Source organism: Podarcis erhardii (assembly GCF_964252035.2).
Source record: "Podarcis erhardii genome assembly, chromosome: 15".
NCBI classification, from domain to species: domain Eukaryota; kingdom Metazoa; phylum Chordata; class Lepidosauria; order Squamata; family Lacertidae; genus Podarcis; species Podarcis erhardii.
Window position 1 is genome coordinate 8,616,922 of NC_138505.1, and position 65,360 is coordinate 8,682,281.

At 48.0% G+C, this 65,360-nt stretch overlaps 2 protein-coding genes across 2 annotated transcripts; one reads left to right on the plus strand and one right to left on the minus strand.

The window, feature by feature from the left end:
- Positions 1-2,998: 2,998 nt before the first annotated feature.
- RPS27 (ribosomal protein S27) lies at positions 2,999-6,962 on the plus strand. Its single transcript, XM_081841508.1, has 4 exons — positions 2,999-3,151; positions 4,693-4,801; positions 5,947-6,057; positions 6,688-6,962. Exons 1-4 carry the CDS (start codon positions 3,146-3,148, stop codon positions 6,714-6,716), a joined length of 255 nt encoding a protein of 84 aa, XP_081697634.1. The 5' UTR covers positions 2,999-3,145; the 3' UTR covers positions 6,717-6,962.
- Positions 6,963-7,290: 328 nt separating this feature from the next.
- On the minus strand, positions 7,291-60,335 carry NUP210L (nucleoporin 210 like). Its single transcript, XM_081840811.1, has 40 exons — positions 60,098-60,335; positions 58,405-58,541; positions 57,994-58,125; positions 57,043-57,136; positions 56,443-56,593; positions 54,949-55,081; positions 53,517-53,672; positions 51,559-51,627; positions 49,875-49,981; positions 48,572-48,712; positions 48,209-48,346; positions 46,372-46,527; positions 45,129-45,327; positions 44,125-44,270; positions 42,541-42,762; positions 41,238-41,411; positions 40,151-40,343; positions 37,832-37,920; positions 35,482-35,586; positions 35,166-35,267; positions 33,775-33,903; positions 31,888-32,015; positions 30,668-30,800; positions 30,220-30,282; positions 27,736-27,915; positions 26,336-26,416; positions 24,870-25,001; positions 24,336-24,494; positions 24,094-24,185; positions 22,590-22,764; positions 21,592-21,767; positions 19,175-19,395; positions 13,353-13,489; positions 12,904-13,030; positions 11,944-12,093; positions 10,217-10,467; positions 8,827-9,031; positions 8,608-8,712; positions 7,842-7,916; positions 7,291-7,441 (listed from the first exon to the last, which is right to left on the minus strand). The coding sequence occupies exons 1-40, from the start codon at positions 60,268-60,270 to the stop codon at positions 7,353-7,355; spliced, it is 5,625 nt and encodes a 1,874-aa protein (XP_081696937.1). The 5' UTR covers positions 60,271-60,335; the 3' UTR covers positions 7,291-7,352.
- Positions 60,336-65,360: the final 5,025 nt, after the last annotated feature.

Consider the following 65,360-nt stretch of genomic DNA (forward strand, 5'->3'; position numbering starts at 1 on the left):
AACGAGTTAAGTACTTAACCCGAGGTACCACTGTACTCACTTCTGGAGCAAATCCAGTTGTGCTCACGGGATTTAATTTTGAGTAAGTATCTATGGGATTGCTTGATCCATCATTCCTCATTCTCATCTTGGATAATGAGCCACGGCAGAAATATAGCCAATGAATAAAACGGAAATAAAAAAGTAAATCTTGCACCCAAAAACCACTTGGCAGCAGGCGAAGGCCACAGCTTTCACTGGTGGTTCCAAGGCTTGCAATTTGCGGTGGGACACAGATTTAAGGCAGGAGCCCATTTTGTAATGGGCTATGTAACATCAGAGAGAGTTATGGTGCTGGCATCATCATCATCACCCTTGCCATGACATCATCTGCCTCCATAGCCCAGAGTGCCTATGGAAGAGCTGGTTCACACCAGGATGATGTCATACCAGGATGATGTCACTCCATTCCCCACGTGGGGTTTTTCATTCATTCATTCATTTATCAAGTTATTTTGATCCCTGCCTTTTAGGGATCACAAGGCAGTTTACAAAACAGGAACCAGGCTTAAAACATGACAATATATTTTTTATTTTTTTTAAAAAAAACCCTAATGGAGTCCTATCAAAATTAGACAAGTTGACAATAAGTTCAATGAAATGCTTGGTGGTGGTGGTTTGAAAACCACAAGAAACAGGAGGGCAGTTCCAGAGAGGATGGGCCATCACTAAAAAAAATATTCTGTCCCTGGTACTCACCAGCTTTTGAGGTGGATATGGGAACCCAGGCATGTTCCTAGATGTGCAAGTGGTCCTTCAAATAGCTGGGACCCAAACCATTTTGGTTTGACTTGTGAATACCCACATTTGAATGGGAGCCCAGAAATCAGGAGATAACTTGAGTCAGTGAAGCAAGAGGCGAAATATGTAGGTCGGGTTTTGGCAGCAGTCTCCAAGGGGAGCCCCCTGTAGAAAGCATTACAGTAGTGCAACCCAGACATGACCAACATGTGTGCAATTTGAGGAGAGGCCTCTTTTTTCTAGACAAGGCTGGAGCTGGTGAAGCAGCCTAAGGTGACTGATGCCCTTTGTGGCCACCTCAACATCTCCATGTATAGAGGTGGGTTCAGGAAAACCAACAGCGATGTCTGAATGCTTCATCGGAGTGAAACTTCAGCCCAAAGCAGCATAATTTACTGTTTTATTACAAATACTACAGCTGCTACTGCTGCTACTACTAGTCAAATCTTACTTCAAGGAACTCAGAGCAGTCTCTGTGGCTCTCTTCCCATTTTATACTTCTAACAACCCTGTAAGGTAGATCAGGCTGACAAGGGCCTAATAGTAATATTTTTATTATTTATACCCAGCCCATCTGGCTACTTTGGGCAGCTCCCAACAGAGGACTAAAAACAGAATAAAGCTTCAAACATTAAAAACTTCCCTAAACGGGGCTGCCTTCAGATGTCTTCTAAACGTCAGATAGTTGTTTATCTCCTTGACATCTGATGTGAGGGTGTTCCACAGGGCGGGCGCCACCACCAAGAAGGCCCTCTGCTTGGTTCCCTGTAACTTCACTTCTCGCAGGGAGGGAACTGCCAAAAGGCCCTCGGAGCTGGATCTCAGTGTCAAGGCAGAATGATGGGGGTGGAGACGCTCCTTCAGGTATCCTGGGGACTTGAACCCTGGGTTCCCTTGTCCTAGTCCAAGAGCCAGTGGTGGGGCTGCCATGTCAGACTAGGATCTGGGAGACCCGGGTTCAAATGCTGACTCAGCTGCGTGACCTTGGGCCAGTCACTGCCCCTTAGCCAAACCGACCTCACAGAGTTGTTGTGGGGAGGAGATGAGGAGAGAACCATGCATGTCACCTTGAGCTCCTTAAAGAAAAACAAATAACAAATAAACTCCTTAACCACCCCACAGATGGGGCTGGCAGGATGCGATGTCTAATGTGGAGAGCCACTCTGGTGTATTTGAAGGTGCGGGGTGAGTTTAGACCTGGGTTCAAATCCCCACCCAGCCATGAAGCTCACTGGGTGAATTTGAGCCAGCCTAGTTTACCTCATAGGGACGCGGGTGGCGCTTTGGGTTAAACCACAGAGCCTAGGACTTGCCGATCAGAAGGTTGGCGGTTCGAATCCCCGTGACGGGGTGAGCTCCTGTTGCTTGGTCCCTGCTCCTGCCAACCTAGCAGTTTGAAAGCACGTCCAAGTGCAAGTAGATAAATAGGTACCACTCCGGCGGGAAGGAAAACGGCGTTTCCGTGCGCTGCTCTGGTTCGCCAGAAGCGGCTTAGTCATGCTGGCCACATGACCCGGAAGCTGTACGCTGGCTCCCTCGGCCAATAAAGCGAGATGAGCGCCGCAACCCCAGAGTCGGCCACGACTGGACCTAATGGTCAGGGGTCCCTTTACCTTTTTTAGCTTACCTCACAGGGTTGTTGTGAAGCTAAAACGAGGCATGTCTACACTACCCTGTGCAACTTGGGAGGAAAAGCGAGGCATGATTAAATGCAATTGTGAATGGTTTTAAGCTGTAAATTGTAAGTTGCTTAAAACTGATTCAAAGTTGTTTTTCAAATATTTTCAATGTGTGTTTTTGATGGGAGAAGGAAGGGTTAACTAGAATATTATATTATATTTTCATGTTGTGACCTGCTCTGAGGCCTGAAGGTGAACGGCAGGTCCTTATTATTATTATTAATAATAATAATACTAATAATATGCCGGGAATAGAGAAAAATACCTTTATATCCCTCTATTACTTGGCTCATTTATCTTGTTTTCATGAAACCCTCTCAAAATGGCAGCCTGGCAACACGGCTGCCCTTCTCAAGAAGGCCGCCTCGCCAGTCCCTCTCTTCGTCTCACTCCGACCTTCCCATCATGGCGGCCCTCCCTCCCGCAATCCGCTTCCAACCAGGGCCACTTCCGTTCCCGCCCCATCCCCATCCCCTTTCCAAAATGGCGGCTGAGAGGAGCACCCCCGCCCCTCCTCCAGAGCGTGGCGTCGTCGAAGGAAGAGAGCGCAGGCTGGGTGGAAGGTCGAGGTGGCCACGCCCCCTTTTTGGCTCGGCTTCCGCCCGTGCGAGGAAACCCCGGAGCGGATATAGCGCCCTCTCTTTCCGGTCTGGCTCCTTTTCGGCCGTAGCTGCCTCCACGCGAACATGCCTGTGAGTCCTTTGCTGGGTCTGGGCGCCTGCGGAGCGGCGAGGCCTTGGTGCCCCGTCCCTCCCCGGCTCGGCCTCCTCGGCTGGGGAAAGGGGGTCGCTCGTGGTCGTCGCCTTGGGCTTTTATCCCTCTCCAGGCGCCCCATCGCCCTCCCTTCCCTTCCCTCACACCTCCCTGGTCCGGGATGGGAGGCTCAAAATGGCGGCCTGGGGAGGGAGGGGAGATATTTACTTCTCTGACTCCTCCCCTCCCTCCGCTTTTTAAAAATGTTCTCCGTTAATAAGAGATTTAGATGAATAGTAACTTGATTTTGAAGGGAAAGGAGGAGCAGAGCAGCCTGGGAGGCGGGTGCCAGCGAAACCACTTTCCCCAGCTGAGGGTCATCTGGTCTCGCTGCGTTATTTTGTTTAAAAGTGAGCCTATTTTAGTCGGTATGTATGTGTGCGGGCGTGTATGTATATATGTATATGTATTTACGTATGTAGCATTTGTATCCTGCCTTATTCTCCAAGGAGCTCAAGGTGGCGTACATGATTCCCCCCCCCCCCATTTTTTTTTTTAATGCCCCACAACAACCCTACGAGGTAGGTTAGGCTGAGAGGCATTGTGTGAGCTTCACGATTCAGGGATTTGAACTCAGGTCTCTCCCAGGTCCTAGCCTGACACTGACCATACACCACAATAGCTCTCTACGTTGCAAAGTTAATCCATGTCTATTTAGATAACATATTTATGGCTTTGGAGATTTCAAAAACAAAGCAAGTTTGTGGACACTATACTTCCGTGAAATCTTGCAACAGTCCTGGTTGGTTAATAGGCAGGGGGCATTGTTGGCCCGTGCCCTCAGTTGCAGGGGTTCTTGGAGGCCACTTGATCATATTTGAACTGGGGGCTTGAGCAACAACAACTGCTAAACTAGCCGTCTAGAGGTGGTTGTCCTCCATGCCAGCAAAGCACTGCTCATGGTTTGGGGTTATGGGAGTTCCAACAGATGGAGGGTCACTGGTTCCTCACCCACATAATAAACATAGTTGTTGTTTGTATGCTATAAGCGTTCATGGCACTTGAAAACTACCAGAGGATCTTAAAATATAGTATTTGGGCCTTTGGAGTTCTTTCCTTTATTTGACTTATGAGTGCATCCTGAAAAGTTTTCTCTTTCAGCAGACCTTTTAAACGGCGATCTTCCCCAGTCTGCATCTGCGCTGGAATTGTTCTTAAAGATGTTTTTCTCACTTGTGTTCAGCCCTGAACTACTTTGGAAGGGTGGGGTATAAAATGAATAAATTAACCAACAATAAAAGACTGTGCTTCATGGAAAAGGGGGGTTTTGAGGAAGGGGGTTAAGGGATCAGTGTTACTTTTTTTTAAGATCTGGTAGGCATGGACCCCCCTCAACCAGGTTTTCCTAACCGAGTCACTAGCTACTTAACATGAATATGTACACGAGTACTTTGTTAGCGGTTTGGGAGTTAAACGTGTTGGGGGATTGAGAGGTTTGTTCTTCATTCTAAAGTCCTTGGTTTATGGGCATTCTCTGCAGCTCGCAAAGGATCTCTTGCATCCCTCCCCTGAGGAGGAGAAGAGGAAACATAAGAAGAAGCGCCTGGTCCAGAGTCCCAACTCTTACTTCATGGATGTGAAATGTCCAGGTAGGGAGGAGTAGTGTGTTAAAACGAGGCTGGTCGTGTTTTTTTGTCCTGCAACTCGTATATACAGTGGTACCTCTGTTTTCGAACGTAATCCATTCCGGAAGTCCGTTTGAGTTCCGAAGTGTTCGAAAACTCAAAACGGAAGCCTCAAAACTGAAGCTGTGTTTCCTATTTGACTTCCGAGATGCATTTCCAGGTTTTTGGCGTTTGACTTCTGAAACATTCAACTAGGGAGGCGTTCGAAAACCGAGATACCACTGTACTTGTTTTGGGCAAGGGGCTGGATCATGTATGCTGTCAGTCACATAGTTCTACATTTTTTCTCACTCCATTGTAGTTCGCTGCTTTGCATTGCTGGGAGCTCATATGGGGAGGGGGGAAACCTTCGCCATTTGCTCAGGCATGTGAACTGGCAGAAGGTGTCTGTGTAGGAAATGAGGCCTCTTGTCTTGGGGTTACAGAAGAAGAAATACCGTTACCTCGGAAATCGTTGCTCCTGTGGTAAAATACCTGGCCTTGGAAAGGCTATACCCACGTGTGTGATTTGACAGGCAAGTAAAGAAAGTCATGGCCTTTATGCTGGTGGCACTGAGGTTGGGCTGGGCTTCCCCCTTTCCCTCTTCAGGAACATCTGCCTTACATCGAGTCATATTATTGGTCCATCTAGCTTGGTGTTGTCAACACTGACTGGCAGCGGCTCTCCAAGGTTGCAGGCAGGGGACATTCCCAGCCTTTCCTGGAGATGCCAGGATTTGAACCTGGCACATGCTGCACATGAAGCAGATGTTCTGTCCACTGAACTATGGCCTTCCCAAATAGTTGGTAAAGACCTTACTTAAGCTAAGGTGTTTTGGTTATGTACAAATAGAAAAATTGGGATATGGAGCAAACAAATCACAGGTTTAACTGCATCTTGCAGTTTTAGCCCATATAAAGGATTTGAAGCAATACAGGTGATTAAAAGGAGATGGGGTGGTGTAGGTTTGTCTCCAAGGTTGAAACAGAATTCTAGCATTTATCCCATTTAGCACTTTTTTTTGGGTTACATTTCCCAATTTTCTAGGCATTATACATTTTAGAGAGGCTCCCTCTTCCATTTCTTTGAAGTGGATCCAAAGTGATGTTTTTTCTTTTCCCTCTCTCAGGTTGCTACAAAATCACCACTGTGTTCAGTCACGCTCAAACAGTGGTTCTGTGTGTCGGCTGTTCAACTGTGCTGTGCCAGCCCACTGGGGGAAAGGCAAGGTTGACAGAAGGTAAGCAGGGAGCTTAATTGGCTGTTTTTAAAGACCTGCTCTTAGAGCAAATCACTTCTGCCTTATCTCCTCTGTTCCTTTGCCATTTTCTATTGCGGCATTTAAGCAGTGTGTGTTTAATTGCACCCCTTCCCTGTTATTATGTAACCTTTCCCCCCTCTCTTCTGTAGAGATGGATGGTTAAAGCTGCTTAGAGCAGGTGGAATCTGGAAATGGGTGCCCTAAGGCACTATGCCGGTTTTCTTTTGCTTTTAAAATTCACAAGTTGGGTAAATATTATGTCAGGCTTTGTAACAAAACACACTGGGGTTCAGGTAACAAAAGGGAAGATCTGGAGCTATCACTTTCTGCAGCGACCACTTTGGGTGTGGGGACATGCTTCCAGTAATTAAGATTTTGGGTATTACGGATAGAATCTTAGGGGAGTGAAGGGTGGCTCTGTTTTTTGCTTTTAATCGTGTGACATAATTGGAGTAGCCTTCTTTAAGACTTTGTTTAAACGAGCCATGATGAATTTCAACTCTCCCGGATGCTGTGCTCAGGAGGTCGAGAAGTCACGTGTAATAAGAGCTGCTGTGTTTTCTTTTCTTTTTGTTCACTGTGTGGCCTTCCACGCTACCCTGTTTGCAGGATGCTCCTTCAGGCGAAAGCAGCACTAAATTAAGCAGATGTTTGTCCAGGATGGGTGGGGCTATGTGCACAGTCGTCGGCTCCGGTGCGGAGGATCTCAAGAGCATGGACGGTGGGAGTCCCGACACAAGTGAGATGTGAGCTGCAACTGTGTGGCTCTTGAGGATTTCAGCTGTTGCTGCTGCCTCTGGAATAAGGAGAGCAAAAGATGGCTTTCGCACTGTCCTTGTAGCCTCACCCATCTGACTCAATAAATTTTGGATATAAAGACAGAATCTTGTTTTCTGTAGTGTGTGCATGTGTTGGGGGCTGAGAGTTGGTTGCTGAGTCCAAATGAGCTGAGCCAGTGTGGCTGCCTGAGATTCTCTGGATCTAGCTACAGGGTTAAAATAGAACAGATTAATAGCTTTACCTTGTTGTAAAATGTGGAAATGGGCAGCACATAGCAGATATGCAACAAAGCAACTTCTGTGCATTCCACTGCCTGAAAGGGGCTTCTGTCCCAAGTGAAAAGGCCAAAGGGTCTTTAGAACAGATTGCCATGTTCTTTTCCAAGTTCTTCTAACCATGCCTGCCCTTCCTATTTAATGAAGACAGCTGCCACAAGTTTCCACCAGTTTACTTTTTAACACATGGCTTATAGGTGCCTCCGTGTCCAGCGATGGTCATCTTCGAACGCTCCAAAGCCAGGCCTGAGTCCTGTTCCTGACACTGGAATAGTGATTTTGCATGCTGGGTGGAGAGGAGAGGTACCCTGGAAATAAAATGGGTGGGAAGAGAAAGAGCTGTTTGAAGCTACCTATAGATAATGCTCAGAAATGGTTTGCCAGTTGGAAGACTATCCAGCTGCTGTGTGTGGCTGATTGAATACCATGTTGTGAAATGCCATGTTGATTGCTGCAAGAGAACCCTCTGGGTGGTTGCGCAGCAGGACCAAAAAACCCAAAGATGACAAATCAGAGGTCTGATAAGCCAGGCAATGCGAGGGCGGACTCTGGAAATGTTTTGTCCAGAGTCCACATTCTGGTGACCTAACCACCCAAAATAATTCCAAAGGTCGCCCCACCACACCCTAAACATACTTTCGAATAAACATCATTTGATAATGAATGCAGGAAGTATTGGGGGCATGCAACTCCTTCCTTTTAACTCACCTGTCTGTACCATGCCTGATGTGGGAACGTACACAACAGGGACTGCCTGTACTCTGCTCAGGAAGGCATTGTAGGCTGTGGGGGTCAAAGCATCACGTCAAGGTTAGTTCCACCCTTGCCCTTTTCTGAACCACTGGCAGCAACACCCTTCACATAATTTAGCTGACTCCGCTTATGGTTTGCGGGCTATTCCACTTGAAGCATGGGAGTTCAAGCGAATAAATGCATATAAAGATGGTCACTAGCACAGAGTCCTAGAATCAGTGTTGCAAGGCACTCCGAGGCTCGTCCAGTCCAATCCCCGGCCATGCAGGACACTTAACTAGAAGTTACAGATAGGTAGCCATGTTGGTCTGCCATAGTCAAAACAAAAAATTCCTTCCAGTAGCACCTTAAAGACCAACTAACTTAGATACTAATACCTAGAACTAACTTAGTTGGTCTTTAAGGTGCTACTGGAAGGAATTTTTTGTTTTAACTAGAAGTATTCATGACCGATGGCCATCCAGCCTCTGCTTAAAAACCTCCAAGGAAGAGAGCCCACAACCACCTTAGCATGTCTTTGCTTTCCCTTGTGTGTGTATCTCTGCAATCCTTCCCATCCAGCTTTGAGGCAGGCCAGTATTCCTGCAAGGGCAGGGGGCGGGGGAGAGAAGGGTTGGGGCTGAAGGGCACAGCATGTGGGCTTGCTGGTTCCCCACTTGCTCTTTCAGAAAGGCCTGGTTCCTCCGGGGTAGATTGTGCCTGCCTTTGCAAATCCACTTACTGAGAAAGATGACCATGGTGGATGCTAAAACAGCGAAGATGGTGAAGAGGAGGACCTGGTAGGAGCCCACAAGCTGCTTGACAAGGCCTGCTTCAGCACACTGATCTAGGAGGAGAGACAAGACCTGTCTGCTCTGGGCTGGTGCAGGATGTTATCCCCTGTGGCCGTCCAGATGAAGGCACAGGCCTCCGTTCTTGGCTTGACGGCTATGGTCCTTACCAAACAGGTGCCTGCCTGGCAGTGCCCGCATTAACACGGCAGCCCTCTGGCCTGTAAGAGTGCAGGAGAGGTTGACAAAGACGGGTGCTGCCATCTGCTGGAGGGATGTGAGGTTGACCACGCTGACTGGGAAGACGACAAGCCCGGGCATGTCCACCAGATGGAAGGGGCGTCCCACTTGGATCACCGGGGAGCTGGGCTGGGCCTTGGCAGGAAGGACGGAGGGAAAGTTGAGTCGTTAGGAAAATAACAGCTGCAATCCAAAGGGGTCTGCTGCTGTGTCACAGCAACAACAGTGGCTTGTGGCACCTTAAGAGACAGACCAGGATCTAGGCAGGATCAGCTTTTGTGGACTAGATCTGCCTTAAGCAGCCACAAGGACCTTTGTTCTCACTTGGCAAGCTGTCTCTGCATATCTTGCATTCTCCCTCAGTGGAGCAGGTTATTACAATACTGCTTGTCTACTGAAAAATCAAAGCTGGGATGGATCTGCTTGTCTCTAAGGTGCCCTGAGAAGTCTTTAATTGCAAGCTCTACACAATTGCCGCCACTGAGCAACAGGTTTGTTTCCTTAATAGTCCAGGAATGACCAGCCTCCTGTTGCTTCAAATAAGGTGTACATGCTCCCAAACCAATGGCTTGTATCCAGTGTCAGCCCTACTCAGAGTAGAGCCATAGAAACTGATCAGTGTGACTAACTTAAGCCCATTCAATTAAATAATGTTTGCTCCGGGTAGAACTTAGCTGGATACCAGCCCATATATCACTGCTACAGGTTGAATCCACCTTCCCAATTTCTATCCTGCCGCTTCCTCCCCAAGGAGCGCATGGCGGCAAACAGAATTAAATATAAAACACCCTTTAAACAGAATTAAGAACATCTAGAAATGTTTTGAAAGGGTCACATAAACTCCCAACTATTGATTTCAAGGTTGCCGGGAAAAGTGTATTTCAGCCACCAGATGCCTAGGTAAACAGGAGTGTTTTGAACGTTAAAAAGTGAGGTAGATTGACATGCCACACCAGGGAGGGCATTGTGTAAAGGGGGAGCCACCAGTAAGAAGGCCCTGTAATGGGTCAGGGTTAACTGGGCAATTTCCTGTTGGCTCGTAGGGCCTGAGATGATTGAAATGATGCATGCAACTCCTTGCTCTTCACAACGTCACACGTAGACCAGGCGTGGGGAACCTTATTATCCCGAAATGGACCCCGTATTCAAAGGCTGGTTGTAGCATGGACCAATGCTATAAGCATCCCTTATACACCCAGGAGATGGCTGCAGTCTATGGAAGAGCCTCTCCTGCACGTCTCAGAGATCTCAGAAGCCAATGCTGCAGTTATCTGGAGCAGGGCTTTTATGTGGCAGCCACATCCTGAGCCTTTGACTTGCCTCTGTTTCTTCAGTCACTCGCCTTGCCCCCAGCACCACGATTTCCCTGCTCAGCTCTGTGCTGCTGAAGACCACTTCGGACTGGTTCATGTAAAAGGCAGGCAGAAAGGGCACCGAGAGCCTCTGTGTCCCCTCTGGGCTCTGATCGCTGAGGAGGGAGGCCGTCACGTGCACCGAGCCCCCAGCAGTGCTCAGGGCCAGCAGGTCGGCTTCCGGCTGGTCTTTCACAGTGATGATGCAGGCGTAGAGACCTTGAGTTTGGGAAGAGGGAAACCAGATAGGGAGCTGCCCTGTACTGACTCAGGATGCTGGTCCACCTCGCTCAGCATTGTCTACACCAGGCATGGGGAACCTTGGTCTGAACTACGATTCCCATCAGCCCCTGCAAGATTGACTCAGTGGCCAGGGGTGATGGGAGTTGTAGTTCAGCAACATTTGGAACACTACAGGTCCCTCTCCCCCCACTAGTCTACACTGAATAGCCGCAGTTCTCCAGGTTTTCAGATGGGGAACACTCACAGCCCTTCTTGGAGAAGCTGGGGACTGAATTTGGGACTTTCTGCAAATGTTCTGGGCTGTGGCCCTTCTAAGGTTCCAGTCCTCAATGTTCTAAATACAGGGCTAATTTAAGTAGGAAATCAGTAAGCTGTCATACTGAGTCAGGCTACTTCAGACAGGGGTTCTTTCCCAGTCCTACCTAGAGGTGCCATTAAGGATTGAATCTATGACCTTCTACATGCCAAGCACATGCAGAGCACTAAGCTATAGTATGCCTGAGAATGTTTTTAACTTATGATAAATTCCTATGGGCAAAACAGAGTTAGAGGCGATGGTAGTGAGCTAGGATTGGGAAGTCCCTGGTGCAAATCTGGGGCATAAATTCTCACTACAGGGCCCTGGGCACGGTATCTTTCGCTCTATAAGACGCACCTGACCATAAGACGCACCTAGTTTTTAGAGGAGGAAAACAAGAAAAGCCAGCAAGAGCCGCAGACACGCTCGCTCGGCGCGGCTCTTTAAAGATAGAGCGGCTCTTGCTGGCTTTTCTGGGAGGTGGGAGAAGGGACTGACAGGCTGCCCTCCATGCCTTCTCCCACCTCCCTGAAAAGCCAGAGCAAGCTGCGCAGCCAGCAGAGCAAGAGCGATAGCTGCGTAGCAGCTCTTGCTCTGCTGGCTTCCCAGCGAAGCAGAATGAGGGACAGAAGGGGCTCCGTAAGGGCTCCCTTCCGTCCCTCATCCTGCTTCACTGGGAAGGCAGTGCAACAAGAGGCACTGCACAGCTCTCCCTCTTGCTGTGCTGGCCGCGCAGCCTGCATTCACTCCATAAGACGCACACACATTTCCCCTTACTTTTTAGGAGGAAAAAAGTGTGTCTTATGGAGCGAAAAATACGGTAAGTAACTCTCAGTCTCCCATGACATCTGAAATATGGGGGGGAGGGGAATAATACTGATTGACTTTACAGTGGGGTAGGGAATCTTTGCTCCACCAGATGCTGCAGGACTCCAGCTGCCATCATCATAACCCCTGATCACTGGCCACGCCTGCTGGGGATGATGGGAGCATCTCGAAGGCTGCAGCTTCCTCACCTCGCTGTTAGAGCTTATGGGACAGGGGTGGATGTGTGCAAGGTTGTTAAAGCTGAAAAGATTTTAAATGGCGAGATAAAAACACTGGCCGGGTTACTGCCAGAGGAGATGCCGTGCCTCTGACGCTTCCTCCGCTACCTTTATCAGTATAGAACGCAGCCTGGGCATGAAAGATCCTCTGCGCTGGGATGTCTGGGAAAATCATGCTGAACTCCACCTGACAGGTCAGGTGAGATTCTGGGGAAAGCAGGTCTGTGATGGCACGAAGCTGGATGGAACTGCAAGGACCTGAAGGGATAAAAGGAGACAAGGGTGTGATGATGGAATAAAGGGACATGATGCCCTGTGAACTGTCCTCAGGCTGGTGGTGGTCAGGAAATAGAAGCTGGAACCATGCACAATTTGGCATGAAACCAGACTTGATGAGGATGAGCCCAACTGAAGGAAGCAAAAACCTAAAAATTGGAAAGGGGAGATCTGCTCTTTCTTTTATTGCCTAAGCAGTACTGGAAATGGAGGACAAGCCATACCTTTGCTACGTTCTGAAGCGGGAGGGGGATCCCCAAGAGAGGAAGAGGCGTACAAAATTGTAATTAGCTAGAAAAGCTTTTCTCCCTCATCATACTAGAATTCGGGGGCCGTCCAATGAAGCTGAATGCTGGAAGATCAGGAAAGACAAAAGCAAGATCCTTTCCACACAGCGCGCAGTTAAGACTACGGGAGTTGCTTCCACAAGGAGAAACGGCTGGACAGCTTCAACACAGGATGAGACAACACCATGGGGGTTCATGGTACCAACCGCTGCTGGCCGCAATGGTTGTGTGTCCCCCTCTGCTGTTGGAGGAATTTGCTTATCCTGTAACAGGACATTCCTCTGGGCACCCAGCAAACCTCCCCTTAAAGAGGGAAGAAACCGGCACTTTCAAAAGCGAGAATGAGTGGTGGCTGAGGGGACACGCGGCTTCTCCTCGCAACGTCACCTCTAATCCAGCCAGGGTGGACAGATTCATTTTTCTACTTAGACTGGGCATTTGCCCTTCCCAGCGTGCGCCCCATTAACAGTGGGTGGGGGTGAAGCGGCTGCGCCTTCCGCCCTACCTCGGAGGGTTGTTTTAGTGCCGCTTGTGCTGACGAAAACCCGGAACTCGGAGGAGTTTGGAGTGTTGGTCAGGTACTGTTTGGGACCAAGGTGAAGGCTGAGTCTGGAGGAGCCCCCGATGACAACCTGGAAAGAGCAAAATGGTGACTGCAGGAGGGTTTCCGAAGCGGCTGTTTGCTAGCGGGACTTCACTGCCCAAGCAAGGTGGGGTGGCTTGGGCCTAACTCTGCCTAACTTTGATTTTTAAAAAGCAGCAGTTGGGCAGTGCATGTTGTCAAATCAGCTCGAGTGGCAAATCAATGGCTTCTCAGTTTTTAAGTCCATGCTCCGAAAAGGTCTTTTATTCCCTGAAATGACTCTGTTCCCTCTTCCCACGCTTACTCTCTTGGCTAGAAATAACTCCCATGATGCCTGTGTGATGGCGCTCCCTTGTTTTTCTGGTTCTTACCTCTCGGTAAGTTTTCACTATCCCTGGGATATCGTGGAAGATGGTGGCCTTCCCAGCGTGCTTTGCGAAGGCCGCTCCGCTCAGCGTGTCCATCTCAAGGAGGTCGCTTGGAGTGATTTGCCATGTCCCGGGTTCCCCTAAAGAAAGGAAAAAAAATGCTGTTGCATCTGCGTTCAAGGATTCTGTGAGAAGAATAAGGTATGTTGGCCCAGTTGGTCAGGGCTCCAAGCTAATGCTTTATTTTTATTTGTTAAAATAATTTTATATTAATTTTTGAACATATTAATTATCATAGATACCACAAAACTTATACAATCTATTATCATAGATACCACAAAACTTATACAATCCTTTTGGACTTCCATCAGCACCTCTGATGATCCACCATTTTTATCACTTCTTCTGCATTTAATAAATTCATATTGCCTTTAATTATCTTAACTAACAATCCTCCTCTTTATCCAATTTTGAAATAATTCAAATTATTCACCTCACAAAACTTCTTGCAAACCTACAAACCTGCTTTATTTTTTTATTCATCCATCCCAGAAAGAAATAAAAACACGAGGCAGAATATGAAGCAGCGAGCGGAGACAGTGGAAGATGGACACGAGATAGGTCAAATTAAATAACTTTTACTCTCTCAAGGAAAACACTTCTTTGTATGACTGGGGCATACAAACTAAAAGCCATGACACCAAAGGAAAAAAGAACTGGGAGGGAAGAGGAAAAGAAACTCGAACACTGTTTCTCAGGGAACAGTTCTGCGCTGAGCACTGTATTTAATTTACTCTGGGATGGTCGAGTCTTCATTTTGTTTCAAAAGCAAATGGTGTTAATGGCCCGGAGGAATTGTGGAGTTGGAAGGGGCCACAAGCGTCTAGTCTAAACCCTGCAATGCAGGGATCTTTCTCTCAGCGTGGGGCTTGAACCCGTGTCCCTGAGATTAAGAGTCTCATGCTCTACCGACTAAAATGCAAGTAAGCAGTCCTCTAATATTTTACACAGCGGATAAAAGCGAAGACAGCTGCCATCAAATGAGCTACAATCGCTTTAATTTCCCAATCCATGGGATGTAAAAAATGTGTTCTATTATAGGAAAGATGGATGAAACCACCATGCGTTAATTGATAGGGCAATGTTTCTCACCACCACCAAATACAGTGCTAAAAGGAAGATGCAAACTGACAAGTTACTCTGTGCCGGAAGCTAGGATCCCTGGATCACTTGCTACTGACAAGGAGCCCTGATAGACCAGTCCCGGGCATCACAATTATTCTCTTGGCTTCCTCATGTCGGATCCCGTCACACATGGCTTTCCATGGTTGAAGCCACCACTGGAAGGACTGTCTTGACACTGATACCTTGGGTTACAGACGCTTCAGGTTACAGGCTCCACTAATCTAGAAATAGTACCTCGGGTTAAGAACTTTGCTTCAGGATGAGAACAGAAATCGCATGGTGGTGGCGTGGCGGCAGCGGGAGGCCCCATTAGCTAAAGTGGTGTTTCAGGTTCCAAGAACAGTTTCAGGTTAAGAACGGACCTCCGGAACGGATTAATTTCTTAACCCGAGGTACCACTGTATCTCGATAAGTACTGGGTTGTCAGAGATGGGTTCAGGCAGATTTCTCCTTCTCCTTCAGATTGTGGACAAACTCACGGGACTGAAGGGTGCTTTATATTTAAGCCATTTTACGCATAACGTCGCAAAGAATGCAGCTTGTGTTTCTTCATTGAAAGCAGCCCCTTCCGAAGTTTGCATGGGGCCGTTTTGAGGGTCACCGAGGAGGGAGAGAGAGACAAGAGAGACAGAGAGAGAGTCCAGGGTGGGTGGGTGTTTTTATAGGAGGGGAGAAGGGATGCTTGGCATTCCAGCAGATGCTCTCTGGGTTACTCTTTTGTCCTGAAGACGTGACCGAGGCTTAATTTGCGGTGCTTTGCTGAAGGCACAGCGGCCATAAAACAGCAGCCGATGAACCAGAGGCTGCCTCCATTATGCATCAAGGCCTTTTAAGAGTAGCAGTGAGAAAAGGAACCCCCCCCCCAAGCCTGGCTGCCCTGGCCCCATTGCAAAGCATAGATGGGAAAGCAGTAAAGGACTGTGGTGGGAATCAGCAATGGGAGAGCAGGACTGGGGGTGATGAGATGAGGCTTCTTTTGAGACGCAGCCAAGGGGAGCCCTGCTCGGTTCCAGGCAGGGGTGGGCTAATCCATCCATTTCAGTTTCAGTCTTGAAGTTCAGTTCCCCACAATTGGGGGGGGGAAAGTCCTCATGCAAATCCACTATCATTTTAGTGCTACTTTCTCCTACTGATACACATTTTGTATGCAATTTTGCTTAAGGTACTCTTCTCTTTTGCAAAGCAACTTTCCCTGAAACAATACAATTTAATAATAATAATAATAATAATAATAATAATAATAATAATAATAATAATTTATTTATATCCCGCCCATCTTTATATTTGGGTGGCTTCCAACCAAATATTAAAAACAATACAGCATCAGACATTAAAAACTTCCCTAAACAGGGCCGCCTTCAGTTGTCTTTTAAAAGTAAAATAGTTGTTTTTCTCTTTGACATCTGGTGGGAGGGCGTTCCACAGGGCGGGCGCCACCACCAAAAAGGCCCTCTGCCTGGTTCCCTGCAACTTTGCTTCTCGCAGGGAGGGAACCGCCAGAAGGCCCTCGGTGCTAGACCTCAGTGTCCGGGCTGGATGATGGGGGTGGAGATGCTCCTTTTGTTATTTTCACTAATATGCACATGCTTCACGCTACTATTTCCATTTTTTGGACACCTCGCCACAATGCAAGGTTTGGAAAAGCCAGATCCTGAAGGTCGGCTTTCTTTTCAGATCCCTGCGTTGTTTCAGAACGGCTAGTGGACAAGCTGTGGTTTGTTAAGGCAGAGTTACAATCCCTGCACCCTGAAGAAAATACAGTGTCCCAGATTCTCCAGGACTGTTAAAGCGAGAGAAGAGTTCTGTGGGTGCAATTACAATGAAGGTCCATGCATGAAGATGGGGTCAGAAGCAGTTCCAGGTCAAAGGGCAGACCTTTCAGCTAAGCGGAGCTCTGGCAGTTGGGAGAAGGCTGGTCCATTTGACTGAGTTATTTCTAAGCCGCTTTTCATTCAGATGAATCGCAATGTGGCTTACAAACAATAAATAACAATAACCACATAACACCACAAAGACTGCATGAATCATGTAAAATAATTAACAAACCATCAATGAAACGATCTATAAAAACCTATGAACTAAACAGCAACTAAAAAATCGCCATTTCGGCAAAAGGCATATTATATGGTTAACAAATTAATCAAATTCCTGCTGAATTTCAGTTCCTTTTTCTTAAGAATGCAAGAAGAACCCTTCTGGATCAGGCCAGTGGCCCATCTAGTCTAAGGTTACCAGATTTTTTTTCAATGAATCCGGGGACACTTTCCAACTTCAATGGATTTTCTATGGGGACTGATGTGTAAATCCTGGGAAACGGGGACGTCTGGTAACCTTAATCTAGTCCAGCACCCGGCTCTCTCAGTGGCCAATCGGATGATCCAAAAGGAACCCCGCAAGCAGGACCTGAACACAAGAGTCACAATCCCTTCCTGGGGTTTCCAGTAACTGCTAGTTAAAAGCATTACTGACCGTTGAGGCAGAAGGTATCCTCATCCTCCCTACATCATCTTCTGAGGCCCTTCTTCGTGTGCCTCCTCCGCAAGAGGTCAGGCAGGTGGCAACACAAGAACAGGGCCTTCTCTGCAGTGGCTCCCCATCTGTGGAATGCTCTCCCCAGGGAAGTTCGCCCGGTGCCTTCATTATACACCTTTAGGCACCAGGCAAAAATGTTCCTTTTCAACCAGGTCTGACTTGATCTACATCCTATACCCTTTCTAAAAAATGCTGGCTGTTTGGGGGTTTTTTTTATTGGGTTGCTGGTTTTGTTTTGATTTTATGTATTTGATATTTTATGTGAACCGCCCTGAGACCTTCGGGTATAGGGCGGTATAGACATTAAATATAGTGGATGCTCAGGTTGAAAACGTGATCCATGTGGGAGGCACGTTCGCAATCCGCAGCGCTGCGTCTGTGAACGTGTGGGTTGCGATTCGGCGCTTCTGCGCATGAGCAAGGGCTGAAACCCAGAAGTAACCCCTTCTGGTACTTTCTGCTTCGGCGCGGTGCACAACCCGAAAATGCACAACATGAAGCGTCTGTAACCCGAGGTACGGCTGTAAATAATAATACAGTGGTACCTCGGGTTACATATGCTTCAGGTTACATACGCTTCAGGTTACACACTCCGCTAACTCAGAAATAGTGCCTCAGGTTAAGAACTTTGCTTCAGGATGAGAACAGAAATCGTGTTCCAGCGGCGCGGCGGCAGCAGGAGGCCCCATTAGCTAAAGTGGTGCTTCAGGTTAAGAACAGATTCAGGTTAAGAACGGACCTCCGGAACGAATTAAGTACATAACCCGAGGTACCACTGTAAATATATTTGTGTAATACTCTTTTGAAGCAACCCACGTTGGCGGCCATCGCTGCACCCTGCGGGGAGCACCTTCCCTTGTTCAGCTATGCGCTTGTGTGAAGAAGGGCTTTCTTTTCATCTGCCCTCAACTTCTGCTCTGATCAGACCTCCCCTGGAGTACTGTGTCCAGTTCTGGGCACCACAGTTCAAGGAGGACACTGACAAACTGGAACGTGTCCAGAGGAGGGCAACCAAAATGGTCAAAGGCCTGGAAACGATGCCTTATGAGAAACGGCTAAGGGAGCTGGGCATGTTTAGCCTGGAGAAGAGGAGGTTAAGGGGTGATATGATAGCCATGTTCAAATATATAAAAGGATGTCACATAGAGGAGGGAGAAAGGTTGTTTTCTGCTGCTCCAGAGAAGCGGACACGGAGCAATGGATCCAAACTACCACTGTAGGAGACAGGATACTGGGGTCAATGGACCTTAGTTCAGAATCACCAGGGTTCTTCTTACACTCTAGCCTTGGGTCAGCGAATACCAGTCTACTGGGATGTGCAAGGGAGGAGAGGGGTTATGTTCTTCATTTGCTCCAACTTCAGAGCTGCCGCCGCAACTCAGAATAAGACAGTGTGGTGTAGTGGTTAGAGTAGAGCTGGGAGATCAGGGTTCAAATCCCCTCTCAGCTCGCTGGGCAACCCTGGAACAGTTGCTGCTTCCCAGCCTCGCCTACCTCACAGGGTTGTTGTGTTGGGATTAAATGAGGAGGAAAATGCTGGTCAGACCTCACCTGGAGTACTGTGTCCAGTTCTGGGCACCACAGTTCAAGAAGGACACTGACAAACTGGAACGTGTCCAGAGGAGGGCAACCAAAATGGTCAAAGGCCTGGAAACGATGCCTTATGAGGAACGGCTAAGGGAGCTGGGCATGTTTAGCCTGGAGAAGAGGAGGTTAAGGGGTGATATGATAGCCATGTTCAAATATATAAAAGGATGTCACATAGAGGAGGGAGAAAGGTTGTTTTCTGCTGCTCCAGAGAAGCGGACACGGAGCAATGGTTCCAAACTACAAGAAAGAAGATTCCACCTAAACATTAGGAAGAACTTCCTGACAGTAAGAGCTGTTCGACAGTGGAATTTGCTGCCAAGGAGTGTGGTGGAGTCTCCTTCTTTGGAGGTCTTTAAGCAGAGGCTTGACAACCATATGTCAGGAGTGCTCTGATGGTGTTTCCTGCTTGGCAGGGGGTTGGACTCAATGGCCCTTGTGGTCTCTTCCAACTCTATGATTCTATGATTCTCTTTAACTTCCAGGAGGCAGCCACGGTGGCTGGAGACCAGCCCACTGACCTTCTTGGTTGACGAGAGGCGTGCTGAAACACACCACGTCTCCCATGGCAAGCGGCTCGGAAAGGTTTGGCTCGATGGCGTGCTCCACCGGGACAGGGATATAATCCGCCATGCCCGGGTGCTTCTCGTCCCAAATGCCCACCAGGGTCACCCCCCTGTTCACAGCCTGGGCGACGTAGGTGTAATTCTTGTTGCTAGGTCGGATGAGCAGCAGGTCATCTCTGGGGGAACAAAGCAAAAAAATTGACCCCGTGAGGAGTATGCCAAGCAGGGATACTGCAGGGTAGGGTTCCCCAAACTTGGCCAACACGGTCAGTGGTGCCTTCTGCTCTGTGGACCACCAAGAGATCAGCTAGGAATTTGATGGAGCCTGTGTGGGCTGGGACTTTGAATGAATACGCTAGAGTGGTACATTATTTTTTTTAAAAATGAGTATGTTCTAAAGCAGGGTGGGGACATATCAGGGCCTACTCGTGTATATCCAAGAGATATGAAGTATTCTGACAAGGATTTATCATTCCCAGTAGGAACAGGTGGGCTCAGTGGCGCAAAGGACTTTATCACACCTCCGGCTAGTTCACAAGCTACAGATGTTCCTGGGTTGTCTAGCCACAAGTTGTTCAGTTGGAACACTAAAATTTACTTTCTATAGGGCTGCCTACAGAGTACAGTTCCCTGGGAAGAGGGACTGACTTTTAAACCACCGTGGGAACTGGAGCTCTGCGGGGCAAATAGAGGGCTCTCCTAACACTTCTCAGCACCCTTAGCTAGTCCCCAGGATTCTTTGGGGGAAAGCTGTGGGTGTTTAAAGTTGCATCATTGCGCTTTAAATGTATGGTGTGAGCGTGGTCATTATTGCGGCAAGAATTTACTTCTACACCGCTTGTTCGTTTACCCAGGTGAGGGAACGTGTTTGAAATAAAACCCCGAACCAAGAGAAATAACAAGCCCAAGAGATCCAGTAAGAACGCGGTTTATTAAACGACCGCACAGCAGGACACCTCAACTTAAAAGTGGTTGTATCCTGTACTTAAAAGTCGCCTCAGTTGGGCCACATTCGTGTCATACATTTAAAGCACTATGGTGCCACTTTAAACAGTCATGGCTTCTCCCAAAGGATTTTGAGACATCTGAAGGCAGCCCTGTTTAGGGAAGCTTTTCATGTTAGATGCATTACGGTATTTTAATATTTTGTTGGAAGCTGCCCAGAGTGGCTGGGGAAGCCCAGCCAGATGGGCGGGGTATAAATAATAAATTGTTTAAAATTATTATTATGATTATGATTATGATGATTATTATTATTAGGGAACTGTAGGGCACTGTCAGGGAACTGCCATCGGAGCCAGAGGGAGAGGGAGGGCTCCAGAGGGATTCCGGAGAGCGTACCGGGAGGGAGAGAAACAGCCCATCTTCTGGGGAAGGAAATCAGCGTAACACTAGTGGAGAAGGGGGGCAGATGGGGGAATCGGCGAGGGGGCTCCATGACTCCTCGCCGGAGACCAGCGGGGAGAGCACAGGTCCTCCGTTGCCCACACCCTCCCTGCGCAGAAGGCTTCCGCGCAGGGAGAGTAGGCGGAGACTAGGCGTCAAGGAGCTTCTTTGCTGGAAGAAGTTCAAGAAACGCCCACTGACGGATTCTGCCAGCGATTGAGACAGCCACGGGTGAGTGGCTGTCCGGACAGAAAGGGTTCACCCAGGTAACTCCGCCAAGCATGGCGCCGATTTACGCACGAGCAACCCCTAGAACCATTACAGGCACTGATGCTGCTAGGAGACCCCTATTCCCCTCACAGAGCTACAGTTCGCAAAGTTCCCTGATCAGAAGGACAGACTGTTAAACCACTCTGGGAGGGAAATGTGTGTGTGTATGCAGGGTCTCCTAACATCTCTCAGCATCCTAAACAAACTACATCTCCCAGGATTCTTTGGGGGAAGTCATGACAGTTTCCTTTAAATGTACTGAGCAGATGAAGCCCTGGTCATATAGGCTGGATATGACTTAAGATTACAGATAGGTAGCCATGTTGGTCTGCCATAGTCAAAACAAAATAAAAAAATTCCTTCCAGTAGCACCTTAAAGACCAACTAAGTTAGTTCTAGGTATGAGCTTTCATGTGAAGTGTGCACGCACACGAAAGCTCATACCTAGAACTAACTTAGTTGGTCTTTAAGGTGCTACTGGAAGGAATTTTTTTATTTTGTTATGACTTAAGATGTCATCCCGACATTTATCCAGACCATTGTGATGACTGCGCCTGCTTACTTTGTTGCATGAACACATCCTGGACCACAGAAGTGGCCAATGTTCAAGTTCCCAAAAGGACTTTCCACAAGATGGAGAGTGGTAATTTTCCAAGCAAGCCATGTTCACGATGTGGCACGCGGCCCTTTCCCAAGCGTGCCTTCCTGAGCCGCACCTGTTCAAGGCCAGGTGAAGCTGGGTGCTCTGGGCGTGGAACTTCTCCCCGGTACTGTCGTAGAACTCAACGGCGAGGGTGAGGGACATGCCCAGGGGAAACGCACGCAGGGGCACCCGGCTGGCCGTGTAGAGCTTGGGGGCGCTGCTCAAGCGCAGGTAGGACACCGGGGCCACCTGGGAGGGGGGGGGGAAGGAAAGGATGTATCAGTTTTTTCCTTTTCAGTCACCACACCTGGAGACTTCAAACTGATTCATCTCAAATACACTTGTAAGGAAAGCAAATGCCAGGTGTAGCCGAACCGATAGATGCGGACATAAAAATAAACATAAGAACTGCTCATAAAAACAGAAGTTTGACCAATACAATGAAAAAGCAGAATCTTAGATCTCAAGGGAGGCCAGACTGTCTTGTCTAAGCTGAGCAGCCTTCACTGCGAATTTAGCTACATTAAGCACTGCAGACCGATCCGAACCAGAGAAAAGATCTTCTCCATATCACTGAGGATTGAACTGGAGACAAACAGCACTCTTTACTATTCCATCTGTTGTCCTACCTACCAACATCTGGAGGTTGCAAGCTCCCTGTCCCAGGTGTAAGCGGTCCTCTTTAAGCAAGCTGACAGATGCTCCAGCGCTTTAGTGCGACATTCTTTTCGCAAGACGTGTACCTTGTCTTGCCATCTGCTTCACTCCCTGGCAACTTTATAATATAAGAAGAGCCTGCCGGATTGGGCCAATGGCCTATCTATAGTCCAGCCCTTAAAGCAGAACCCGAACACATGAGCAACTCTCTCTTCCTGCAGTTTCCAACAACTGGCCTTCAGAAATTTCACCTCCAAATGTGGAGGTAGAGCATAGCAACCCTCCTTATCCAGCACTGCATTCTCTCCCCTTCAGTCTTCCAGCCCCTGCCCATGACGTTCAGGGACCTCCTACCTTGGAGCATTCGCGGAATCCACAGCAGCCACTACCACCTCTTCCCAGAGCCTCCCTTACCCGCACTCCAGTGATGACAGTCTGGTTGACGCCGAAGAGTTCCAGGGCTGTCACCTCCAGCACCGCAGTGCCTGTGACAGCTCCTGCCTTGAGGAGGCCATGCCTGTTCTCCTCAATGACAGAGGAGTTGGGGAAGCACTGCAGGATCTGAGCGTTCACAAAGGCTGCCCCGTCCCTAGGAGAGAAAAGAAAAGTCACCATCCCTTCTCTTTAGGCTGGCAGGTGGAGGGGGTTGGACCAGTTATGTTTTATAGCCCAAGGTGGGCGCACAGGCTAGAAGGCAACTGCCATAAAGGATGGAGGGGCTGTCAAATTTAGGGTGGACTACGCAATTTCGGCAGGCATCCCATTATCTGCACTTTCCAGAAGCGGCTGGGAAACATTTTGTTCTGCCAAGCTTTGCCAACTGGATTGGCATGGGGGGTCCGCTTTGTACTGCTTTTAAATCTATCTGCTGCTGTCCAGTTTTTCGGCTGTGCTTATTGTGTTTTGCACACCACCTTCAGATATATATGTGGAAGGCAATCATCATCAGAGATCGCAAAGAAAGGAATGTACGACTACAACAAGATGGGAAAAAATAAAGGACTATCCGGATTGAACTGGATAGAACTGATCAATTAATGCAGTAAAATAAGTGATGTCTGGACTTATCCGGAATTTTGGACTCGTGCGGAGCTTGATATATGGGTACCTTTAAAAATTTAAAATTTGGCTGTATAATTTGGAACCAATGTGATTTGAATAATGTGATGTGATTGGCCTGTTAATAAAAATTTATATATATATATATAAATATATATATATATTTATATATATATATATATATTTATATATAATATATAATATATATATTATATATATATATTATATATATAATATATATATTTATATATATATATATATATATATATATATATATATATATATATATATATTTATATATATATAAATATATATATATATATGTGGGGGGGGGGGAGGCAATCAATCAACCAACCAGCCAACCAACCAACCAACCAATCAATCAAAATCACCTTACTCAATCCTAGCTGGAAGGTGGGATTATTTACCCAGCAGAGAGAGAGACAGTGTGTGCCAGGATCGCTGAGAGGGGTGGATAACATCATGCTGGGGCTATATCTGGCCTGCAGGTGGAGGAGGGAGGTCTCCCGCACCCCCTTGCCTTAAGGCAAGCAAAAAAATGATGGAGTATTGACTGACCGACCCCCCCATACTGGAGACAATTTGAAAGCAGAAGATTTAGGGAAGCTTTTAATGTTTGATGCTTTACTGTATTTTAATATTTTGTTGGAAGCTGCCCAGAGTGGCTGGGGAAGCCCAGCCAGATGGGTGGGGTATAAATTATTATTATTATTATTAGGTGCAAATTAGCATCTCTGTAGTGCTTCTACTTCTTCAAGTTAATAGTGGAGTCTTTGTCTTTGCTCCCCATCATCATCGCTACCACCCACCCGCCACTTCCCCCCTTTCCCTGCCCTACCTGTTTGTGAGTAACTTGAGCTGCGAGTTCATGGACATCAGAATCTGCTCTGCGGAGCACTCCGGGGAGAAGAGCTGCAGTTTATCAAAGACCTGTAAGGGACAGAGCAAGGATCCTGCAGGCGGAAGGAAGGGCTGGGAAGGAAGGGGCCCTGCTTTTAACGTTAACGGCTGGCATGGCCAGACGCAGCAGAGGACTGGCAGCAGTGAAAAAGGACGAGGCTGCCTGAAGGGGGCGCTTACTAGTATCTGTACTTCATCCGAGAGCTCGGAGAGGTGTCCTTCAAACTGCCCAGCATCCGGATCCGAAGCCTGAACCGTGACTTGGATGCTCGTCCGCCCAGCTGCCTTCGTGTGCAGGACCATGGCAAAGTTACTTTCCGGAATAAGCTGCAGGGAAACCTGAGAGAGAAGGGAAGGAGCTGCAGGCTTCCGGGAGAGAAGGGATGGGAGGATCCAGCGGTGCCCAGTGCCCATTGAGAATGGTGGGGTGGAAGACAAGGAGCTGGCCAGTAGGTGGCGCTGGAGGCAATGAGAGGCAACACCAACTCATTCTAGTTTTGTCCTCCGCCCTGCTCTCTGTTGAATTCCACAAGGGCAACAGTGAGACTAAGGAGGAGGAGGAGGAGGAAGCTGCTGCCCGGGAGAGCACCCGCCCCCTGTGTTTGCTGTAGGTATGATATCAAGTGGGCACTGGCTGAGGTTCAGTAGGACCAACGCTGGATGCAGCCCACAGTGGCTGAGAGTTGAAGTGCATCCCCAGGGACGGATCCATACCTCTGAGTGTCTGGGAAGGAGGTCCAGGACATCGCGCTTGCTCATCGCCCAGTGGAACGTCAGCGCTGGGTCGGCATTCCCAAAGGAGAATGGAGTCAAAGTGCTGGTCAGGCCAACAACATAAACAGGCATCTACAAAGGAAAGCGTCACTCGTTACTTCCCAGCTTTTGGTCCTCTCAGGGCAAGAGACGTGTCCTACCACGGAGACCAACACATGTATGCTGCCTCAAGGGATGCCTGGTCCCTTATATCCCTGCCCAATCACAGAGCTCTTGGGGCGGAGTCACTGTTATGGTCCCTGCATGGGTCAGATGCACAAGCTCATGTTCACCAGCAGCCTTGCACCCAGTATTGTGGAACCCGATTCTCTGTAATTCCCTCTCAGCTGAGAGGCAGCTCAGACAGGCCTCCTCCTCTGTTGAGCTTCCAGCACCTACCAAAATCTTTTTTTTCTTTTTAACAACCAGCAGGCATTTTAATGAAACTTCTTCTTTTTTAGTTATTGTATTGTTGTTTTACCTGTACAGCACCTAAAGATGGTTGCAATTAAGTGGCAGGTAGTTGAAATAAATGAAATAAACATTAGGAGGACTGTCCTAACATACAAGAGACGTATGACGTTGTCAGGGAACTGCCATCGGAGCCAGAGGGAGAGGGAGGGCTCCAGAGGGATTCCGGAGAGCGTCCCGGGATGGGGAGAAGCAGCCAATCTTCTGGGGAAGGAAATCAGCGTAGCACTAGTGGAGAAGGGGGGCAGATGGGGGAGTCGGCGAGGCGGTCCCACGACTCCTCGCCGGGGACCAGTGGGGAGAGCACGGGTCCTCCGCTGCCCACACCCTCCTTGCGCAGAAGGCTTTCGCGCAGGGAGAGTAGGCGGAGACTAGGCGTCAAAGAGCTTCTTTGCTGGAAGAAGTTCAAGAAACACCCACTGACGGATTCTGCCAGCGACTGAGACAGCCACGGGCGAGTGGCTGTCCGGACAGAAAAGGTTCACTCAGGCAACCCAGCCAGGTGTGGCGCCGATTTACGCACGAGCAACCCCTAGAACCATCACTAACATGGAACAGGATAACTTTGGAAGCGGTGAGCTCTCCTTCCAGGAGATCAGCCTTTCTACTCCCCCTTGTTTAACTTAATTCCAGCAAGCTTTTTAACTGGATTCTGATTTTACAGTTTAAACTCTTTAAAAAAAACATGTATTGGGTCCCCTGTACACCGCTTAGAGACAACTACAATTTGCAATATGCAATTTGTTGAAGTAAAATAAAACAAATTGGGGTGGGATCCTTAACATGGGCTCAGTTCAGGAGGGAGAAGTCAGCCATGCCTATCTCTCGGTTGCATGCAATGCGAGTCCTACGCCGGGGAGGGCCACTGACATTAAGAGACGTGACTCTGAGTAGAACTTAGTTGGCTTATATATCCACAGAGAAGATGCCCATTGGTGATTATAGGGCAGACCTACCTTGGTCCCCGTAATGAGCCTGGTGGCAGGAGCGTGGATTCTTATTGCTCGTAGCTGAACAACTTCCAGGTCGACTTGGTCCTGTGGGGGAAAGGCAGAAGGGAGACCAGAAGAAAAGGCCCAGTTTGCCTAAGATTACCCAGCTGGGGGCTCCTCTGCGGCAGGCTGACAAGTGGACTGGCAGCCGCTGGGGGAGCCATGTGCACCCCACACTTGGGACCTGTGAAGTTCCAGGAGCAACAAACAAAAAACGCTATGGAGCGTCTGGCCGAATCAGATGCTTCTTCAGCCTGATGGCAACCTTCTGGGGATCTTGTGGCAGCGGTGGGCAGAGCCAGAAGCAACACTGGATGGAGCAACCAATAGGAAGGGGGGTGTATGTGTGTGTAGAAACTAGCCTGCTGTACAAAAAGATGTACAGTGGTACCTCGGGTTACAAACGCTTCGGGTTACAAACACTTTGGGTTACAAACTCCGCTAACCCAGAAGTAGTACCTCAGGTTGAGAACTTTGCCCCAGGATGAGAATGGAAATGGGTTTCGGGTTAAGAACGGACCTCCGGAACGAATTAAGTTCGTAACCTGAGGTACCACTGTAATTTGTGTTCGTTGTTCTGCCCACTTTTGCTTCTGGCCCCACCTCCTACTGAAATACAGTCCCCAGGAAGTTACCAATAAAGAAAAGGTTTCATATCCCTTTCTTTTTGTGTGGGAGAGATGTTTTAATGTAGTTTGTTAAAAAAAATAGAACTGCCTTTTGGATTTTTTAATGCTGGTATTATTTTATGTTTTTTTGCTTAAAATATTGTAAGTCGCTTGAGTTGCTAAGGCAAAAGAAGCCGCTAATACATTTAATAAACAATAATAATCCAAGTTCCAAGCTGCTGTTTCTCACTCACCTTAGCATAGCAATAACCTCAGAACCCACACCATTCAGCCAATGAACAGCTCACCCAGGAAACCACCCACAGTCATGAAATGTTCACACTTCCTTAAGGCACTGACTGCTCATTCCCAACAATCAAGGAAGCCAGACTCAGGCCAGTCCGATTCTCAGTGTGGTCAAGGAACAGGACACAGGGTGGGACCCAGTGCTAGATTTACGTATAAGCTAAACAAGCTATAGCTTAGGGCCCCACTATATCCAACACAAAAAAAACAGTGACAATTTGTTTTTGACAAAGGACAGCTGGACATATAAAGGGCCCCATTACCTTCAGTAGCTTAGGGCCTCATCAAACCTAAATCTGGCACTGGTGGGACCTATAGAGACTGAGGGAGGTGCTAGGGGCCTCATGGTTTCAAGCGGAGGGGAAAGAATTTAAATGGTGAAAGCAGTCGTAAGTTTCAGATTACAGAGGAGCAAGTGAACATTTGACGTCAACAAGGAGGAGGAAGTACCTGTGAAAAGACAATGACTTTTCCTGTGTCTTCGTTGACAGCCCGAATGGTCCCGAGGATTGTGGCTGTGCCCACAGCCTTGGCCAGGACCTGCCCCACTCCGTTAACTGTGGCCACAGACTGGTTGCTGATGGAGAAGTGAATGAGGGACTGGGGCTGTGGGCCGCCCTCTGACATCACCTGCAGCAGATCAGAAGAAGGAGGCAGAAGCTTCCTGGATCCTGGCATCACCCTGCCACCAGCTGGGAACAACGCCCCCCTCCCTCAGTCTATCACAGAGGGGATCCTGGCCTACATCAGGAGTGGGGAAACCTGTGGTGGGATTGTAAGGTCATTGAAAAATTTTGGGAAATGATATACAACGAATTGAAGAAAAGGTTCCATTTAACATTTGTTTAAAAACCTGAAGCATTTTTTATTGGGATTGTAGGGAAAGATCTACCAAAAAAGCTGAAAAACCTCTTCATGTATGTGAGAACGGCCGCGAGAGTTTTGGTAGCACAAGCATAGAAGACTGAAGAAACCCCAACTAAAGAATCATAGCAAGAAAATGGATGGACTATGCAGAACTGGCAAAACCGACATACAAGCTACGGGACAAGCATAACTGTGACTTTAAAGATGAACGGGAACCCTTTACAAAGTGTTTGAAGACACAACAAAGCGAACTGGACTCCTTGGCTGGTTTTGAATAAACATTCACAAACTTTTATTTGATAATAATCAGCTAAATGGTTCGAGGTTCTATACAACTGTGTAACATGCAGAAAACAGCATTTTTAGAGAAATCAAAGACTGGAACTGAGGGAAGTCGGGGGGTGGGCGGGTTTTGTGTGGGAGGGAGGAAAAATGGGGGGAAATAAGGATGATATGTTTCTGGATAATATGTTTTGTTTTAATTTTGAATAAACAAGTTATTTTTTTAAAAAAAAGGAGTGGGGAAACCTCAGATTTGAGGGGTCTACTTTGCTTAGGACCCCACAACCTACCAATCAAAGCCAGGTGTAAGAGGCAATTAGACCCCACACCCCACACCATATGTTTAAGAAACATGGCTTCCCCCAAAGTGTCCTGGAAATGGTAGTTTATCCCTCCATGTCATACAATTTCCAGCACCCTTAACAAACTACTGTCCCAAACTTTCTTTGTGGGAGGTAATGTGCTTTTAATGTATGTCGTGTACTAGAATCCCTACTGTTTGCTTCAGATATGACAGGAGGCTAGGAAGGGGTGATAAAAGTGGTCAATTTTTAAACAGAGAAACTGATTAATCATGCAAAATCAATTCTAGGCAGTTTGCTAATGAATTTGTAACTGAATTAACTGATAGAACAAGCTGGCCTGCCCTCCCTGTGACGTTATCTAAATCTGTGATGAAAGGGCAGAAAAAACTCTGCTTTACAAGCAGAAAGGAGAAGTGGAAGTTCTAGGTAAGGCAGAGACAGGGAGTATGTGGCCCTCCATAAATGATGTTGGACTCCAGGCCCCAATGGCTGGGGCTGTTAGGAGTTGGAGTCCAACAGTATCCGGAGGGTCACTGTTCTCCCAATCCCTGTTTGTAGTAGCAGCGCTGTATAGGAGGCATTTCAGGACCTGGGAGAGCTCCCAAGGAAGGGAGGTGGCACTGGATCAAGCTCATTACCCAGTAGCAAGGATGAGGGGCAAGAAGGAGGCTCTCCAGGACCTTGGATATAAGACCGTAAACAAGTTGATAATTTGCTTGGAAAAACCTTTTAACGATGTAAATGGGAGCGGGAGACGTGAGGGAGTCCAAAGAATTGATGAAACTACGTTGTGTTGGAAGTAAGATTGCTTATTATTTGTGTATTTGTATTCAAAAACTTTAATAAATATTTATAAATAAATAAAAAAAAGAAGGAGGCTCTCCAGGACCTTGGATAGCTCCCCAAGGTAATACCTTTGGTACTGGGAAGAAGACAGGTCTGAAAATGTAGTCCAGTCTACACTATATATTTATAGTAGTACCACAGTACTTTAAACAGCCATGGCTTACTCAAAAAAAATCCTGGGAACTGTCATTTGTTAAGGGTGCTGAAAGTTGTTAGGAGATTCCCCTCTTCCCCTCCCAGAGCTACAATTTCCAGAGTGATTTACCAAACAAACCCTTAACTCAGGGAACTTTGGGGGTTGCAGCTCTGTGAGGGAGAACAGGGGGTCGCCTAAGAACTCTCAGCACTCTTAACAAACCACAGTATCCAAAATGCTGTTTGGAGCTGTGTTAAGGAGTATAATAATTTTTAAAATATATAGTAGAGATGGAGCCTGGATCTGCTCTCCTCCAGTGGAAACATGAATTGCATCGACTGACATGGTCCTGTAGGCGCAGTGACTCATCTCAGGGTAACCTATGCCATGGAAAGAAGGAAGGAAGGAAGGAAGGAAGGAAGGGAGGGAGGGAGGGAGGGAGAGAGGGAGGGAGATAGCCAATAGGATGGTTTCATCCAACTGATACTCTGAACTTACCTGCATCATGTTGTGTGGAATGAGGGTTATTTTCTCTGGGATGAGCTTGAATGGTGGGAAGACCTGGCAAAACACAACAGCAGTCAAATTTGGCCACGTGGGAATTGAGGCTGTCTTTAAACACACACACACACAAGATCAGCCTTCCCCAATCTGTCGTTGCTGAACTTTAATTGCCATCAGCCTCAGCCAGGACGGCCAGTGGTCAGGGATACTGGGAGTTGTACTCAAGAACAACTATAATATGCACCAGGCTGGGAGAAGGTTGTGCCAGAGAGTCCATTATCTTTTCATTCAAATCTGCAGCCAGGGCCAAAAGAACATTTCACAGAACTTGCGCATGAAGTTCTTAACACCTCTGGTTCTAAAACCACAGGAGACGTTTTTTGCAAACCGTTTTTCCTATGTGCCTAGGTTTTTTGACAGCGCAGCGGCTGCAATTCCTTACCTCCACTTTCCGAGGCGCCGAGGTGAATTTGACTCCCATTTTGTCCCAGGCCACGGCCACTAAACTTGTCTGCCCCACAGCCATGGCTCGGAGGACGTAGACTTCGGAATAGTCACCCACTTCCTCCATTAGCCTGCAAGGAGAGGTTTGGTATGGTTGCGTTTTGTCCAACCTGGGCACCAGGACAGCCCATGCTGATTTTCAGGCTGGTCTCTGGCACCCATCTTCACATTGCTGAACAGCTACTGTCCTGGGCATGACACTAGACAAATGACGGAGCTCACAAAAAAGAAAGATCGGCTGCTTGACAACAAGAGTTTCCCTGCCTGGGATCAGCGCTGCCATTTTCAGTGTGGCTGCCATGGGAAGGGCTTGTCAAACATGCAACAGCCATCCCAGAGACACCAGCGATCGAATCTGGGACCTTCTGTACTGCTCCTTCTCTTAAAGAATAAAGCAAGATTCCAGACCTCATGGCTTTGAATAATGACCTGATTTTAAAAGGAGCATTGGATGCTATCTTAGACCCCTGTTCCATCTAGTGCAGTGTTTTCTACAGTGGCCAGCAGCAGTTCTCAGGAGTTTCGGACGGAAGACATGCCTAGCCTGACTTCCTAAAAATCAAGTAAGATCCCTCACAGTTCTGAATAAAGAGCTGCATTAAAAAGGAACGTTGGAATATGCCACATATGGAATCAGTTTGTCTCACTTACTACAGTGGTACCTCTGGTTAAGAACTTAATTCATTGCAGAGGTCCGTTCTTAACCTGAAACTGTTCTTATCCTGAAGCACCACTTTAGCTGACGGCGCCTCCCGCTGCTGCCGTGCCGCCGGAGAACAATTTCTGTTCTCATCCTGAAGCAAAGTTCTTAACCCGAAGTACTATTTCTGGGTTAGCGGAGTCTGTAACCTGAAGTGTCTGTAACCTGAAGCATCTGTAACCCGAGGTACCACTGTATTGCCTACAATGATTGGCAGGGACTCTCTAAGGTTTCAGGCAGGGGACGTTCCCAGCCCGGCCGGGAGATGCAATTGGGGATTTAACTTTTAAAAAAGGCAGACTGAGCTACGGCCCTTGCAGTTTTGACAAGTTTTGACAGTTTTGTGGGTTTCAACTGTTTGGGTGGAGTGTGAGAGCAGGGAAGGAGAATGCCTTGCAATCCCAAAGATGACCTCTTAAGAAGCAGAAGTCAAAGCACAGGAGACGCAGGGCACTTACGTCAGTGTGACAATAGGGGAGGCTGCCCTCAGCTGGAGCCGCATGTAGACAAAGTATTTACTCCGGAAAGGGTACCGGTGATGTCCCAGGACGCGCACGGAGACCAGCACCGATTTTCCGACCTCAATCTGGGGAAGAAGGCAGAGGGTTCCAGGGTGTCCTCAACTTGGATGGCTTCGAGAGAGGATTAGATAAATTCATGGGGGAGAAGGCTGTCGAGGGTTACTAGCCATGATGGCGACGCACTGCCTCCAATGGTTGGAGGCAGCGATGCTTCTGAATACCAGCTGCTGATTCTTGAGGTTGGCAGAGGGCCTTCTCGGTAGCGGCACCTGCCCTGTGGAACGCCCTCCCACCAGATGTCCAAAAGAACAACAACTACTAGACGTCTAGAAGACATCTGAAGGCAGCCCTGTTCAGGGAAGCTTTTAATGTTTAACAGACTACTGTACTACTTTGTTGGAATGAGCAGGGTATAAATAATAAATTATTATTAGTAAAAGTTAAAGGGACCCCTGACCATTAGGTCCAGTTGTGACCGACTCTGGGGTTGAGGTGCTCATCTCGCTTTATTGGCCGAGGGAGCCAGCCTACAGCTTCCGGGTCATGTGGCCAACATGGCTAAGCCGCTTCTGGCGAACCAGAGCAGCGCACGGAAACGCCGTTTACCTTCCCGCCGGAGTGGTACCTATTTATCTATGCACTTTTATGTGCTTTCGAACTGCTAGGTTGGCAGGAGCAGGGACCGAGCAACGGGAGCTCACCCCGTTGCGGGGATTCGAACCGCCGACCTTATGATCGGTAAGTCCTAGGCTCGGTGGTTTAACCCACAGCGCCACCTGCTCATTATTATTATTATTCTGCCTGGGGGCTTTCCAGAGGAATCTGGTTGGTTGTTGTGAGACCAAGACGGTCTGATCCAGCAGGGGCCTTCTTATCTTCTTCATACAGCAGGCACATCAGAAGCTGCCTTAGTCCACATCAGACCCTTGGTCCATCTAGCTCAGTAGACTGACTGGCAGTAGCTGTCTAGGGGTTTCAGGCAGAGCCCTACCTGGAGATACCACTGGGATGGGACCAGGGGCCTTCTGCGTGCAAAGCCAATGCTCAACCACTGAGCCGCGGTTCTTCTCACACATAACCCAGTGCCCCTCCAGATTTTGTTGGGACTCCAGCCCCCTCCAGCAGAAAAGCAAGAGGACTGAGATGCGGAGTCAGACAAAGTAACATTCAGTGTGTGTGGCACAGGGACCGCGCTCCCCAAGGCTACAGGGTTTCTACCCGTCCCGCTGCCAGGTGATGAGCAGATAACAGCAAAGGTTGCTAGGTTCGTAGCTGGGGCAATCAGAATAAGGGCCACTCACTGACTGCCGATTCAGGACTTTAAATTGTGCTCTTATATCAAATTTCCTTTTCTGCGTATACTGTAATGTTTTACTGTTGCTATGGCCATTGGCTCATGCGAATACAGTGGTACCTAGGGTTAAGAACTTAATTCGTTCCAGAGGTCCGTTCTTAACCTGAAACTGTTCTTAACCTGAGGCACCACTTTAGCTACTGGGGCCTCCTGCTGCCGCCGCGTCGCCAAAGCACGATTTCTGTTCTCATCCTGCAGCAAAGTTCTTAACCCAATATACTATTTCTGGGTTAGCGGAGTCTGTAACCTGAAGCTTATGTAACCTGAAATGTATGTAACCCGAGGTACCACTGTAAAGTTTTATCTTATCTTATCTATCTGCCAGGTGATGTATGTGTTCCCTTTGTAGCGGCCCTGTGCAAAGGGAAACCCACTCTCTCTCACAAATCTCTGCAAATCCAGGCTACGCAGCCAGCGGCCGCTCACGCCCTCTGACACCCCTCCGGCCAGCTTACGCATACTCATCATACCTTATCAACAAGATCCACTTCCAACTCGTACATATTGGAGATGCGAAGGTAGGCTGTAGCAGGTCCCAGGAAGGCCAGGCACAGGTCGTAGATCTCCAAGGTCAAAGAGCCAGGAAGGACAGGAACCACCTGCAGGGAAAGTGACAGGAGCAGTCGCTCGCAGGGTAAAGGCGACATCACTTGTCAGGCTGTATGAGATGGCAGGTCCCCGATCCTTTGGCTTTTGAAATAAATTTGGTTACTACAGGAACTCCGTAAAGTAAGAAATTGTGCCAGAGCTTGATTTTTTCTTTTTGCCTCCTCCCTCTGAGTCCCTTTTCCTTTTGTGTCTTGTCTCTTAAACCAGTCTTACCACTGATGCTTGCAAGTCCCCCGAGAGCTATTTTTCGGCTGGAGAACAGGGTTAAAACTTTGCTTTACAAAATGTATAGACTGCTTAAACCAAAAGGAAAAGGAAAAGGAAAAGGAAAAGGAAAAGGAAAAGGAGAAGGAGAAGGGGAAGGGGAAGGGGAAGGGGAAGGGGAAGGGGAAGGGGAAGGGGAAGGGGAAGGGGAAGGGGAAGGGAGGGAGGGAGGGAGGGAGGGAGGGAGGAAGGAAGGAAGGAAGGAAGGAAGGAAGGAAGGAAAGAAAGAAAGAAAGAAAGAAAGAAAGAAAGAAAGAAAGAAAGAAAACAAGCTGTCTAAGTAGATTACACAAAACAGTGTAAAATATTTATCGTTCAAAAGCAACAACTGATACGATGGGTAAGATGTAAATACAGTGGTGCCTCGCAAGACGAAATTAATCCGTTCCGTGAGGCTCTTCGTATAGCGGTTTTTTCGTCTTGCGAAGCAAGCCCATTGACAGCTTAGCGGATTAGCGCTATTAGCGGTTTAGCGGTTTTTAGCGGATCAGCTGATAAGCAGCTTATCAGTGGATCAGCTGATAAGCGGCTTAGCAGCTTAGGAAAAGGGGGGGGGGAACCCGCAGGAACTCGCAAGACATTTCTTCTTGCGAAGCAAGCCCATAGGGAAATTCGTTTTGCGAAGCGCCTCCAAAACGGAAAACCCTTTCATCTCGCGGGTTTTCCGTCTTGCGAGGCGTTCGTCTTGCGGGGCACCACTGTACAAGTATACACAATGAAAGCTTATGCCTGGGTAGGCTTGCCTAATAATATTTACTATTTTTGGTTTGTTTATTAAATCTGTATACCGCCCTTCATCCATAGATGTCAGGGCAGTTCACAACGTAATAGTAATAAGAAGAAAAATAATTAACAACAGCAATAATATGGAAGATTAGCCTATATATTATCAAATTAAGAGAAGGGGAAGAATAGCTGGCAGGAGGTCCTGAAGCCCTAGCTGTCTCTCCTCATAGAGGCTCACAGAGCAGCACACTTTGACACTCACCTGTATGGCGCTCTCTGTTTCCAGGTAAGTGATGTTCACCATCTCCTGTGCACTGCTGTTGACAAGGAAGTAACCGGACCCTTCCACCAGCGCAAACACTTCCTAGGCAAAGCAGAAGGGGGGCGGGATAACCACACCAGGACCACAAAACCATTTCAATGTTGCCACACAGAGCACTGGCTTACCTGGGACTGCTCTGTTTTACTCAAAGGTCACCGTTGCCCCATTTTGCCTCTGCCAAAGTTCTCCTCGAAGAGCCCCTGGTCTGAGCAGGGTTCCTCACCACCTGACCCACACCCAGCTCCTTGGCTCCTACCTTGACGTCGGGATGGTTGTACACGGTGATGTTATCCGGAACCACAGTCACGTCCTCGACCAGCATGAGTTCCACGGTGGCAGAGGCAGGGGAGTTAGAGACCTCCTGTGTGCAGAAAGGGCAAGAAATGCTGCCTCGGGGTGTTTCCGCAGAAGGCAGGCCAGCGCCACGGAAACCTGTGCCCTTTTTCTTTTCTTGCAGGAAACAGATCTGTGCACACCCAAGAAGAACCAAGGAAAAGCCCTGCTGGGACAGACCCAATGGCCACTGCTCTCCGCGTGGCCCAGCCAGATGTGGATGGGAAGCCCGTGAGCAAGACGCAGGCCTCTGATACTAGAGGTAATACAGCCATACTGATTAGGAGCCACTGATACGTCTTATCCTCCGTGGATCTGTCTAAGCCCCTTCTAAAGCCGCTTTAAGCTGACCGCCTCGCGGCGTCCCTTTTTGTCTCTCCTAAATATCCTGACGGTCAGCTTCGTTGGATGATCCCAGGTTTTCGGGTACAATGAAGGAGAAAAAACACCTTTCTGCCCACTTTCTCGACACCCTTTTGCATTTATTTATTTATTTCACGAAATTCCTATGCCACTCGACGGTAGGGGAAAAGCTCAAGAGGGATTTGCAAAAAAGAATGGAATGACGACATTATTGGTGGGCGGGTGTGTTAAAAACCATTTAAAACCTTCAGAAACGATAAAAATGAACAATAAGCTTAAAACCTCATTAAAACACATGTCAACGTTCTGGGTAAAGGTAAAGGGACCCCTGACCATTAGGTCTAATCGCAGACGACTCCGGGGTTGCGGCGCTCATCTCGCTTCACAGGCCGAGGGAGCCGGCGTACAGCTTCCGGGTCATGTGGCCAGCAGGACTAAGCCACTTCTGGCAAACCAGAGCAGCGCACAGTAACGCCGTTTACCTTCCTGCCAGAGCGGTACCTATTTATGTAGTTGCATTTGATGTGCTTTTGAACTGCTAGGTTGGCAGGAGCTGGGACCAAACAACAGGAGCTCACCCCGTTGCGGGGATCGAACCGCCGAGCTTCTGATCGGCAAGTCCTAGGCTCTGTGGTTTAACCCACAGCGCCACGTTCTGGGTAGGCTTGCCTAAACAAAAGTGTTTTGAGCAGCCGCTGGGGAAGAGCACAGTGAAGGTGCCTGATTGATGTCAAGAGGCAAGGAGTTCCAAAGTTTGAGTGCTGCTGCACTAAAAGATAAATTTCTTACAAATGTGGGACAGGTATTACAAGTATTTATGAAATCTAGCAGCAGGTAACTAACTAACTGCATGTGATACTGGATGAGTTCTGGTGCCTACCTCCCCTACACATACTTGCAACCCAGGGGGACTCAGATGGGGCAGCTAATCTGGCACGTTAGGTATCCCTTCTCATGGCGCCAAAGCTGATAGGATAGAGAGCCCAGGTGCAGTTTTCTCCCTTTTCCATTGCAAAACGTCTTGAGAAGCTTAGGCAGTAAGGTGTTCTCTCCTTTCTCAGGGAAACTGGGGTGTTTTTTTTGAGGGGGTGGTGGTTCTGACGAGACAATCATATTGTGAGATGTGGGAGAGGGCAATTGTTTCTTTTCTGGTCTTGACTGAGGCGTTGGCACTCTACGGCCCCTGATCCCCTGCTTCCATGGCTTTTTGCTGTTTTCAAGACCAGACCAGGCAATTTTTTTCTATAAGCTGCTTTGAGTTCCTGTCAGGGAATAATAATAATAATAATAATAATAATAATAATAATAATAATAATAATAAAAAATACATGGCATCTGTAACAGTGCCTGTTTGCAAATTAGAGCAGTTAAGTGGGAATATATGGGGAAGGGTGATCTGATAGGTAAATTGTTAAGGGCTTCATATACTACAGTGGAGCCTTGGTTGTCGAACACCTCCATTGTCATACATTTCTGCTCCCGAACACCGAAAACCCAGAAGTAGCTCCGGTTTTAGAACGATTTTTGGAAGCCGAACGTGATAGGCGGCTCCCATTCTGAGTTTCCCTATTGTATTGAAGCTTCCGCTTTCAGTTTTCGGTTTTCGAACGTTTCGGAAGTCGAACGGTCTTCCGGAACAGATTACGTTCAAAAGCTGAGGTTCCACTGTTTCAGTAACACCTGGTAGGAAACAGGCAGCCAGTGCAGTTCTTACATATGTATACCGTGCTTATAGAATTGTATAGTTGGAAGGGACCCTGAGTGTCACCTAGTCCAACCTCCCTGCAGTGCAGGAATCTCTGCTAAAGCATCCAGGGCAGATGGTCACCCAACCTCTGCTTAAAAACCTCCAAGCAAGGACCCGAGCACAACAACGCCCTCTCCATGGAACAATCTTTCCCTCCACTCACTCTTGGGCTCCCTCTCTCGGAATATTTCACAAAGTTGACGGAGATCAACACCGTCCCTTTGATCTGCCGCACCTCAAGGAGCTGGTGTCCTGGGACCAAAACAGATGCAGACACGGCATCGGGAGGGAGGGAGGGAGAAAAAAGGAAGCAGAAATTGAAACAAATGTATTTTAAAATTGCCATTCTTACATAGGTGTGAGAGAGATTGCATTCTTGCACCTGAGATACAGTAAGTTTTATTTTTTAAAAAATTACAGGGATGAGCAAAAGGGGACTTGCCAAGTGGGGCGGAGCCACAAGAAGAAGAAGAGGAGTTTGGATTTGATATCCCGCTTTATCACTACCCGAAGGAGTCTCAAAGCGGCTAACAATCTCCTTTCCCTTCCTCCCCCACAACAAACACTCTGTGAGGTGAGTGAGGCTGAGAGACTTCAAAGAAGTGTGACTGGCCCAAGGTCACCCAGCAGCTGCATGTGGAGGAGAGGGGAATCAAACCTGGTTCACCAGATTACGAGTCCATCGCTCTTAACCACTACACCACACTGGCTCATAACAACACTATCATCCTGGCAGTTGGGACTCCCTTACTGTGAGGGAGAGGAGAGAAGTGGCAGGGAGGCCAGTGTGGTGCAAACACACCCATGGAACCAATCCAGCACTCCTACAGATGTGTTTGCACCATGCCAACCCCCCCCCCCCAATTCATCCCAGTAAGCTGCAGCAGGACAGATGCTTCTGCAGCTGAGATAGTGCTACTGTGTATTGTAAAGGTTAGAGTGCTGAATTAAGACATGAAAGTCCAGGGTTCAAATCCCGACTTGGCCATGAAGCTCACTGCCCCTCAGCCAAACCTACCCTACAGGGTTGTTGTTTTGGGGAGTAACTACTACTAAATGGTGAGTACCGGCACCTTTTTTTCTAGAAGAAGAAGAAGAAGAAGAAGAAGAAGAAGAAGAAGAGGAGTAGTTTGGATTTGATATCCCGCCTTTCACTCTCTTTAAGGAGTCTCAAAGTGGCCAACATTCTCCTTTCCCATCCTCCCCCACAACAAACACTCTGTGGGGTGAGTGAGGCTGAGAGACTTCAGAGAAGTGTGACTGGCCCAAGGTCACCCAGCAGCTGCATGTGGAGGAACAGGGAAGCGAACCCAGTTCACCAGATTACGAGTCCGCCGCTCTTAACTACTACACCACACTGGCTCAAGAAAAGCAATGGGGGGAAACCATGCAAGGCCACCTTGAGCTCCTTGAAGAAAAAGGTGTGACGTAAGTGCAATAAACAAAACGTATTTTTTGCTCTATAGGACGCACCCGACCATAGGAGGCACCTTGTTTTAGAGGGGGAGAATAAGAAAAAAAAATCTTCCCCTCTCTGCTCAGCGCCCCTTCAGCGAAGCGGCAGGAGAAACGGAGCCCCTTCCATTTCTCGTCCTGCTTGACTGAAGGGGCGCTGCACAGCTCTCCCTCTCTGCTGAAGCCAGTAGAGTCTTGCTCTCCCGGCTTCAGCAAAAGGAACCCGAAGCCTGCGGAGCGCAGTGGGAACTCACGCTGCGCTCCGAAGGCTTCAGGCGGCTATCCCTGAAGCCTGGAGAGTGAGAGGGGAGGGGTCTGCGCACACTGACCCTTCTCGCTCTCCAGGCTTCTGCGAAAGCAACGCGAAGCCTCCGGAGCGCGGAGGGAGTGCTCCCACTGCGCTTCGGAGGCTTCGCATTGCTATCGCTGAAGCCAAGGAGCCTGCGTTCGCTCCATAGGACGCACACACATTTCCCCTTCATTTTTGGAGGGGGAAAAGCGCGTCCTATAGAGTGAAAAATACGGTAATTAATAACCCATTTAAAGATGTAAAAAAAAGCCCTGTGGCTCAGGCCAGTGGCTCATCTAGTCTGGCATCCTGTTCTCACAGCAGCCAACCATAAGTCCAGGTGGGAAACCCGCAAGCCAGGTGTGAGAATAACAGAAACTCTCCTTTCCTGTGGTTTCCAAATTGCGCGGCGGAAGCAGGACTGAGATAATAAAAAAGCACTGGCTCTGGCAGTTCTAGCTACAGGGGCTTGGACAGTCTCTTCATTAAAGGGCCTGGGAACATAAGAAGGGCCTGCTGGATCTAATCCAGCATCAGTTCTCACAGTCGCTAACCAGATGCCCCAATGAGAAACCCGCAAGCAGGACTTCAAGGACACCACCACCCTCCCCATGCGCAATTCCCAGCAACAGGCATTATTTCGGAGGCGTATTACTGCTTCCGGGAGCAGAGGAAGAACATAGGCATCCTGATTAGTAGCCACTGGTTTCTCTGCTGAAGTGCAACGGCGAGTCGTACCGTGGAGCCTGGTCTGTCCAGTCCCATCATCCTTCGGTACCATCTGCATGGACCTCGGTAGAGCGAAGTGAGCGAGGCTCTGATTGGCCGATATCCACTCCAGGATTAGGGAGGTGAAGTTATCAAACTTCCGCCGGTGCTGGTCAAAGAGAGCTAGCTCCAAAACGGTGTTCCTCAAACTGGAGACGGGGACCTGCAAGGCATCCCAAAAGACACCGGTGGCAGCATGCATTTAACGGCGTGCGAGATGCACCTGGGAAAGGACCACATCTTTGTGATCTACGGTGCCAAAGCACAGAAGCCCTGCAAAGCAAGGGCAGAAGAACTTGAAAGGCACCGATGGTGACACCTTGGAAGATTACATACCATGTTTAACTGATCGGTCCATTAGACTGATTCTGTTTTAAAAGCTTTGGTCTATTAAAGAAAGATAAAACCCTGATAACAAAAGCTGGTAACAGTAATAATAATAATGATGATGATGATGATGTCGCCATCTGACTGGGTTGCCCCAGCCGCTCTGAGCAGCTCCCAACAAAATATTAATATACAGTCGTACCTTGGTTCTCGGACGGAAACCGTTCCAGAAGTTCGTTTGACTTCCGAAAATGTTCAAAAACCAAGGCGCGGCTTTCGATTGGCTGCAGGAGCTTCCTGCACTCAATCAAAAGCCGCAGAAGCAGTGTTAGACTTCTGGCTTCCAAAAAACATTCACAAACTGACTTCTGGATTTGTGGCATTCAGGAGCCAAAACATTTGAGTCGCAAGGTGTTCAAGATCCAAGGTACAACTGTATTTAAAAGATATATATTAAAATCCAGTGCTTTTCTTCTGGAAAAGCGGTGCTGGTACTGCGTACCCTTGAGTGCTCCCAGAAAAAGCACTGTTTAAACTCTATCTATCTATCTATCTATCTATCTATCTATTTTCCCTACAAGGACTTTCCTTGCAGTTATACAAACTTTCTGAGCCCAATTTCTGGCTAAAAACCAAAAAAAGGCTGTCCAACATCTCCCCAAGATTCCCAAACAAATGAAGCGCATTGAGGTGCTTCAGTGGCACTTCCAGCTTTTCCCGGAACACTTACCAGCTGCTTGTGGTGCTGAGGCAATGGGCAAGGCGGAGTGCCAGCTGCCAGCTTATACACAGGTGTCACGGCCATGCTGGCAGGGTGGGCACAAATGAACCTCACCTGCACCATCTCCACAGCGGGACTGGGGTTTAGCACGCCCGGATGATTGCCCACCTGGAACGTAAACACCTTTGGGGAAGCAGCAGAGGAAGAGTGGTTGTCAGCCAGCAGGCTTTGCAAATGTAGCCAAGCATAAAGTTTAGATGTAACCAGAGCCTTTGGACAGGGTCAGTTTAAAGCGTTAGCCTAAGAGAGACAAACGCTGAAATCTCCTAACTACTGAATCTGGAAAGGGGGCATCACTGTGGACGGTGAACACAGCTGGAAGGGAGAATAAGCCAAGCACAGATTAAGAAGAAGAAGAAGAGTTTGGATTTGATATCCCGCTTTATCACTACCCGAAGGAGTCTCAAAGCGGCTAACATTCTCCTTTCCCTTCCTCCCCCACAACAAACACTCTGTGAGGTGAGTGGGGCTGAGAGACTTCAGAGAAGTGTGACTAGCCCAAGGTCACCCAGCAGCTGCAGGTGGAGGAGCGGAGACGCGAACCCGGTTCCCCAGATTACGAGACTACCGCTCTTAACCACTACACCACACTGGCTCTCTATCTATGATATTAATATCTGTGATATTAAGCTATCATAGTGCTGTTTTCTGTAAGACGCACCAGCGCTATGGAGGCTGTGCCTTTCCTTATCGGCCATTACGTTTCATAACAACAGCAACAATTTATTATTTATACCCCGCCCATCTGGCTGGGCTTCCCCAGCTACTCTGGGGGGCTTCCAAAAAATATTAAAATACTGTAATACATGGAACATTAAAAGCTTCCCTAAACAGGGCTGCCTTCAGATGTCTTCTAAAAGTCTGGTAGTTGTTGTTCTCTTTGACATCTGGTGGGAGGGCATTCCACAGGGTGGGTGCCACCACCGAGAAGGCCCTCTGCCTGGTTCCCTGCAACTTGGCTTCTCGCAGTGAGGGAACCGCCAGAAGGCCCTCGGAGCTGGACCTCAGTGTCCGGGTAGAACGATGGGGGTGGAGACGCTCCTTCACGTATACTGGGCCAAGGCCGTTTAGGGCTTTAAAGCAAAGCACCAACACTTTGAATTGTGCTCGGAAACGTACTGGGAGCCAATGTAGGTCTTTCAAGACGAGTGTTATGTGGTCTCGGCAGCTGCACCCAATCACCAATCTAGCTGCCTGTTAACGTCTTGGGCGGGGGGGGGGGGGAGAGAATATGCACACACCTTCCTCCTACCTGTTCCCCCAGCTCCAAGCATGTGATCCGATAAATGTACTGGTTTTGCTTCCTCTTGGCCGGCAAACGAACCTCCACCACGTGGACTTTGTCCTTATGTTCCACTCTGAGTTCCAAGAAGAAGCGGGATGGCTCCAACACCCATGGGCTGGGCCCTCCCTCGAACACCATCTCCTTCACGGAATGCCAGGTCACCAAAGCCACCTCCACAGGGTTCACAGCCTAGTCATTATATAAAGGAGTTAACACTGCCTTGGCCTGCAAAGAATTGACCCAAGGACCCCACCCCCCACCCCTGGTTCCCCACCTGTAAGTCTTCCAATAGGGAGCTCTGTGCTTTCTAACCACCATTCTCACCCCTAGTTCCCAGGAAACTAGTAAGATGATAGATCAAGGTTGCAGACAAAGAACATCAAAATGAAGGACACTGTTTTATACTGAACTAGACCATTTAGCTCAGTATTGTCTACACACTGACTGGCAGTGGCTTTGCAGGGTTTCAGGCAGGGGAGAGACCCTGCCCGACCTGTAGATGCTACTGCTGGGGATCGTAATCTGGGACCTTCTGCAAGAAAAGCAAATGCTCTATCCCTGAGCTGTGGCCCTTCCCTCAACAACGCAAAGGGAATTCAAAAGAGAGAACAGAAATAAACTGTAGTAGTAGTAGTAGTAATAGTAATAATAATAATAATTTATTTATACCCCACCCATCTGGCTGCGTTTCCCCAGCCACTCTAGGCGGCTTCCAACAAAACACTAAAATACAATAACTGAGGAGATTTCACCCCTCCCATATCCAAGAATCTCCTGAGGAGCCTGCTGATTCTGCAGAGAGGAGCAGCAATGTTTTGCTTTCTACTTAGTGAGTGAGTGAATCAGTCAGCGAGTGAGTCAGTCAGTGTATCGGGGAGAGAGAGAGTGTTAGAGATCGTGTCTAGAGATAAGGTTGCTGCTAAGAGCAGCTGCAGACTCTCAGTGTAGCATTGATTTATGCTTAGATCTTTTAGCTCTGTATATAGTTTTGTATCATAGTTGTAGCTATAGAATAAAAGGAAGATATTCTACAGAGCTGCTCTCCGAGTGGTTTATACTCTGCAAGACTCTGCAAAACTCTGCTGCGCAACGACTGTATTATTGTGCAAGTGAATCTGGTGCTCTCAGCTCTAAGCTGTGAGTCCACAGCACGGTGACCTGCTCCTGTGAGAAAGGTGGTCGCTGGCAGTGCTACCCAGCTCGCCTAGCCCAGTCGGGGTTGAAGTGCATGAGTCCAGTTGGTGCACTGGCTCAAGGGCGATGCTGACAATAACCTATTAAACATTAAAAGCTTCCCTAAACAGGGCTGCCTTCAGATGTCTTCTAAAAGTTTGGTAGTTATTTTTCTCTTTGACATCTGATGGGAGGGTGTTCCATAGGGCGGGTGCCACTACCGAGAAGGCCCTCTGCCTGGTTCCCTGTAACTTGGCTTCTTGCAACGAGGGAACCGCCAGAAGGCCCTCGGCGCTGGACCTCAGTGTCCGGGCAGAACAATGGAGGGTGTAGCACCACCCTCCACCCACTACTACCATAGAGTTGGTGCTTCCTCACCTTGAGCGGTTCATAAGCAGCAAAGGTGGCACTCGTGTCAAAATACTCCTCGTAGATGGTGGCGCTGGCTGTCACCAGCGTATGGCCGAGAGACTTGGCTGCTAGATGGATGGTGGAGCAGAACTGTGGCCCAGCTTTCTGCTTACCTAACAAACAAGAGCACAACTGCACAGGAAGAGCGATTGATCTGTCAACCAACTCCAGAACTGCAACGAAGGAGCTCGGCAACCCACCCAAGGGGCAATTGCAGTGCCCCGTGATTGTGGAGTACGGTGGAGAGCACAATGGGGCATTGGTTAAGAGTGGGTGTCCTTCTAAAGCCTGTGGGGAGGCCACCCTAGCAAACAGCCGTCCCCCGAATCTGCTCCTCAGTCTGCCCATGCAAACATTGGGATATGTGTGAGGGGGAGGGTGTGCTATTTTTCATTTATTATTAGGTGTTATGTACTGAGTTGAATGCAGCAGTCTGATTGGTCCTAGAACAATAGGACCCAGAATGCAGCAGTCTGATTGGTCCACAGGAGCCATCCAATCCAGCTCCAGGTGGAAGTGAATCTGCAACCTGATTGGTCTACAGGAGAATCTTGGAATTAGCCAATCACGTGGGGCTCATTGTGTAAATAATGTATATAAAGCAGACATGCTGGGGGAACTTCCATTTCCTCCTCACCACTATGAGCTGAAGAGAGAGCATGAAATCCACTCTCGACTCCGAGTATATTTCAGTGAAATATACTAGGAGTCAAGAGTGGATTTCATTACTACTTTCTTTTTCTTTTGAAATTTTGCACCCTTAAGAATTTTGCACCCACGGCAACTGCCCCTGTGGCCCCACCCACACAATGGCACAGGCTCCCAGGATTCTTGGGGGGAAGCCATGACCGTTTAACATGGCGCAGTACTGCTTTAAATGCCTAGTGAAGATGAGGCCTAAAACAGGAGGTCAGGAGAGGACCGGCTGCCCATTTATGTTAGGGAACAAGTGAAGAGAGCTGCCCTCTTACCCGCTTCATCCAGGGCAAACACTCCTTGCTTATCCATGCCGACGTCCAGGGGTAAGAGTGAGCAGTCCGTGAAGGCGATGGTCTCCCCCGTCTCTTTCTCAACGTGGTACATCCTGAGTGGAACTTCCAAGGTCTGTCCAATCTCAGTGTCTGCATGGAACGGCAAGAACTCCATCTTTGAGAGCTTGAGCACATACACCTGAGTGGGGGCAGGGGGGAAAGAGTCAAAGAGCACATGAAAACATCTTCATGTATGTGACAACGGCCGCCAGAGTTTTAATAGCACAAGGATGGAAGACTGAAGAAACCCCAACTAAAGAATCATGGCAAGAAAAATTGACGGACTATGCAGAACTGGCAAAACTGACATACAAGCTACAGGACAAGGATAACTGTGACTTTAAAGATGAATGGGAACCTTTTACAAAGTATCTGAAGACGCAACAAAGCGAACTGGACTCCTTGGCTGGTTCTGAATAAGCATTCACAAACTTTTTATTAATAATAATCAGCTAAACAGTTTGAGGATCTATACAACTGTGTAACATGCAGAAAACAGCATTTTTAGAGAAATCAAAGATTGGAACTGAGGGAAGTCGGGGGGTGGGGGTGGGGTGGTTCTGTGGGGGGAGGGAGGGGGAGGGAGGAAAAATGGGGGGAATAAGGATGATATGTTTCTGGATAATACAGTGGTGCCTCGCAAGACGAAATTAATTTGTTGCGCGAGTTTTTTCGTCTTGCGATTTTTTTGTCTTGCGAAGCACGGACTTTGGAAAAGCTTCAAAAATCACCAAAGTCTTCAAAAACCTCAAAAAAGGCTACCACACCGCGTGCTATGAGTTGCTCCTCGAAGTGAATGCACAGTTTTAAGAAAAAGGAAACAAACTTGCAAGACAAAGGAAACAAACTTGCAAGACGTTTCCGTCTTGCGAAGCAAGCCCATAGGGAAATCCGTCCTGCGAAGCAACTCAAAAAACGAAAAACTCTTTCGTCTTGCGAGTTTTTCGTCTTGCGAGGCGTTTGTCATGCGAGGTACCACTGTATGTTTTGTTTTAATGTTGATTTAAAGAGTTATTAAAAAAAACAACAAAACAACAACAAAGAGCACCTAGGAAGGAAGAATCAGCTCTCTGGGGATTCAGAACGCCCCAAGGCCTCTCTTCAGACTGAGTTTGAAGCCTGTAGGGTGGGGTTTTGACCCAGCAAGCAATTCGACTTGCGCCAATGCTGCAGAAAGACTTGCCTGTATTTCCCCAAAGTGGAAAGGGTTCTGCACATCTCTGGCTTGCACGGCGGTTTGGCCCTCAACCAGCCCGGCTGTGACCACCCCTTTCACCGTGACAGTGGCCACGGTCTGATTGGAAGAGGTCCACGTGAAGTTGCCGCTGCCTCCCTCCACCTGTGAACAGTTGGGAGAGCAGAAGCAAGGGGGGGGGGATACAAAATGCACAGTTAAGCCTGCACCCCCAGAACAGAGTAAGATGATGATGTTCTCCACCCGGGTGTTGGAGAGAGCATGTGTCACTGGATCAGAAACAGTGGCCTCTGTTGGTGGAAATGCAAGCATGTACTCACATGGCCAGTGGAAGGGGACTGCAGGAATAGAAATCTCAATGTAGCAGTGGCCTCAACTAGTGAGGAGGCCCAACCTCAGGTCCCTTCTGCTAGGGAGGTCAGGTGGTCATCTATGTTTTCTGCAATAGGTCTTCCTCAGCGGGATGTCAGGGTGTCTTTTCCACCAGCCTCCTCTTTGTCTACAAGAGGCTAACATTTTTATTCCATTTGGTATTAGCAGAGATTCTCATGGGTTGCTTCCGGGTGGCCTGTTTAATTTTTAATTTTTTGGTAGAATGTTTTATAATAAAAGGACATTGATGAAAAGGACCTCTCCAAACGAAGTGAATGGGTGGTAAACTGGCAAATGCAATTCAATGTAAGTAAACAAGTGTGAAGTGATGCGCATTGGGGCAAAAATACGTGAATTTCACATATACAACAATCTTTATTACGGTCCAGAGACCCAACAAATAGTTACAAAGCAATACACGGGTGCCACGGGTGGTGGCAGCAGCCACTGGAATCTAGCAACAGGTTAGATGCCCCTCTTACAGGAGATAGGGAAGAGGACATGAGCTATATGGGACTCTTGCTTATGTTTAGTTTATGCATCTGAGGACTTAACAACAGTGAGCAACTTTCCTTAGACGGAAGTAATGAGTTCCAAGCAAGGGGACCTGCCAAAGCTAGATGGCTTTCAGGCAAAATTTCTATGATCTCTGCTGCAGGTACCCAACTGTGAATTTCACACATATGCTCATGGGGTCTGAACTGGAAGTGAGCGAACAGGAACGAGACCTTGGGGTTGTAATGGATAGCTCAATGAAGACGTCGACCCGGTGTGCAGCTGCCTTGAAACAGGCAAATTCCATGCTATGGATCACTAGGAAAAGAATTGAAAGGAAAACTCCCTGGGTGGGATCTCCCAGGGGGGAAGAACTGGGGGAAGAAGGGGAAGTTCCCAGGTGAGAGCTGGGAAGGTTCACTCTCCTTTGTGTGAAATAAAGGTTAAGATATAATTTTGATAGAGAGCTGTTCTTATGTTCTTAAAAAAACCCTGTAGTGTACTCAGCCACGTATAAGAAGGAAAACTGAGCAGTGACACTGTCAGATAACCAAATCATTAAGTGCATCAACAAGGCTTCAAACTATCCATGACACAGCCTCTCCATAAGTAAGCACGAGTGGCTGCAAATCTGACAGTGACTTCACTTCTGTTTACGCAGCTGATATGAGGGAACCAGACATTGTCAAAATGATCATGTTTCATTTGGCTCTTAACAACCCTTCTGTGTTGTGTTAGATGCTTGGAAGGAGACCGAAGGGAAGCTCTGTTGTCATACACAACCCATTGCTTTAGGGTTTTGTCACTGGAAGCTCCGAAGGCATAAGTAGGTCAAAATGGTGGAGGGAATCGGTGCCATTTTTCCTGTGGCAGATGGTTGCAAACATTTGTACCGCAGTGAGAAATGAATAAAGGGCATTCTAGGACATTTATCTCCCCAGGTCTTGGGCAACTTCACCTGAACTCTGTACCGGTACAAGATGTCCAGTGGGTGGTGTGGGAATGCCAAGAAGGAGGGCGTCAGCGTGATGGGAAGGTAAATCTTCACTTCCTGCTTGTGGCTGATGGGCGGCTTTAAGAAATCTTCTGAACCACTCTGAAGGAAAGGGAGGAATGATTGACCTGAATTTTCAGTCTTGAAAGAAAAACAAAAAACACGTACATAACAAGGAATAAATATTGAAGCCTGCAGGGCTAGCAAAGTATCTCAAATTCCCAGCCTTCCAATGTTGAGACCTACTATTATTATATTACTGCAAACCCATAAATCCAGGCCAGAGAATATCCATATGCTACTACGATGAAGGAGCTTTTCTTTTACCTGGAGGAGAACAGACACCAGCGCGGCTTCAATGACGGTGACGCCATCCTTCAAAACCCGAACTACATGGTAGGAGCCATTAACTGAAGATATAAACTCTTGAAAGTATTCTTGGGGAAACTGGTGAGTTATTCGAAGATTCTGGAAACCAAGGGGTGGGGGGAAATGTTGTCAGAAGAAGGGACAGTGTGACATCAAACACTTTATCAGAAGCACAGCGAAAAGGTCACAGATCGACAGAATCATTGACTCCAAGGAAGCCTACAAGGCTGGAAAGGTGTTTTCAAATTCTTCAGTGCCTGCATCCAGTTTTTAAAGACACTTGTTGTTTTTTGCAGACCCAACACAGATAGGCCAGTGGCCCATCTAATCCAACATCCTGTTCTCACAGTGGCCAACCAGATGCCTCAGTGTGAACTCCACAAGCAGGATTGGCCACAAAAGCATTCTCTCCCCTCCTGCAGTTTCTAGCAACTGGGATTCAGAAACATTAATCCCCCTGACTGCAGAGGCACAGCACAGCCATCATGCCAAGCACCCGCTGACAGCCTTGTCCTCCATGAATTTCTCTAATCCTCTTTTAAAGCCATCTAGCTCGGTGGAAATAACAACAACAACAACAATAATAATAAATTTATACCCCGCCCATCTGGCTGGGTTTCTCCAGCCACTCTGGGCGGATTCCAACCGAATATTAAAAACAATACAGCATCAAACATTAAAAACTTCCCTAAACAGGGCCGCCCTCAGTTGACTTTTAAAAGTAAAATAGTTGCTTATTGCCTTGACATCTGCTGGGAGGGTGTTCCACAGGGCAGGCGCCACTACCGAGAAGGCCCTCTGCCTGGTTCCTTGTAACCTCACTTCTCACAGCGAGGGAACTGCCAGAAGGCCCTCAGCGCTGGGCCTCAGTGTCCGGGCTGAACGATGGGGGTGGAGACACTCCTTCAGGTATACTGGGCCAAGGCTGTTTAGGGCTTTAAAGGTCAGCAGCAACACTTTGAATTGTGCTCAGAAACAGACTGGGAGCCAATGAACTCCAGTGGGAGTGAGTTCCATAGTTCCACTATGTGCCACGAAACCCCTCAGTCCTATGCGTGTTCCTCAGAATTAAGTCCCACTGAATTTCATGGGGCTTACCCCGAATATGTCTATACTTTAAAGCTGCAATCCTATCAACATTTACTCTGGAATTTGGGGTGGGTGTGATTTCAGATATAACACGCACAGGATCTCATTGCAAGTTAAGGTTGGCATTTGGGAGAGATCATTGAGCTTCTTTCCCAAGCTGACACCTACTCACATCGGACGGGTAGATCTTGGTGCTCGATTTGTCGTACACTTCGACCGTGATGGTATACTCTCGCTTCACTTCTAGGATCCACCTGTTGCCAGGCTGGACAGTGAAACCTGCAATCAGTTGCACAACGGAAGCCAAACGAAAAGCATTTCCGTAAGGTGAGGCAAAGGAAGCATACTGGATGGTCCTAAGTTTCACATTTAGCAGCTGAGGCACCCAGCAGCGTGTTCACGGGACGTTGCCCATACTTGGCTCCCTTGTTGGCCTTCTCGACCTTAGACAACTCAGTCGTCTTTCTTACGACTAGCCCAGGGGGTTGGCTTCCTCTTCCCCCTTAGCCTCAGCTTTGCCCTTCCCTTTTCAGCAGGGAAGAGGATGATGGGGGCAAAACGAGAGGCTAGTTGGCTTCACCTATCATTTGCTTTGTCTCCACCTATTATAGGTCTCTGCCTCGAGTCCTACCAGTGGCAACGGGCACCAGCCTTCACCTCCGCTGAGGCAGGACCTCTTCTAAGTTCCCTCCCTCCCCAGAGTGATAGAATCCAGCTCTGTGCTGACCAGAAAAGGTACAAGAGATACCCTATTTTTCGCTCTGTAACACGCACTTTCCCCCTCCTAAAAAGTAAGGTGACATGTGTGTGTCTCTTATGGAGCAAATGCAGGCTCCATGGCTTCAGCGAAAGCAACACGAAGCCTCCGGAGCCCAGCAGAAGCCCTGTGTTGCTTTCGCTGAAGCCAGGAGAGCAAGAGGGGTCGGTGCGCCCCAATCCCTCTTGCTCTCCTGGCTTCGCTTCGCCGGAGAGGCGCTGCACAGTTTTCCCTCTCTGTGCAGCGCCCCTTCAGCGAAGCGGGAGGAGAAATGGAAGGGGCTCCGTTTCTCCTGCCGCTTTGCTGAAGGAGCGCTGCGCAGAGAGGGAGAGATTTTTTTTTTAGGTGTATCTTATGGTCAGTTGCGACTTATAGAGCGAAAAATATGGTAAATTCCCCAACAGGATGGCTGCAAACGGAGTTACAGGCTGCACAGCAACCATACCTTTAAAGCACACCCGAGGAATTGTGGTTCATTCAGGGTGCTGGGAATTGTAGCTCCGTGTACAGTGGTGCCCCGCAAGACGAATGCCTCGCAAGACGGAAAACCCGCTAGACGAAAGGGTTTTCCGTTTTGGAGGTGCTTCACAAAACGAATTTCCCTATGGGCTTGCTTCGCAAGACGAAAATGTCTTGCGAGTTCCTGCGGGGGTTTTTTCCTCCCCCCCCCTTTTTCTAAGCCGCTAAGCCGCTTATCAGCTGATCCGCTAAGCCGCTTATCAGCTGATCCGCTAAGCCGCTAAGCCGCTTATCAGCTGATCCGCTAAGCCGCTAATAGCGCTAATCCGCTAATGGGCTTGCTTCGCAAGATGAAAAAACCGCAAGACGAAGAGACTCGCGGAACGGATTCTTTTCGTCTTGCGAGGCACCACTGTATGTTAAACCACAGCTCCCAGGATTCTCTGGGGGAATGAATGTGTTTTAAAGGAACGGTGTGCGCACAACCCAAGCTGTGTGCCCCACCTCTTCCATCCCCAGCTTTGGAGGTGAGTCCAGACGCACATCGCCACTGTCACCCACATCACCCTCTTCCTTAGGAAAAAGCCCAAGTGCCTATATAGTCAAAACTCTGCACGGAGATGCGGGAGGGACCGGTTACCTAAATATCCAGGCTCCACAATGTATATGCTGCAGTTGGGAAGTCCAGAGGAGGCTCGCATGTGGATGTCTTAATCTCTTCGCTAAGGAATTCGGCCTCATCGTAAATTGAGAGGAGGATGAAAGGGGCAGAGTGTTAAGTTGTGGGTGAACATATCAGACGATACAGCGATTTTTCAAATAGCTCTTGTTTATTCACAGGCCAGAAAAGAACTGAGCTGAAGGGTTCAGCCAGCCTGGTTATATAGAGCTCTAGTACAACGCAACTGTAACAACTTTCTGTAACTATCCAATCACTGAACGTCACTTTCAGTCCCTTATTTGCATATGTGGACCTGAGTGAAAACTATCTACAATATGCCCCTGCTGGCCCAGGGTGAGAACTTCAGTACATAACACAGAGGATGTTTCACATTAAACACGGGGTTGGATCCAATATGGCGCTACACTGAAACCACTTAGCGGTATGCTTGTTCTGCTGGTGAAATGTTTTGCCCCAGTGGAATATTGTTGCACAGGAGCAGGCTTCTTCACACTCGGCCCTCCAGATGTTTTGAGACTACAATTCCCATCATCCCTGACCACTGGTCCTGCTAGCTAGGGATCATGGGAGTTGTAGGCCAAAAACATATGGAGGGTCGAATTTGAGGAAGCCTGCACAAGAGAATGTATTAGCAGGTTGCCAACAACTCTGGTCACATTGACACCATGCATTTAAAGCCCCATGATACTACTTTTGACAGTCATGGCAGCTTCTCCCAAAGATTCTGGGAGTTGTCATTTATTAGGGCAGCTGAGAGTTGTTAGGAGGCCCCTATTCCCCTCACAGAGCAACAATTCCCCAAGTGGTTTAACACTCAATCCCTCTTTCACAGGGAACTTGGAGAATTATAGCTCTGTGAGAGGAATAAGGGGAGGGGGGGATCTCCTAACAACTCTTAGCACACTCACGAACTATAGCTCCTATAATTCTTGCACGATGAGTTTCTGCTGGTGCAGCTGTTGTGCTGGGATTCCTCTGTTGCACAACATTTAACACACACACACACACCCTGCTAGTGCATGAGCCCTTGTGCAACAATGAAAAGTGGGTGTGCTTAGCCTCCTGGAAGCTATTCAGGCATGCCTCAGGATTTCAGGGGTCATGCGTCAGGGAAGACCGAAAAAGCTAGTTGCTTAGGAATAATAGGTCAGGAGGTACCCAAAGACTGGGGCGGGGAGGGGATACAGTGGTACCTCGCAAGACGAATGCCTCGCAAGACGAAAAACGCGCAAGACGAAAGAGTTTTCCGTTTTTTGAGTCGTTCCGCAAGACGAATTTCCCTATGGGCTTGCTTCGCAAGACGAAACGTCTTGCGAGTTCTTGCGAGTTTGTTTCCTTTTTCTTAAAGCTGCTAAGCCGCTAATAGCCGTGCTTCGCAAGACGAAAAAACCGCAAGACGAAGAGACTCGCGGAACGGATTAATTTCATCTTGCGAGGCACCACTGTATTTGTGTTTGCAACAACGGCTGCCCAGATGATTTATGCACAGAAATGGAAAGAAGAAGCAGCTCCAACCAAGGAGGACTGGCAGATAAAACTGATGGGAGTACTCTGAGATCGGTAAACTTATAGAAGAATAAGGAAACAGGAAGAAAGAACCTTTAACAAAGACTGGGGAAAGTTTGTTGAACATTTGAAAAATTATTGTAAGCAACTTAAAACGTTAGTGGGGTTTATATAAAACGAGAAATAAAGGAAAATAAAGGATTTTTTAAAAGAGGAATAAACAATTAAGGAATTAATTTAGATACGCAGTAGTAAAGATAAAATGAAAGGAACCACAGATGGGGGTGAGGGGAAGTGAATTTGATGTGCATTTTTTGTTTTGTTAAATAATTTTTTTGATTGTTGCAAAATTATAAATTAAAAGAAAAGAAACAGCTAGCTGCAGCCCGGTCTAAGTTCTTTAAGGATACTTTTATGGACTAAAACCAGGTTAACCTGTCCCAGCTGAATGGCGGTGATGGTAGCTGTCTTTGCATCCAGTTTGGCCACGGGGAGGCCAGAAGCGTTAGGTGCCTTCACTGCATCTTGTAGCTCCAGCTCATAATGCTCAAGAGGCAATTGCACCTCTGTGGAGATAAAGGGCCGGCCAAGCTCAGTCAGTTATTCCCCGCCATAGCTGCTGCGCTCAGGTGTATTCTTTACACAGCCTCCCTCTCCCACCCCAACCCAGCAGGGATGTCAGGGCAGTGATCAAGTGTTGCCTTCGGCTTCAGCGCTATTCATAGTAAGTATGATTCAATTTTCCAACTCAATAAAAGCACTGAAGCTAGGAAAGGCATTATAGGCCAAAACTAATAGTTAGAGATGGGAGCTGTAGTCCAATAAGGCCTTTCCCGGTATGCCCCGCGGAGGACCTTAAGGTCCATATATAGCAACACCCTAGTGGTCTCTGGCCCTAAGGAAGTTAGATTGGCTTCAACCAGAGCCAGGGCCTTCTCAACACTGGCTCCAGCCTGGTGGAACGCTCTGTCTCATGAGACCAGGGCCCTGCAGGATCTGATTTCTTTCTGCAGGGCCTGTAAGACAGAGTTGTTCCAACTGGCCTTTGGCTTAGAATCAGTTTGATTCCCTCCCCCTCTTTCTTTTTCCTTTCTCCTCCTGTGAAGAGGCTGCATCCTAATGTTTTAATGTTGTATTCTAATCTTTTTTAAAATTGAATTTTAATCAACTTGTTTTTATTATTGGTTGTTAGCCGCCCTGAACCCAGTCTTGGCTGTGGAGGGTGGGGTATAAATAAAATTTTATTATTATTATTATTATTATTATTATTATTATTATTATTATTAATATCTGGAGGATGGCAGATCTGCCACCACTGGTACATATCCTTCAACCAACCCACCCTTACTAGTGAATGAGTTTCACCGAACACTGTAAGGCTCACTTCTGAGTAAGCATCAGTGTTAGAAACTGAGGTGTGAAAGCTAGGAGCTAAAACCTAGGTTATGGGCGCAACAATGGAATGTCTAGGGTGCTGTTTTTATAACAAGAATGCAAAGCTGAAAATGAATGAACAGCAGATAAAATATTATGTTCCTTTTTCACATGCTCTAGTCCTTCCCCTGCTCACCCCCCTAATATTCTTAAGAGGGTCTCTTCTCCAGTCTTCAGAGAGTAGCTGGAATTGGGGAGGCAGAAAACGGTCTTCCTTTCCTTCCACTGTGCAGTTTTACTCTGAAATCTTAGGCTCAGTACTGCACTCAGAGCTCAGAAACTGCTCACGCTAATGACATTCCCTGTCGCAAAATGTGCCTAGAATAGTGAGAGTTTCTAACACGTGGAGGATTTCGCAGCCAGGAGACTAAATTATGCAACGAGTCCCCCAGAAGATTAGGAATGTACCTGTGATCTTTCCCTGAACTATTTTGCCAACTTTGTACTTAATGTAAGCTCCAACCAGCAAGTAGACATCATAGGAAGGGATTAAGAATATGTTCTCCAAAACCAACAGGCGCACCAGGGCAGCAGCAACTTTCTGGAAGATTGAGAAACCACCACCAGGGGCACGCAGAGAGAAATGCACACATAAAGAAATATATTATTATGCTTTGCAATCGTTTTACAAGTAAGACTCTTTCAAAACTGAAAAAGGACTGAGCGATTCCATTGCAATATATGCCCCCTCCTGGTCGGCATTCAAGATAGTTGCTTTGATTTAATCTCCACAGGGTGCAGAAGCGACGATGGCTCCACCAGACCACTTTCTGATCGTTTAAAACTGCCGCCTGTCACCTCCACTCCATACATTTAAAGCACTCTTAGAATCACAGAATGAGTTGGAAAGGACGCCAAGGGTCATCTAGTCTAACCCCCCTGCAATTCCCCTGGGAATTGGTTTGCAAAGGATGCTGTCAGTTATAAGCAGGACCTCTGCTCCTCTTAAAGGTAAAGGTAAAGGGACCCCTGACCATTAGGTCCAGTCATGACCGACTCTGGGGTTGCACGCTCATCTCGCTATATAGGCCAAGGGAGCCGGCGTTTGTCCGCAGACAGCTTCCGGGTCATGTGGCCAGCAGGACTAAGCCGCTTCTGGCGAACCAGAGCAGCGCACGGAAACGCCCTTTACCTTCCCGCCAGAGTGGTACCTATTTATCTACTTGCACTTTGACGTGATTTCGAACTGGTAGGTTGGCAGGAGCAGGGACTGAACAATGGGAGCTTACCCTGTCACGGAGATTCGACCCGTCAACCTTCTGATCGGCAAGCCCTAGGCTCTGTGCTTTAACCCACATCACCACCCGCGTCTTACAGAGCTCCTATTTTCAGAGTTCCCAGATTGTTAAACCACTCTGGGAACCGTAGCTCAGCGTATGATCTCCTAATTGTCACAGCTAAAAACTGGCCGCTGTTTCTTTAATGCTAAAAGAACTAAGTCAGCATGAGTCAGTGGCCTACCATGACGCATGCAACCTTTCACCAAAGTGTACCTGCATATATAGAGTGGTCAATGTTAGGGTTGGGTGTGGGTTGGTTGGATGGTAGAAAGCTGGTTGTGTTTGGTGTGTGTAAAAGCTGTTGGTCATGGTTGGAGAAAACTTTTTAAGAATAAAAGCAGCAGTACTCTGCAAGAATACTATTTCTCAAAGACTCTTTTGTGCCAACTAAGGTCTGAGGACTAGGCAAAGGTGTAAAAAGGAGGTCAGAACCTTTTCTTTTTCAAACACTGACACTAATAACTCTATTTAACAAACAACAGTTTCCCAGATTCTTTGGGGGAAGCAGTGACTGTTAAAGTGGCAAAAAGCACTCTGAATGTATGGTGTGGCTGTCACCTCTATAGCTTTGGTAGGCCCTGACCTCGTCTTGCACTGCTGGGATCCCTCTGGGAGTACTCACCTTGTAAACAGGCTCCTGTATTCGGACCTTTACGACAGCTGCGCCTGTTTTGATCCCTGAGACCAGAATCCTATCTCCTTGTTTCTCCTCTCTTTCCATCTCAAATACGTAGTCGGGCGGAGAATATTCTGCCTCAGAGTATTTTAAAATCCTAAAGAAACCAAACTGGGCTTTTACTGGGAGAACAAAGGTTTGTCACTGCATTAACAGTAAAAAACAAGCTGGGTGAAAGTTATAGGGTGGGTGAAAAACCTGCAGCCGCTGTTAAGACCCCCCAAACCCATCAACCCCAGCCAGCATGACCAGTGGACGAGTGGTGGCGTTGGCGGCCACTGGAATCTAGCAACAGGTTAGATGCCCCTCTTACAGGAGATAGGGAAGTGGACATGAGCTATATGGGACTCCCGCTTACATTTATGCATCTGAGGACTTAACAACAGTGAGCAACTTTCCTTAAACGGAAGTAATGAGTTCAAAGCAAGGATGAAATGGAATGAAATCTCTCAACTTCAGCAGCCTACCCAGTGGAGCACACACGCAGCCTCCCGTGTCGTTTAGGATTTTATTAATCACACTTGGCCATTTGGGGTTTCGTCTTACCTAATCTTGCTCGAGAGCTCCACGTTTTCCAACTCATCGTCCTTGGCAATGCTCCACTCAAATTCCAACCCCTCCAAGCTGCTGAATGTGTTCCCTGCAGGCAGGATCCAAAAACGAGCCCAGGCTCAGGGCCAAAGGAGATGCGATGTGATGATGTCTGTCATGTGGCTTAGCTTTGTGTGACTGTTTATTTTTTAATAAAAAAAGTTACATGGGGTGGGGAGAGAGGATCAGGATCAGGATCATAGTATGAGGGGTGAGGGCTTGAACCCTCTGTCCATGCTGTGGGCCTGATCTGGCTTTTGCTCCAAAGCTATCTCACCTTGAGATCCTTGGTGGCATCAGAGAAGGAGATGCTAACAGGTCTTGTTCCAAAACTATGTGAGTGTGAAGATGAGCAGAAGCATCAGGTGAAATACAGAGAAGAATGCAAATTAAGTTGTTGTGGATAAAATAGGCCACCTGCTTGCTAACTTTAGGCGTACACCATAAATAAAAAGTTAGCAGAGCACTGTGACCTATCTTGTCATGTCAAAAAGGCGAAAGAAGAGTCCCACTAGCAGGCCAAAAGGGTCTAAAAAGTTAGCAGAGCACTGTGACCTATCTTGTCATGTCAAAAAGGCGAAAGAAGAGTCCCACTAGCAGGCCAAAAGGGTCTATCAACCCCAGAGAGAAAAGTAAATAAGAATAATAACAATAATGTAGACATGCTATGCAGAACTGGGCTTATAAGTGACTGGCTGCCTCATACCCAGGATTGCTTGTGAATTCTAAAAAAAACAGAACAATCAGTGCAGTTTTGAAAGGTGCACTTTGCTGTCTTGATTCAAAATGGTGTCCAAAATTTGGTTACAGTATTTTAAGAGGTTTCCAAATGCAGAGCATACAGATATCTTTCCAAAATATATAGTAGGTGTTCCAAGTGTCACAGGCTGCCCCCAGTAAGATTACCTTCAGCATCCAGAGCTCTCACACTCAGCTCGAGTGGGGAGTCTTCCACATAGATCTCTCGAGTTCGGGAGATGATCTCAACATGGTCTATGAGATCCACAATGACATCGCAACGCAGCAGATGACCTGTCACTGGGAGGAGGAACAAACATGTGTGTCGCCCACCCACCACATGTAATCCTGTATCTGTGTTTCATAACAGGGGAAGAATAAGGGTGGATGTGGACAATCCCTGTTGTCTGGGAAACTTTTCTGAGCACCCAAATTGCTCATTCAGTGATAAAGGGAAGGCACACTCTGCACATGCTCAGCGTTTGGGGTTCTTCATTCCCCAGGTTTGCATGGCACCCTAGACCCCTATTCCTATAGAAACAAATCCATTTCAAAATTCCCCTTCTTTAGCTCACCTACCTGTCTCCTCTGCTAAAATAACGCTGGCCAGCTTTGTGGCCTGTGTAGAGCAGGTGGTCAACAAAGCTTTCTGAGAGCAAGCCGTCCCATTCTCGTACATTGGATCAATGGTGACTGTGTCATGGCGTGTGGAGTACCTGCAGAGCAGATGAGACAAGGCTTGCACGCTCCTGTGCCCCCCTCTCAAGGAAGAGCAGAGAGATGCAAATGTGGAACTGAGGCAGCAAGGAACCCTCCATCTTCTTGGTGGCAAGGACCACCTGCCGCTTGGCTCCTCCCCTTCATCTCCATCAGCAGCAATTCCACCAGGTCCTTTGAGCAGTTATGTAAGAACTAGTACCCAAATTTGCTCAGCTCCCTCTCCTTCCTCTCATTTTTGGATGGTACCTTTGGTAAGCATTTTTTTTTTTAATGATACATTGAGTACTTTTGCTGGAAGGCAAATATATCAATCTCACTATTTATCATTTGCTCATCAGTTATATGTTTTTATGTCACTGCCACTTGCTACAGCATGAGGTGCATGGGAAGGAGAGCCATTGCTGGTGCAGTAGTTGGACTAGGTGCTAAGAGACCTGGGTTCAAATCACCCCACTCAGCCATGAAGCTGACTAGGTGTCGATACCTCTTTTGGCCTAACCTACCTCGCAGGCTTGTTGGGAGAATAAAATGGAGTGTTTTCAATGCACAATAATCGAGGCTTAGATTAACCTCATAGAACTCCTTGTGGAGAAAAAGGCAGGATGTAAATAAATAAAGATGTACGGAAGTGAGAGCTGGACCATAAAGATGGCTGATTGCCAAAGAATCAATGCTTTTGAATTCTGGTGCTGGAGGAGACGCTGGAGAGTCCCACTGGACTGCAAGAAGATCAAACCTCTCCATTCTGAAGGAAATCAGCCCTGAGTGCTCACTGGAAGGACAGATCCTGAAGCTGAGGTTCCAAGACTTTGGCCACCTCTTGAGAAGACTCCCTGGAAAAGACCCTGATGTTGGGAAAGATGGAGGGCACAAGGAGAAGGGGACGACAGAGGACAAGATGGTTGGACAGTCTTCTCAAAGCTACTAACATGAATTTGACCAAACTGCGGGAGGCAGTGGAAGACAGGAGTGCCTGGCATGCTCTGGTCCAGGGGGTCACGAAGAGTTGGACATAACTAAAGAACTAAACAACAACAAAATAACATTCCTACTTTTCTGGATCTTGGAAGCGGGTTAGCATGGTTTCCCTTCTCCCCTGCCTACCCCAACATAGAGCATTTTATCTTCAAAACAACTCTGCGAAGAGTCGTCAACAGGCTCATCACAGCTATCTGCCAATCACCCATTCCCACCACCCTTCTGAGTAATACCCCTCCCCACCTTCTCACTATATAGAAGGGTCTGGTGACTTCTGTTTCAGTGTCTCTGAAGAAGTGTGCATGCACACGAAAGCTCATACCAAGAACTAACTTAGTTGGTCTTTAAGGTGCTACTGGAAGGAATTTTATTATTTTGTTTTGACTATGGCAGACCAACACGGCTACCTATCTGTATCTGCGAAGCAGGTCAGGCTATTAGACTGCAAACGGCCAACAAGCGCTTCTGGGATTAATGAAATGTTGAACCTGGCCCCACCTTTGGCCCCGCCCACCACAACGTCACTGCTACGCTCCCGTTTGCCCCGCCCCTCTCGCAAGGCCCCGCCCCTCACCAGGAGTAGCAACCGCCCTCAGCGCCCAGCACGAAGGGGACGCGCTTTTCCCGGCTGAAGGGCAGCAGCACCTTCGGCGTGTTCAGCTTATAGGCCCCGGCCGGCCTCGCCAAAAGCGCCAAGCAAAGCAGTAAAAGGGCCGGCCTTCCTGGAGGGGCCCAGCCCAGCCCCATCTTCGGAAGAAAAGCCCCAAGCCGCCGGCGCAAAATGGCCGCGGGATCCCTTCTGCCTCGCACGAGCCCTGGTTCTGCGCATGCGTCGGCGCTTAGGCACCTGGTTAGCACGCTGGACGTTCTGCCAGCGCGCATGCGCGTCCTCACCTTTCCCACCCCTTCGAGTACTCGCGCTTGGTCTCTCTGCCCTTTCCCGCCTCTCCACCGGTCTCGGTCTGCGCATGCTCCTTCTCACCTCGCGGCTCGTTTTGCGGTTTAAGCTAGGGGAAAGGGCTTGCCTGCGCGCATGCGCAGCCCGGGGTCGGACTCGAAACCTGTGCTAGGAATTTTGCATTGTTCCTAATTTAGGCACTTCCGACGGCTGCAGCCTTAATTGAGGCAAGGCACCAGGAGGTCTGCATTGCTTGCAGGCAGGTCCTCTCTTAATCCAGGCATGGCCAAACTTGGCCCTCTAGCTCTTTTGGGACTACAATTCCCATCGTCCCTGACCACTGGTCCTGCTAGCTAGGGATTATGGGAGTTGTAGTCCCAAAACAGCTGGAGGGCCAAGTTTGGCCATGCCTGTTTAATCAATGAAGGAAGGCAGGAGGGCTTACACTAACCCAGTGTTTCCCATGCTTGGGTCTCCAGCTGTTTTTGGACTACAACTCCCATCATCCCTAGCTAGCAGGACCAGTGCTCATGGATGATGGGAGCTGTAGTCCAACAACATGGAGACTTGAAGCTGGCCGGCTGGCCTGTTTTTCACAGGACAGGGCTGCTGCAAAGATTTATTTATTTTTAAATGGGTGGAATAGAGTTTAGGCCTGTCACTCAGTTCTTAACATACCATGCATGGTCACTGGAGGGATAAGATGGTTGCAGACTTCTGCCAGTCACTTTGTCCCTTAGCCTGACCTCCACAAGGTGGCTGTGAGGATTAAAGGCGTATATGGGAGTGGCTTTCAACCAGTGTGCCGTGGCACCCTGGGGTGCCTTGAATGATGGACAGGGTTGCTGTGGGCAACACTGGCCTCTGTTCCTTTCCTTCTCTTCCTCCTCTGATGCCCTCTTGTGTCTCTGCGTCCGAAAGGCTTGTGTGATAGGAATTTTATGGTCTTAGATATATGGCAACGTTCATAACCACACGTACATAGATCAGCACAGGAAAGCCAACCTGGAACCATTTTGATTCCTAAACTGAGCAAATGTTTCTCTGCATGGTCAAAATGGGAAAGCCTCCCCATTGTCTCTTCCTTCACAAATCCTGTCTTAATCTGTGTTTGAATAAGGGTGTGAGCCTTATCATTACAAAAGACTGCCCAGGCTCCCCAAGAAATCCAATCAAGTAACCTGCCAGACAGGAAATAAACAAAGCGACAGGAGAAAACAACATGCAAATGTTCTGTTTTAGATCGCCTTATCTGAGGGGTGGTCTTAGGTTACACCCCTTCTGTGATGAATGCATAATGTTTCTGGGGGTGGTCTTGATCTACAGGATGGGAATTTCAAAAGTCTTTATAAGCCCTTGCACAGCAATTTTGGGGGTCCTCTTCCTCTCCTGCGTGTGAGGGGAGCACCCTGTTGCAACAGATCAATAAAGATCAAGCTTACTAGCTGCTTTGCTTCTCAATATTCTCTGGTTGGCCTCTGTTATTTTCTCCTACCAATAGGGAACCTATGTAAGGACTCTATATGGGCTCTTGGATACCCCATAAGGGAAAAGAGCATATTTTTATTTACAACACTTGCACAGCTGTTTGTTGCAGCAGCCCTGGCTACAAGCTCTGCAGGTGAATGGTGCCTCTGGGGCTGATGGGGGAGTGCTTTCCAGGCCCCTCTGGGGCACTGTGAGGAGGCACCTCTCTTTGGGGGGCGTGGGGGCAGCTCAGAGACCAGGGGTGGCGGCAGCAGCTGTCCAGAGAACTCCGAAGGAGAGGGGAGCGGAAAGGAGGCTGGGAAAGACTCCACAAGGGAGGGTGTTCAAAAAAAGGGTGAGAGGCTGCTGGCTCTGCAGGCATAACTGGGCTCCTGAGCCCCACTGGGGTGCTGCAGAAAGAATGTCAATCAATCAATCAATCAATCAATCTTTATTACAGTCCAAAGACCCAACAAATCGTTACAAAGCAATGCACAATTCAGACAGCCTACCTCCAGGTTAAACAAGCATTTTGTTCAGACTTAAAAGATAAGGATCATTGGTTCTTGCAACCACCGATAAAAACTTCGCCGCTGCTAATGTTCTAGTCTTTGTCCAGTCTTCCAATAGGAACCTGACATAGTGAGCCTCTGATATTCCCAGGAAAGGTACCAGCAAGCGTAATATCAGTTCAGCCCTAGCTTGCTCATATTTCGCACAGTGCAGCAAAATATGTTTTATAGAATCGATGTCTTGAGCACACGAGCAAAGTCTGTCCTGGTAAGGAACTCCTCTCAACCTGCCATCCAACACTGCAGAAGGAAAGACGTTTAGTTTGGCTTTGGTGAATAACCTTCGATAATTTGGTACTGTGAGGTTTTTAATGTAAGGTGTTAACTTAAAGACATGCCCAAATTGTACTCCTACTGCCAGCGGACTACAGACTGCGTGTGATCAAGATCGCAAGTCACTGTGTGTATGATCCCATAGTCTTTGCTCTAACGTCTTTAGGGCGCCTTCATAACCCAGGTAATAAAGTTGGGGGGGGGTGACAGACCAACAGAGGTGGCTTTTCTAGCCATGGTTTGCAGAAAGAATGTAGTTGGTCAAGGGAGCTGTAGACCGAAGGTTGAAAACCTCTAGTGTATGGTATGAGAAGAATGCTACATACTGTCCTATTCTTTGGAGGCGGCATGAGAGAACTTTGTAAATAAAAATAATGTATGCCTACCTTCTTAAGTGTCTAAATGCCTTGGCAAAGAGGTGGCACAGTATTTGCACCGCACCCTTTAGAAGTGCTGTCAAGACTGGAACAGTACACTGCAGGAATGCCCTTGCATGAGGTCTTTAGTAATACCCTTTTCCTCTGTTTTATCTGCAGGAATTGCCAACATGGCACACCAGTGCCACCCACAAAACGTCTCGGTGAACATCCCCTCAAAATTTCGCAGTGGGCAAAGAAAGGTTTGCTTTTCCTTCTCAGTCCCTGTGTACACAGAGTCTGTTCCACCCTGCATTGAACATACCATGTCTGCATTTCAGTGTGTGCCAGGATCGGACACCCACCTTCCTGTAAGTTTTGAACAGGGGAGAACAAGCAAAGAGCATCTCCCTGGAAACATCTGTGGTGGTACCTGATGTAAGTTCCCCATTGATAGGACAGCTGCTATTTGGAGGTGGACAGTTTGCACACACCATCGAGCGACTGAAAGCCCAGTTCCATCAGTCATCTCCTATTCTTGAACTGGGTTAAGGTAAAGGTAAAGGGACCCCTGACCATTAGGTCCAGTCGTAGCCGACTCTGGGGTTGCGGTGCTCATCTGCTTTACTGGCCAAGGGAGCCGGCGTACAGCTTCCGGGTCATGTGGCCAGCATGACTAAGCCGCTTCTGGCGAACCAGAGCAGCGCACAGAAATGCCGTTTACCTTCCCGTTGGAGCTGTACCTATTTATCTGCTTGCACTTTTGATGTGCTTTTGAACTGCTAGGTTGGCAGGAGCAGGGACTGAGCAACGGGAGCTCACACCGTAGCGGGGATTTGAACCGCCCACCTTCTGATCGGCAAGCCCTAGGCTCTGTGGTTTAACCCACAGCGCCACCCGCGTCCCTGAACTGGGTTAACTGGCCATTATAAGAACAAATTGTTTAAGAATTGTTGCGAGAGTATCATTTCCCCCTCTCTTCCTTTGCGCGTATGTGGGCTGTTCTTTTTTAATTGTAAGCCTGCGGACAGGGACAGTCTCTCTTAATGGAGGGATCCCCTCTGGGAGCCTTTTTAGCTAAACAGTGGGACACAAATGCTCTTAATAATACCATGATTCCATCTTTTTCTGCTCTCGCATGTGGCAGTGGTTTTGTGTTATGCCACAGCACCCTCCCCAAATTGCACACAGAGGTGCAGGAAATCTTTGGCCATCCAGATGTTGCTGAACTACAACTCCCACAATCCCTGATCACTGGCCATGCTTGCTGGGGCTGATGGGAGCTGTATTTCATTGACATCTGGTTCCCCAATGGCTCCCCGCATTTGCGTTGAGGAGTTGCATCCATTAATCCACCCACTTTATACCATCAAATGCATGCGGTCCTAAGGTGGTTCACTGCACCCCTGCCTATAGGACTTGGAAGTTAGTATAGTGGTACCTCAGTTTTTGAACAGCTTAGTTCTTGAACTACTTGGAACCGAAACACTGCAAACCTGGAAATAGGTGTTCCGGTTTTCAAACTTCTTTTTGGAAGCCAAACATGCTCTGTTTTGAGTCCCTACGCTGTTCCGCTTCCTTTCTGAATGTGTTCCGTTTGTAAATTGAGCCCCCCCCCCCCCGCTAATTGGAGACTTCCTCTTCCTTTCTAAGGGTTCCATTCTGTCGGCTGTTGAGTCCCGAGCACCCACAAAACACGGAGGTGATATTTGTAGCTTATATTTGGTGCTTTTGTTTTCCCTTTTTTTCTTCTTTTGCATTTGTGCTTGTGTGGCTTTTTCATTTTCGTGACTGTGGCTTGTGACTTGTTTTTGTGACTGTGTGGAACCCAGTTCAGCTACTGATTGACTGATTGTGTGATTGCTTAAATGGATAAAAGCAGCAAAGTCAAGAAAACCATTAAGAGAGCAACTGTAAGGTAAAGGGACCCCTGACCGTTAGGTCCAGTTGCGGACGACTCTGGGGTTGCAGCGCTCATCTCGCTTCACTGGCCGATGGAGCCAGTGTACATGTGGCCAGCATGACTAAGCCGCTTCTGGCGAACCAGAGCAGCACACAGAAATGTCATTTACCTTCCCGCCAGAGCGGTACCTATTTATCTACTTGCACTGCATGCTTTCAAATTGCTAGGTTGGCAAGAGCTGGTACCGAGCAACGGGAGCTCACCCCGTTGTGGGGATTTGAACAGCCGACCTTCTGATCGGCAAGCCCTAGGCTCTGTGGTTTAACCCACAGCGCCACCCGCGTCCCCTAACAACTGTAGAGGTAGTA

Coding starts and splice junctions, on each gene's coding strand:
- RPS27 (XM_081841508.1), top strand. Junction 4,802..5,946: donor CATGGATGTGAAATGTCCAG/GTAGGGAGGAGT, acceptor TCCCTCTCTCAG/GTTGCTACAAAATCACCACT. Junction 6,058..6,687: donor AAAGGCAAGGTTGACAGAAG/GTAAGCAGGGAG, acceptor CCCTGTTTGCAG/GATGCTCCTTCAGGCGAAAG.
- NUP210L (XM_081840811.1), bottom strand. CDS start 60,270: ATGGGGCTGGGCTGGGCCCCTCCAGGAAGGCCGGCCCTTTTACTGCTT. Junction 21,768..22,589: donor CTGTCATCACTGGAGTGCGG/GTAAGGGAGGCT, acceptor CCCCCCTCCCAG/GTGGCCCCGGTGTCCTACCT. Junction 10,468..11,943: donor TGCGTTCTATACTGATAAAG/GTAGCGGAGGAA, acceptor CCCAAACTCAAG/GTCTCTACGCCTGCATCATC.